We start from the raw sequence: 72,089 nt of genomic DNA, 5'->3' as shown, positions 1-72,089 counted from the left end.
AGCACCTTACTTGGGTGGTACTGGAAGCAAAAGTTGATACGGGCGATGGTTAATAGCTCCAATTAAAAAGGGGGATATTCAACTCACTATTTGTACAGTGTATAGGACACATGAGGATAAGCCATTAATGTTTGATTATCTTTTGGGCAAATTTCATCAATGGCCAGAGCCTTCCGTGTTATGCAGGGACTTCAATGTTGCACTACATCCAGGGCTCGGCACAACAGCAAGGGGACTACAGAGTAATACAGGAGGGAGGAATGCCTAGGAACACCCTGAAGCATAATGTGTGCTCCTGCAAACTAGTTGATGTTTGGCATAGCTGATTAACTCGGGACTCGCTTACAGCTCACCCTCAGTCAGTTTGAGGCAGGATTAGATCAGAGCATACTCGAACCAACCTCACTGAAGGTCTTTATGGCCTTAGAATAGCAGGTGGTACTACAAACTACCATAAAGAAAGGCATGTGGGACAGAATCAACAAGAAGATCCGGGCTATGCAAATGTTGCATTTTGAAAACAATGTCAGTCAGTCAGTCAAAATACTTTATTTCGATAATTCAATATCATAAAAAGACGGTGAAGCATGCAATACAATCAAAGACACTGTAAAAACAATTAGAATTCATATATTTAAAAATATCCCACAAATTTATTAAAATTGTTAAAATAATCATTTTACAATAAATATAGCTGCCATATTACATTACTCTATTAAAAGACCAATATATAAAATGCAGAAAGTCCAAAAATACAATCATTTAGAATTTATCATTCTCTTGTTCCTAACCCTAACGGCACCCACCAAATAACTGGCAACATGGAAAATGATCCTGGGGCTGTTAAGTAATTGCAAATATAGGAGAGCAGGTTTAACTTGAAAGAACCCTGCCTCCTTAAGGATAGGAACAAGAAACTTAGTCCTTATTACCGTGTAATGACCACAAAACATCAGAAAATGCATTGTGTCCTGCGTCGAAAAATTATCGCAGGAACACGGTGGTGCCTGTTCAGGACTACTCGATTCAGAAAAGTGACCTAAGTTCAAGTGGATCATATTTAAAGGAAAACGTGTTAAAAGAAACCTGTGGTAAGAACAACTAACTAAAACAAGGTAAAGTTCAGGTCCTGGGGGATTAGCAACAATAAGGTTGGCCCTTACAGTGGGTTTTCTAAGCTCAACTTCCTCTCTGTTTAGCATCAGTATTTGTAACATAGCCCCCTTTATTAGTGCTATGTCTTTACGGGTTATTTTGTCAGTTGAGAAAAAGAGCTCAGGTCTCCCTAATTTGTAAAAAACAATGTTTAACATAAGATAACCACTTAATTTTATTTACATTGTCTAATGAGAGGCAATCTTTAATAATGGCATGATTCAGAGAGAGTTCATAATTCAACCAGGTCTTCAACCAGGATACTAAGGGGGCCACTCTTATCGCATCTGTAATAAAACCGGCCCCTAGCTCTGAGTGAATTGTATAAGATGGGGTAGACTGTGGCACTGATAAAATCGATCTCATAAATTTATTTTCAGTGACTTGTAGACAGTCTATTGCACTGTACCCCCATAATGAGCAGCCATATGTGGCTACCGTCAAACATTTCGCTTTATAAATGTTCAGCAAAGCCTTTATAGCCTAGCAAAGGCCGCATTTCTGTTTTTGATCTGCGGTCCCCAATTCCCCTTCTCCTCAAAGGTAATCGACAGGTACAGGAATGTAGGGACTCTGCTAAGTTCCTCCTCACAACAGAAGAATATTTTCAGGTTTTTCTTTCTTGTGCCCCTTCCCATAATCATGATTTGAGATTTCTTTACATTTATTTTAAGGTCCGGGGAGGTCATAAAAAGGCCAAAAGCGTCCAACAAACGTTGAAGGCCGACACCGGTCCGCGCTAGAAGGACAGTGTCGTCCGCATACAGGAGAACGGTATGCCAAGTTCCCCTATATGCGGTATATCAGACGCGGCCTCCCTAAGCACGGGTTCAAGGGCGTTTATATAAACTGTAAACAGAAGGGGGCCATGATACACCCCTGCCTGACCCCCCTTTCTGATTTAAAATGACTAGAGCAGCGCCCCTCTGCATTCAACCTGACAGAGGCCAAGAGACCAGAACGTAGGTCAGCTAAAAAGTTTACCAGGGCAGGGTCAAGACCTAAATCAACTAGATCTGTCTGAGTTTTGTGCGATTTACAAGGTCGAAATGAGGTAATATGAATTTTATGGTCAGTTATGTCCCCTATCGTAGACCCCAACGGCTCCATGTACGTGCTTCAAGTACATGTATGTTCCCTCCACTTCCAGCTATGAAGACGCAAATACATTTGCGTCCGACGTTAACATGTCCTCTTTCAGATCCACCATGAATGGGTCAGATATTCGGTTCCTAAGTGTGCCTTGCCAACGTCTTTATGTGGTGCACTTTCATGATTTCTAGCTCTGGCGAGTTAGGCCCTGATTTCTGCCATCGAGCCTTTTCCTGCCTTCTGTCTCTGACAGCCGCAGCCTGCTGCTTCCTGACCCTTGACTCACTCCCTGCGCGGCGAGCGGTGCCTAGCTCGGCCTGCCTTGCCTGCCAAGACTGTATTCAACCTTCAAGTTATCTGCTCCGCTCCTCGAAAATACATTCCTGTCTAGTAGTTTACGAAAACATCCTTCCCAGCTGCAGAGCAAAGGGCCCGGCCTCACTGTCTCTATGCAAGTAATTCATAGCTTCCGTTACCATGGTAGGCCCATGGCCCCTCACATCTCATGTAGACACGTAGTCGCATATGCACGCACTAGCAGTCAGTATAGAATAGCCTCTGCCCGAGAGACCTTTCCTTCTAGATAATACAGTTCTTTAAACACAAGATATACACAAGATATAGATATGATTTGGGTTTAGGTTGTTCTGACACCCCAGACTTCTGTCTCCACATGTAGGGCTAAATGTCAAGTCCCCTTCACCCTCCAGTTTCACGTCAGTCACACGTCATACTGCTGCGCGCGCATCTCTGCCACATGTTTTTGCTGACTCTGCAGGATTCTTCTAGGGATCCACCCACATGTGACACCTCTATGTGACGTTTCTAGCACACACCTTCGTGTACGCCCTCATGCACGCCTTCTGTTACGTACATATGTCCTTATCTCTTTTCTTCCAGCTGTTACGCCTTCTGAACCCATCACCACTGTAATGCATTGACTATATATATGATGTACTGGTAATAAAGCATTGTAATTCCCTTCCTGAACCTTCGTGGTGATGGAATATGAATGAACCTGGTTCGAACCAATTCCTTTTTAAGGAATAAAACCCCTTTTAAAACTCAGATGCCACGGACTCTGCCTTTTCATTTTGACTGAGTTATTCTTATTGAACTTTACCGCATAAATTAAGTATAGGTAATTTAAATTTACCACATAATTGGCGCCCGAATAGGGACCCCTCCCCCACCCCACGCGCCGGAGGTGCGTTGCAGGCCCGGTCCCCTGCCACAGCGCTGACGGACAACTACGCGTACCCGCAGGATTTCCTGTATCTCCCTCAGGCCAACGGAGGTGACTGAGGCTGCGATCGACACCCAGACGAGGCGGTGAGGAGTGCGGAGGATCCCGACCAGAGCCTAGCTGAGAGAGCAGAGTCCGAGGTATTTGGAGGCCCACCAGTTCCGAAGTTCCGAAGTACTTACGTCACGAGTCCAGTCCAGTCGAGTCCAGGGTCCAGTCCAGTATCGAGTTTCCGAGGCCTTCTGTTCCATGCTTCCCGGTGAGTACCGTTGCTGGGGACGCATCTAGATGAGTGCAATAATTTGTGCCCGGTCAAGACGGGGTTGGGTACACAGCCACGGTCTGCACTGTTTAGCAGTGTATCTGTACTGTTTAGCAGTATATCGAGTATGGATAGTAGCTTTGCCAGTCGCACTCTTCTATATGAGAATGGTCGCACATTCCAGAACAGGGCTATCCCCGTACGAGGTGGTCTTTGGTAGGCCACCGAATATGTGGGGGACGCCTTTGCCGAGAAAAATTACCGATGTCGACTGTAATATGCTGACAGATTACCTTGCCTCCTTGATGTCTGCACTACAATCTTGTCGTTCACAGGTAGCTGCAGCCTTTCCCGACAACACCGATGTAAAGCCACATGGGATCATTCCGGGGGACCTTGTTCTCGTCAGGAACTTTGATCGGAGGAGTCCGCTGGAGCCCCGTTGGCAGGGGCCGAAACTTGTCCTGCTAACCACGAGGACTGCAATCAAGGTCGAGGGCCGCAAAGGGTGGCTCCACTCCAGCCACGTCAAGATATTTCATGGACTGCTTCCAGTTACAGACTCTCAGCCCTCCCCCTCTAAGGACTGCCCAGATTTCAGTGACTCTAAACTTCCCCTGATAGAGAAAACTCCGTCCGAGGAGTATAAATCCAAACTAAGGTCTAGCAAGTCAGACAGTTTAATTGTTTAAGTCCTCCCCTAGGTGAATCGGTTAGACGAGTTTCTGACATGTATCCCCTAGACCCCAACAGAGAGAGAGATAGACAGAAACAGCTCAAGAAACGTGAATATTGTAAATCTCTTCGCAGCCACTGCATTGTGACACTATTGATTATGTTTCTTCTAAGTCTTCTGATTATTGCTGCAAGTGTGCTTTTACATATGTACTACCCTATTTTCAAACGTGCACATTCTTCTTCAAATGACACTGTCGAGCATTCTTTCAGTGAACTGCCCCCGCACGAGTTATCCTACCGACTTGCGCTGCGCAACAACACATTCATTAGTATGTTACATCATTCCCATCAGACCAGCAATGCTACCAATTGTTGGATATGTGGTCGACTCCCTCCCTATCAGAAATACAAGGGAGTCCTACCCCTCTTCCTGTACCCGTTCACACACAATGGTTCCTGTGGGGCATGGTTTAGTTTAATTAATTCCTTAGATTCTGATTCTGTAGTTTACCAGGGCAACTGGGTGTGGGGAAATCTGAACACAGTTTTGCATGGAGTATGCTTCCCTGACAAGGAGGGTCTTCCTAAAAGGATAGGAACTGATCTAGAAAACGAAGTATATGGATTAGGTAACTTTACACTTAACCTCATGATTTTGAATGTTGAATCAGAAACCGAACCAGTCTTGCCCGCTCTGTCCGTACTACCAGTTAAAGGTGAATTATGTGTCAGAAAGAATGGTTCAGTACACCTGGGTCATAGTAAATGCCTTACTGTGATCGAATTCAGTGATAAGGGCAAGTCTACATTTAAAGCTTCACGTCATTCTTACTTCGTTTGTGGTCATACCGCATATATACGTTTACCTCTAGATTGGGATGGCACCTGTTACATTGCATTCCTTCTGCCACCTGTTTTCCTAGCCCCTCCTGATTATCATAGGGACACCCATCTAGTACACAATAGACCACAGAGAGATCTCCCGATTGTCGACTATACTGAAACGGCATGGGAGCAATACACAGACTTCAATAAAGGTTTCTTTCCCTACTTAGGTACTGTCTCCAATAGTAAACTGATACGAAAATTAACCAGAACCCTCGAAGCAGTAGTGAATGAAGCTACTTCCGCCCTAAGTAACTTAACAGAGGAGCAGTCTGCTATACGGATTGTTGTTCTTCAAAATCGTCTCGTCCTTGACGTCATTCTGGCCGATAGGGGCGGAGCCTGTAAGGTCATCGGGTCGAGCTGCTGTGTTTTCATTCCAGAAAACGCGCCATCAGTATATAGAGCCATTACCCGTCTTCACAAAATTGCGAGTCAGATACACCAGGATCCAGGTACCTGGACTTGGTCCGGTTGGTTCTGGAGCGTGTTATCAGCCTGGGGATGGAAGATCCTATCCTTCCTAGGTATTGCCCTTCTCATAGTATTCAGTTGCTGCCTATGTTTGCAATGTGGGCCAGCGATTTGCGGTCTGTGCGCCACATCATGTATTCCTCATTCAAGTCCTCATTCAAAACGCCATAAGAAGAAAGAAGAGCAAATGATGTTACATGAACAGATTGATAGATTAATGAGGATTGATATATCATGAAGGGTCCGTAGGGGACAAGGAGGGAATGAGGTAATATGAATTTTATGGTCAGTTATGTCCCCTATCGTAGACCCCAACGGCTCCATGTACGTGCTTCAAGTGCATGTATGTTCCCTCCACTTCCAGCTATGAAGACGCAAATACATTTGCGTCCGACGTTAACATGTCCTCTTTCAGATCCACCATGAATGGGTCAGATATTCGGTTCCTAAGTGTGCCTTGCCAACGTCTTTATGTGGTGCACTTTCATGATTTCTAGCTCTGGCGAGTTAGGCCCTGATTTCTGCCATCGAGCCTTTTCCTGCCTTCTGTCTCTGACAGCCGCAGCCTGCTGCTTCCTGACCCTTGACTCACTCCCTGCGCGGCGAGCGGTGCCTAGCTCGGCCTGCCTTGCCTGCCAAGACTGTATTCAACCTTCAAGTTATCTGCTCCGCTCCTCGAAAATACATTCCTGTCTAGTAGTTTACGAAAACATCCTTCCCAGCTGCAGAGCAAAGGGCCCGGCCTCACTGTCTCTATGCAAGTAATTCATAGCTTCCGTTACCATGGTAGGCCCATGGCCCCTCACATCTCATGTAGACACGTAGTCGCATATGCACGCACTAGCAGTCAGTATAGAATAGCCTCTGCCCGAGAGACCTTTCCTTCTAGATAATACAGTTCTTTAAACACAAGATATACACAAGATATAGATATGATTTGGGTTTAGGTTGTTCTGACACCCCAGACTTCTGTCTCCACATGTAGGGCTAAATGTCAAGTCCCCTTCACCCTCCAGTTTCACGTCAGTCACACGTCATACTGCTGCGCGCGCATCTCTGCCACATGTTTTTGCTGACTCTGCAGGATTCTTCTAGGGATCCACCCACATGTGACACCTCTATGTGACGTTTCTAGCACACACCTTCGTGTACGCCCTCATGCACGCCTTCTGTTACGTACATATGTCCTTATCTCTTTTCTTCCAGCTGTTACGCCTTCTGAACCCATCACCACTGTAATGCATTGACTATATATATGATGTACTGGTAATAAAGCATTGTAATTCCCTTCCTGAACCTTCGTGGTGATGGAATATGAATGAACCTGGTTCGAACCAATTCCGTTTTAAGGAATAAAACCCCTTTTAAAACTCAGATGCCACGGACTCTGCCTTTTCATTTTGACTGAGTTATTCTTATTGAACTTTACCGCAAAAATTAAGTATAGGTAATTTAAATTTACCACAGAAGGCCGAGGACAGGTCCATGAACCCCAGGTATAGTGACCCATCCTTGGACTTTGTATATTTATCCACCAGCAGTTGTAAATTAAGGCACTGATCCAAAGTACCTCTTTTGGATCTGAATCCATATTGCGTGTTTGACAGTATCCCTTTATCGTCAAGCCACTCATGTAATTTGTGCAAAATGACCCAGCCCAAAATCTTAACAGATGAGTCTATTAAGGAAATTGGTCGGTATCAGGCTGGGTCTACCCTGTTACCCTTTTTAAAGACTGGGACGATAATGGATTCTTTCCAAGATGCTGGGATATTATCATGATTTAGTGCATTAAAAACCTTGCATAGGATCTTCGACCACAGTTTTGGGGCATATTTGAAAATATCAGCGGGGACCCCATCAGGACCAGGTGCCTTGTTTATCAAGGTCTGGTCTATCGCCCTTTCCACGTCTTGCACATCAAAGGTAACACAAGAACCCTCCTTTCTATAGGTAGTGTCATTTAATGGGTCCTGATGGGCAGTGTTAGCATATTTATTTCCAAAATGTTTGATCCATGCATCATCAGGGATATTAGACTCAAGGGGGCGATTTTCCTCATTTGAGAAAAGTGGCTGGTTTACTACTTCCCAGAACTGACTACGATTTTTTTAAGTCTCTGGTTCAAGTAGCTTTAACCAGGCCTTTTCTTTTAGCTCGTTCTTCCTAGTTTGCATAGTATTTTTATAACATACTCTTAACTTAGCTATTAGGGCACGGTCTTTTGGACTAGTCTTCAAGGCCCTAAGTAAATCAGCATGAGCCCTTGAGCACGAATGATCAAACCATCTCTTTACATGATGTTTGGGGGGCTCTTTTGCCCCAGTTAAACTTTGATTGATCTGTTTGCAGATGTTATCGAACGCCACAACTACTTGAGTACTTAGTGCCCCCGTGCCAAGACAGAGAGCTACGTCATCCTCCGCCCTAGCCAAAACGTCCTGTACAATAGTTTCAGGATTAATATTCGACCACTTTAACCTACGGCCTTGGTCTATGGGGATCACATTTTGGCCACCCTTGTGTAACACTAATTTCATGGTTAAGAAATCCCTGGACAATATCTCTACCACGAATGGGTTATGGTCACTAGACTGAAACCACTGTTTTATACCTTACCACTTTACCTAATATATAACAGGACATAAAAATAAAGTCAATAATTGTGCCATCACCAGATCCTTTAAAAGTAGGGACCCTATTTTCACCCTCACCATATCCAGATTCATACAGATTCCACACCGCCAAGAAATCCTCAAGTGCCTCCCCTCTTTTTGAATTTTTAAAATGCGTAACTGTAGAACAGGGCGGACCCTCTTCTACTGAGTTGGCACAAGGCTGATTACAGGGGTGAATATTAAAATCACCTAAGAGAATTATCTCAAAACAATTTACTTTAGTTCTGTAAACCGACAAAAAATTATCAAGGTAATCCAGATTATATCTGGTACTTTCATTAGCATTTGCATTATAAAAATTAATAAACAAAATATTTGATGAATTGGGGGAATTCAGTTCAACAATTAAACAATTTTGAGAACCTGAGTCAAGCTAGGTTAATACTCCTTTTAGATCAAGTTTGAACAAGCTTAGTAAACCTCCTTTTGATTTACCTGCCACGCTGTTTGTGGCAGGAATAGAAAAATGTCTATAACCATCTAAGGAAAAGCTGTTCAATATGTCCCAGGTCTCCTGAAATGCCAAGATGTCAAAAGATTTCAAAAAGTTAATCCATATTTCGTTTTCACCTTTGGCCCTAATCCCGGCAATATTCCAGGTCATGATTCTGCAGGACTGTTGATTAAGCCTAGAGTTGTTTGCCAGTCAGTCATTTTCCTCCAGGGATGCCAAGGGCGCAAACCGATTACAGAGTGGAAGAATTTGTTCGGCTTGAAAATTTGGCCTACACAAAGTATAACAGTAAGAGTCCGATGACAAAGAATTTTGATAACCAGGATGAGCACACAGGCCAGTGCCCTGCATAAAAGGAGATGTTAATGGACTTTGTTAAACAACTTGGGATTTAGAGATGTTACTAAGGTGATTGTAGAAAAACCCAAGGGGGCGCGCACATATAAAATCATCTATAATTGGTAAGGAAGCCGCCCTCAGCAGAACAGTGGCTACATGCTGTGGGTGCCTAAAGTTTACAATCATGCAGTCCCCCTTGGTCGTTTTTCTAGAATTGCCTATCCAGCCCACTCTGCGTGTCGATATAATATCATTACGAAATGTGACAGGAAAACCACAGTATTTACTCCGCCATGCCAATACTTTATAGTTCAAGGAATCCATTGTTTCCCCCCTTGCGTCATTTAACCGTGAGTCTACCCCAGGGACATTTGTTAGCACTACTATATATGGAGCGCAATCTGGTGGTAGATTAACTAGGGGTCTTTGCTTGCCTTCCCGGCCTCAACCCTAGATTATTCCCTGCAACAGTGGGGAGCGAATTAGCCCTCAGAATGGAAGGAGGAATAGGTTGATTTCTCGGGGGCTGTGCAGGTGTTACAGCTGGCACGATGTTTGTTGCATTGTGACCCCCACTGCGAGAGCTTGTGGCCCCCTCATTCACGGCAGTGCCCGTGTTAGTTCTCCTATCTGCTTTGGATGAGGAAAAATATGCAGAGAGGAGAACACCCAACTTAGAAACCTCCTTTGAGACCTGATCCATTTTGTCCCCAACCCCTTTACTGGGAACAGCAGGGCCCTTGGCTTCTTTAGTGCTAACTTTAGATTTTTGAGAGTTTTTTTCTGAGGTGGCCAGGTGGAAAGCTAGAAGGGTACCCAGTCTGGATACCTCTTTTGTAACCTGTTCAACTCTGTCTGCCAATGGTCTAAAGTCGAGTTGATCACTATTCAATTTGATCGTATCCCCCTCATTTGGACTGTCAGGGAGGACTCCCACTTCATCGTCCGGTGTGGTGGCTGCCTTCTTGACTCTCTTATACCCTCCTCGTTTATTTTGTGACCCTCTACAGGCTCTCACTTTCCTTCGTGCCTGCGGGGGTACCGGAGAGGGTTCCGGGGACGATATTGGTAAAGGTTGAGTGATGGAAGACAGGGAGTTATCTAGTAACGCCACAGTAGGTGCTAGGGTGACAGATATGTCTATATCCGCCACTATTTGAGTGCTTGCAGTGCCCCCTGGAGCTAAATCACAGAACTCTGTTAGTACTGACCCATTTGTAGGTGAAGCAGGTGGGCTGAATTGGCCTAAAGACATGCGGCGTGCTGTATTGATCTTACTCACCACTTTTACCATATAGTTATCTAGTGGCCCAGACAAAGATGGCGTCTTTAAAGAACGCAGTTTAGCCATGACAGACCGACTCAATTAGCAGCAGGTAAAACACACTCAACAAATTAACACTCATGGTTCTTAAAAGTCCCAAAGGAAAGTCCCAAAGTCCGTGGCCCAGCTCGGCCTCCTCTGGCCTCTGACGGCCACAGACGGCCCGCCCTTGTCCCGGGCTTCTCCCGGCGCGTGCCCGTGCGCGAGAGACCGACGCTGCTTTTATGCGCCTCCTGGCACTGCACAGGGCGTCACTGGTGGTGGGAGGGACCCGGCGGAGCCAAGCCCGGCCGGGGAACAGGCGGAGCTAAGGCCGGCCCTTTGCTGCTGGTGCTGCGGCCCGGTCAACGCTGGAACCGTAACAAAGAACCCCACTGGCCTCGATACCGGCGCTGCCTTTACGCGCCTTCTGGCGCTGCACAGGGCGTCACTGGTGGTGGGAGGGACCCGGCGGAGCCAAGCCCGGCCGGGGAACAGGCGGAGCTAAGCCCGGGCCTTTGCTGCTGGTGCTGTGGCTCGGTCAACGCTGGAACCGTAACAAAGAACCCCACTGGCCTCGATACCAGCGCTGCCTTTATGCGCCTCCTGGCGCTGCACAGGGCGTCACTGGTGGTGGGAGGGACCCGGCGGAGCCAAACCCGGCCGGGGAACAGGCGGAGCTAAGCGCGGCCCTTTGCTGTTGGTGCTGCAGCTCGGTCAAAGCTGGAACCGTAACAATGAGGAGATGGGTCTTTTGCTGGCCTTTCTGAATCAAATATAGAACAAGTAGTAATCTCATTCAGAATATCGTTAATGATAAGCGAGAGAAAATAGCCTCCACAGAATCTGATAAAAGCTATGTTGAGAAATTTCAAAATCAGACACCAAGAAATGCTGGAGGAGAGTGTGACCTGGCCAGAGGTTGAGATGGCCATTGAGCAGTTGGCAATGGGTAAAGCGCCTGGACTGGGCCAAATTATGTTTCAATTCTATAAGACCTATTCAAGGGTACTTGCACCAGTTCCCTGAGTTCTGTCTTCCTTTGTGGGGACCCTCATTTTTGGGGGGAAACTACTAATGTTACCTTTTCCCAAAAAGGTAAGGAACCCATGTGTTGTGGCTCTTATCGGCCTATATCCATTAAAAAAGCAGATTCTAAGATTTATACGAGGATATTGGCCAACCGACTCACTGCAGTCATCTTCTTCCTCGTGGACTGAAATCAACATGAGTTCATTCTAGACTGGGATATGACTTCACATGTCAATAAGTCATAACTGCTTTCTTTAGAGTTTGCATCTGTTGAGGAGGTTACCGCCAGGATGATCATTTTGGATGCCAAAAAGACATACATTCTTCCAAGTCTCTTAGCAGTTCCTGTGGGCGGTCATAAGCGTGTCAGGTCTTGGCCATGGGTTTATACCAAGGGTCACACTCCTGTATAGCGTATTAACTGCAAGGGTCTCCTGTGGGGGTGTTCTCTCAGCCTCCATCTTCATTCATGGACTGCTTGCAATACAACCTTCCAATATAAGAATACTGCCCCCTTGGCCCTTTGTTGGACCCAGATTTCAGAAACAGCATAAGGTATTAGTACATTTAGGGTCCCTATCTTTTATAAAGACCTTATTGTAAAAAGTGAGTGTTAGAAATGGGGGTCTATAGTAGGCAATGGTGTTGTACTTCTATCTAGGACCCTAATTCGATATTCCCGATTCATGCCCTTATGTGGTTATAATAAATAGTATCCTTATAAAGGCATAAGAATCATATCCATATTTAGTATTAGCCCATGCAGTCCAAAGCACGGCAAGGCTACTCCCATAGACTCCTAGAAAGCACAACGTGCTCTTAAAACAAACCAAGCCTCCAGCAGCCCGGGAATTCCCCCTGCTTTTGTTTTGATTTGAACAAGAACTCCTGGAGTCCATAAAGAACTGTTAGTTCTTAGTGACGTCTTATGTCCAACCTTACGTCAAACCCGGCACCTTTCAGGTATAAATATACCAACGTTGCCATAAGCAAACACACGGTGGTGGGGAGCAGAGTGACGTTCTACTTGTCCGAGAGCCCAGCTGTTGCCAGAGCAGAAGGAAGCCGCCCCTCCCTTTTTGACACGCTGGAGAAGCTACTTTTTCTCACGCCGAGAAATCCAGCTCCGGTGTTCCCAAGTCACCCTCGCGGGTTGCTGGGAGTTCGAGTCCTGAGAAATGAGATACAAGACCTCCTTCATTCTATAACCAAGGTACGGAGCTGATTAAAACCTTAGAGAGAATTCTTGATTCCGATACTTGGCAAAAACCCTAACTTAACTTAAAACTGCAACTTACTTACTCCTTCCCACGTATTAGGCTTAGGTCAGGTACACCGGGGTAGGCGTATCTTAGAATTATCAGTTGAGTTTGTTAGTCAATGTTTTTATGTGTGTATATATTTTATCCATTTTAAAGTATCATATGGCTAAGAAACCATATCAATGCTTTTACAGTATTATTTCATAATACTACTTTTACTGTACGCACTTTACTTTATAATGAGCATTGCAATTGTGGCAATTCATTTCTCTTGCATGAGAAAGAAGACTGCTCAATAAAATGACACCTTTTATTGAAAACGCCCATCTCTCTATTTCTCTGCACTCTGGAGAAATTAAGCATGCACAATTGACTTAGTGAAATAGCTGTCTATTGTTTTCACACAACTCTAGAGATACACTATTTATTCTGAGGGAGCAAAGTTGTCATGTTTATGCGGTTGTCAGAAACTAATCCCTTCTTGTCTAAATCAGGACGGTTTACCCTTTCCTGAACATTCGAGAAAGTTTCTAGTGACCTCTGAGCTAGCTGGCAAAACTAATTAAGTCTAACATAGTCAGTAGATGACCTCAGTCCTACGTCTATACTGCTGTTTATGTTATTCCAATGCGCAGAGCCTATTGGGAATATAGGAACTACACTACATGGCGCCCAACGTTTGGTAAGGCGACAATCTAACGCAAGACATTAGAGTAACTCAGTTGTGCTTTTCACACAGACCCCTTTTCTCCCGTAAAAACTCCAATAGACGTCTGGAGTGGGTGAAAGGTTAATATCCGGTGAACCTTAGTAGGATGAGAATCCTATGTATTCTTTTTTGGTATAGTCAACGTTGAAGGATACAGTGTTCCAAAATATTGTGCACCTAATCTTTGTTTCCTTGAAACTTGATCTGCAACAAAAAACTTTCTTTCAGTAAAATGGGGGAAAGGGACGATGAAAGGGAGAAAGCTAGATAGATTAGCAGCTCAACTCCTAGCGGATGACACAACCATCCAAGAAAATGACCCAAATGTTATACTCATTCCGGTTAATGTAAGAAGAACTATAACTCTTAAACTTATAGAAAATGGACTATCACCAAGAGGTGGTACGGTCATATTCATGATAGAGGCACATGAGTTTCGGCAGACAGAGGTATTCTATTCATGGATACATTTTCCAGCAGCACACGCTGTGACACAAGATTTCCACTATTACAAAATAGAGGAACCTCCGGATGAATACACTCCGTTCGAGGATGTTGAAATACAAATAACATACCAAGAGCACCTGCTCTGGTTTAAAGGCGCCCTAAAACATCAAAATCACATCACCAGGCATGGTCCACTAGGTAGACCAGGAGCCACGTGGGCGGTTCTAGTCAGCTACACAACATTCCCAGACATTGAAACAATGTCAAGCGAAAAACTCCTAGTTTAAGTAAAAGAATTAACAAAGGCATATAGAGAATTAGTTCAATTGGCAAGGGACGATATAAAGTACCTCCAGAAATTGAAGGAGACAGATATTACAGACCAACCATTTGAACTTGCCAGAATCATAGAAAAATCCTATGAAGAGCTAGGAAGAGATAGTTTGGGTGGGAAACCAATAAAACCCCAACTAACTGAAAATCCTGAAAAAACATTTATTAAAAATAATCTAAATACTCCAAAAAAGAGTTGGGATGGTAATAAACAATCCACTCCCAAGGAAAAACGGTTCCAGACCAGAGGAAGGTCTCCTCAACGGAGAGAAAGATCTCCTGGCCGAGGAGGCAAGCCTCCCCAAAGGGAACCCTATGAGAAAAGATACAATCTTAGAGATAGGGATAAATTGAGAACACCTGATAGATATCAAGATATTGATACACGTCCCTCTCGCTCTTTTCAGACTTCCTCACAGAAATTGGAAAGAAGAGGACGGTAAGGACACAAGGAAGAGCACGTCAAGTCCAAAGACAAAGAACCTGCTCATCAAAGTAAAAAATCACAATTTCCCAGAAAGAAGGTAGCAAGTATTAAAATTAAACATGCCGAGGATTCTGAGGACACAACTGAAAAACGGAGAGTGAGCCCAGACAATGCTAGATAGCGCAGCCGAAGTGACCATAGCTCGCAAGATCCTGATGAATCTTCTGGAGACAGTGGACACGAATGAATACATTCAGGTGGAAACTGCAGACACACGAGTTAGCGTGCCCCATAAACTATATAAAATAACATTACGTATAGAGGGGGATAAAACTAGGAAAATAAAAGGTCTCTTTTGGGAGAATCTCTCTAAAGGCTATGACATCCTGTTAGCTGAAAAAGACTGGCCACCAGAGTTTGTCAGGGAGTGCCCTCATGGCGAAGAAATGATTATGCCTGCCTTCTCAAATCATATTCCGATTCATAAAAAATACGCATTTGCAAGAAAATGGGCAGTGGCCCAAGCCCCTGCATTATACAAAAATAATGTAGGATGGGTTTAGGACTCTCCTCTCCACAAAATCCAGTTAAAAAATCAACCCACTGCACAAAGGCAGTACCCAGTTAAACAAGAAGCTAAAAAGCAAGTCAGGGAAATCTTAGATCAACTTGAATAACAAGGGGTGATTGAAAAATGCACCTCACAAATGAACAATCCTTTGTTTCCTGTCTCCAAGCCAGACAATTCATATCGTCTAGTTTGGACTACAGACATTTAAACTCCTGCTGCAAAACTTTTGCAGTACAAAATTCACACAGTGCAGCACTAATGAACAACATTGTGCGCAAAAAATATAAAACGACATTAGATATCTCTAATGGATTCTTCTGTCAAAACATTGCACCTGAAAGCAGGTATTTGACCACTTTCTCAATAATGGGGTCGCAAAAACAATTTTGCCGACTCCCACAGGGATTCAAGAATAGCCCAGGATTATTCTCAGCAAGGGTAACAGAATTACTACAAATATATGATGATGAGGCATTACCATATGTCGATGACATCTATCTTACAGACGATGACCTGGAGACTCACTTAAAAAGAGTGAACACCATAATTCTTGGGTTCGCATCAGAGGGTTACAAATTCAACTTTAAAAAGTCAAGAATTGCCCATCTAACAGTCCTATTTTTAGGATATGAATTATCAAGTGAAGGCAAAAGCCTGGCAGACAACTTCTTAGAGAAGTGTGCAGTACTCCAAGCACCAAAAACGCTGAAAAATTTACAATCAATACTAGGCTTCCTGAATTTCGGTAGAACATACATTCTAATTATGCAGAGAGGGTTAAGCCTCTCTGAATTAATAAAACCTAATTTCAAACCAACACATTGGACTCAAAAACACACAGAAATTTTGAGATCATTACAGACAGACATGTTAGCTAAAACAAATCTGCAAACTGGCGAAAACGTAGGCAACCTTGTAATCCGAGTCATCCCAGGAAGATGCGGATTCACATACCTGACCCCTAATGAGGGAGAAACGGTACCTATAGCTTACAAATCACATTTGTACACACAGTCTGAAATGAAGTTCAGTTCTACAGAAAAAATTCTGACAGCGGTTCAAACTGCTGTAGCAAAAGAAAGAGCCCTGGCACAAGGTAAGCAAATTATAATCGTTACACCAGTACCTGCCCTGGAAGCAGTAACAAGGTCAAGCATTCCAAATGCTAAAGCCCTACATCCGAGATGGATACAATGGGTTAATTCTCTTGCTGCAACAGACGTAGTATTCAAATTTGATCCTAATTTAAAAACACAAGAATTTCTCCAATATGAAAACGAATGGGACATTACGGCTGTATAATATATACAGACGGATCAGCACAACCCGCAGTTGGGGGTAAACATGCTTATAGTGCTGCGTGCGCGATCGTTAAAGGTCATTGGCACGAAGGAAAATTTAGACCACTGGTCACTAAAACCCAATCTCTAGGAGATTGTACAGCTCAGCGAGCTGAACTTCTGGCATTTAAGATGGCGCTTGAAAATACAGATCACGAATTCCCCACACTAATAGTGTGGTATTCATATTACTGCGTTCAATCTTACAATGAATATTTGCAGAACTGGGTTCAGAACGGCTTCAAAGATGCAAAAGGTGGCACAATCAAGCATAAAACGCTTTGGGAACAAATATTTCTTTTACAGAAATAACTACAAAAGTCTCACGTGATACATACACTGAGTCATCAATGTGATGGCGTTCACGTTGAGGGGAATTCATTTGCTGATGAAGCCGCGAAGGCAGCTGTGCAAATGGCTTCCGTAGCTGCTATCACCCGGTCAAAAACAAAAATAGACAGTGATATAATGCTTCAGTAAAAGATGTTAAAAAAACACTCCCGAAAGGCTTTCCAGTAAAATATTCATACATAACAGATGCAAATAATGTTCCATTTGCTCGAATCCCTGGAGTGGGGGATAGGGCAATTCCAAACATGGAACACAGATTAGGACTTATTTTAGTGGCACACGAAGGTCTAGCTTCTGCACATGCTGGTATTTCCGCCACAACAGCGTTATTAAAACAGAGATATTGGTGGCCACGCATGAGAAAACAAACTAAGAACTATGTTCTAGAATGTAAAACATGCCAAAGAATGAAAGTATCAACAGTAAAACGACCAGCGCAGACGCCCCTTATAATCTCAGACAAACCATTAGCATGTGTTTACCTGGACCACTGTGGTCCCTTATAAAGGGATGGCAGCTATAAATATATCATGTTCGCAGTGGATTCCTGCACGAGATTCATTTGGATGTGGCCCTAGTGCTCGGCTGACGCCAGAACTGTTATAAAAGATTTGCGAGTCTTTATCAGCACATACGCAATTGGCATGCTACATTCTGACCAGGGTCCTGCGTTTAGCTCTCGAGCTTACAAAGAGGCCATGACCAGCATGGGCATTGCATTGCGGTACTCTTCTCCCTTCCATCCTGAGGGAAATGCGGTAGTGGAAAGAAAAAACCATGACATAAAGCAATCTATAACAGTGAGGGTATTAGGTTCGAGTGATGGGTGGGTCAAACATTTAATAAGTGTCCAACGTAGTCTTAATAACATGCCAAGAAATTCTCTAGGAGGTATCAGTCCGTACGAACTTTTGTTTGGTACTAGAATGATTATCCAGGATCAGGATCGTTAAACTTCAGTGGTAGAAGAAAAAACTTTTGATATCAAAGATCGTTTGGCTGTTTTACCAGACTTGAACGAAACAAGAAAGAGTCTAAGTAACATAAAGAGTAAGCCAACAACCACTGAAGAACCACCTGACCCAGCAAGACCTGTCTGGATTCCAAAGATTGGGGATCTGGTCAGAGAAAAGATCGCGGTGAAGAAGGAATTTGGGCCTTCTTACAGAAAAGCAGTACCTGTCTTAGCTGTCAGCGGAACAAGATCAGTAGTACTACCGCCACTTACTGGTAATAAGGAAAACAGAATTGTTTCCATCGATCTGGTGAAACCACAAACATGTGGCCGATAATAAATAGCAGGCCCAGTGGACTACCAAGAAATAGCAGAAGACCAAACTTTGCTACAATCCAAGAGGTTCAAACTGAAAACCTAATCACATTCGATAAACCTGCAGTAAATAAAAAGTGACTATGCAACAAAGCCATGGAACTTGTGCCTCTGGAAACCCAAATTGCAACAATTCGTGATGATACACCAATCTACAACGATGTAGCATCAGAATGTACAAAAGTAACAAAAGAAAATGCAAAGATCAATGGAAACTCAGAAGCAATCCTACCAATTGACAGAACTGCATCTGGCTATTTTATCAACTTTGATGACTTTTCCGATGATCCAAGTGAACATGGAGACAAGCCAGCAACAAAAACTTTCAAAGAAAAAATGATCGAGCTTTTCCACCAACTAAAAGAAACATATCTGATTTCACCATGGATTGAATTTTAGATTGTGTTAGGTGTACTTTTCCTCCTGCTTTGGCTCATCATGGTTTTATGTTTGGGTATATTCATTGATGGAAAATATAGTACAATGGACACAGCAAGTCAGAACATCAACTTGGTCCTAAAGTCTCACAGATCCTCTCACATTGAGAAAAGAGAACTATCATCAGTAAACATCACAGCCAACCCAATACCCGGGGGTATTGCATGAGACAGAACTGACTATGATATTTATGGCCCGATTGACCTCTTGAAGTATCTACACCAGTTTAAGGTTTCCTTAAGTGACTTTGTGATACCAAGTTCTTTTTCTGATGATTGGGACTTTGAAAATATTACTAATATGATATCAGATTTAGTAATGTCAGCTACATTTACAGAATATGATTATTTACAGGGTTCATCAAATTATGAAGAATTATACTGTTACAATCACTATGGTCATCACTATTTGCATAAATCAGCGCAACGAGAAATGTTTTTACTTATAATCAATGGGAACATTGTCCAACTCCTCCAAAAGGAAGTTCGAAGGCATTTTTTGAGAAATGTCCATACTTCTCAGGGTTTAACAACAGTTATCCAGAAACGTTTTATTTTAAATTTTTAAATAAGACAGGGATGAAAACAATGTTGATAAATACTAAACTGATTTATTCTGAAAATTTTATGACAAAATGTCAACATTTGGTTTTGAATTTTGGAAAAACAACATTGAAACAAAAACCATCTGGGGAACAAAAGGCTGGCAGGTACAAGGTCTAGAATCATTATTTAGAGCCTGCATGATCCCAGAACAAATAATATTCCTGAATGATACCATTCGTCAAACTACTTGTCTTCGTTTAGCTAAGAAAAATGACCTAAATAAACCGTCTATTCCGAAGCCCATACCCGATGGCAATAGTACTACGGCTGTGGAAATAGACGTATCCCATATTTTTCACCAAAACAGAACAAATCCGGATTGGAAAAAATGGTTGATCTGGCCCACAGACACAAATAACTGTCAAGATAGATTCCTGAAAAAAGACAGGGGTTCAAAATGACCAGATCAGACCCAAGATATTCCCAGAGACAACATCCAGGGATAGTTACAACATACAGTGTAGGGAAATTATGCCTTGAGTGGCTACAGAAATCACTGGCTGAAATTAAGCAACACTTGACTTTACTTAAAGAAGGTGCTGACTTGCGAGATTTCATAATGGGACCGCGCAAGCAGCGTCAAAAACCTTTCATAGCGGCCGGTATATACGCTGCATACAACAAAGCTTGGAAAGTAATGCAAATTGAAACAGCAGAAAAAATACGAGAAATTGATCGTATAAATTTGGAAAAATCACGTTCTGTTGTGGACAATGGGTTAACGACTCTGTCTTCCAGAATATATTCATGGGAAAGTATTGTGTCATCTGCCTTTGATATAATAAAGAAAGACTTGCTAATGTTACAACATAGTCAGTCCCAATTACGCTCTATTGTACAGCTTGGCTGGACATTGCAAAACCTACGTTCAGGCTACGTGCCATGGCGTCTAATCAACATAACGTCATTATTATCTATCTTTAACCTTACTGATAAACAAATCAGTTTGGCACAAAAAGGAGCAGATTATACGATTCTGAGCATTGAAAAACTTGAGAGATTACCATTGACAATGTCAGAGAGACCTGTCATTGAATGAATAATACACGGAACAATTACAATTCCAATAACAACTTTCCAGTTTAAATATTGCCAAGAATATATACCAGCAGGCCAGTATGAAAGGTTGGGTAAAGGATACATCAAATCAACCTGGGATTTACCTTACACACACAAATGTTATAGTGAAGGGAAAAAGGAGGTATTCCTTAGTGGCAATAATTGTAAAAAATCACTAAGCGGTACACTTCTGTGTCAAGGTATTAACTTACATGGAGCCTGTGAAGAGTCTTCAAATAACCTTTCATGTCACCTGCAAGGCACTCCTGCAACACAGATAGAACCATTTTTCAGACAACTCTCCAACGGTAGCTACGTTGTAATAACTGACCACAGCTGTTGTGGAATGGTGCCAGGAGAATGCTATCTCGTAACTGTTACTTCCAGGGTCGTTTGCTGTATGCAAGTATTGTATCCAAACAGCAACCCAGACAGGGAGGCGGCAATATGGCCTTATGTGAATATCTCTTCTATTCGAATTGATACTTTAAGCAGAATGAAGTCTATTCTTTTACAGACAACTGTGCCTTTGACCTCATCCAAAGAAATGTATGATCTGCAAGTTGCAAGGACAGCGGCAGAGATACATACCCTTTTATCGACAAATTGCCCCGTGCATTTCGCAGAAATGTTAAGTCAAATTTTAAACATGTCTGATACCAGTGGCATCGCACATGTATTTAAGACAATTTTTTCGGGACTGTTAACAACATTTGAAACAGTTCTGGTCATCTTCCCGAATTTTGTCCATTCTGTCTTTGGCGACCTACCTTTAATTTTGGGACTCGTAGCAGGAATTTTATTTTTGTTCCTTCTGCTCCGATATGGCAAGCCAATCAAGAGACAAGACTCCGGCAACGATGGAAGAAATGATCCTAGCAATACGATACCGAGACCGTATCACTAAGGTCCTCGGATTAGCCCGGCTAAGAGATCTGAGTACAACTTGGTTTCTTTCATTCAGACCAATCTGGCAGGATTGCATCTTACCTGTGCTTCGATGTCTGCTATGCGGAGAAGAATGCGTGTTGGACGTCTGTCTTACACTACCATCAGCAGTACCAATAGATATTGATACTTTGCTTTACCATGCAACGTGTTGTCCCCAGCGGCTACCTATTCTGATAACGGCATTCGTTGAGACTTCACCACTACGAGTAGGTGGCGGTGAAGTACGAGAGGAAAGCAGCACCAAACAGGTACAACCTTCTGTGAGCATTGCTGATCCAAAAATCGATGATAGCACTCACGCACAGAACTGCACAGTTTCAGTATTTTCAAACTTGGTTGAACTTTCACCTGATGTTGTAGACCAATTTTTTGCAAGCCTGTCTGATATGATGTTCTCCCCTGAACAACGAGAATACCTTTTAAAAAACAACAAGCACACAGCGTTCCCTGAACTCTGAATTTGACCTTCAGTTCTGTTAAACAAAGCAACTGAAAACATTTGGAACTATTTTTCCCCTGAAAGCGAAATTATTTTTTCTTTCAAATCAAAATATTTTCAGTTTTTTCCGGCAAATGGTACTTTGCTTAAAGTAGAACTATTCTTAGAGAACAGAGCTTCTATTTTTAGAGACATTAGAGACAATATTTTACCTCAGCCTCTAGCACATGTACAGTATCGTATAAATATGTGATGAAATGGTCTCGACCTTCTCTTCTGTATGCAGAGCCATTTCATGTTTAATTTTCGCAATTCGTTCAACTGATATATATGCATTTAACTGAATGATAACCTTGCTTGAAAAAACGTACAGTACCAATACTCATTTTTCGTGTAAAAACCATACACCATTTCAAATCTAATGATGTATGTTGGGGTGGGTTGGAAAACACACATGCATCGTATGTTTAATATTGCTTATTTTTTAGTAATGATGGACATTAATACGTGGAGTGGGTGTTGTATTTCTATCTAGGACCCTAATTCAATATTCGCAATTCATGCCCTCATGTGGTTATAATAAATAGTATCCTTATAAAGGCATAAGAATCAAATCCATATTTAGTAATACCCCATGCAGTCCAAAGCACAGCAAGGCTACTCTCCCATAGACTCCTAGAAAGCACAACGCTGTCTTTAAACAAACCAAGCCGCCAGCAGCCCGGGATTTCCCCCTGCTTTTGTTTTGATTTGCACAAGAACTCCTGGAGTCCAGAAACAACTGTTAGTTCTTAGTGACGTCTTATGTCTAACCTTACGTCAAACCCGGCACCTTTCAGGTATAAATATACCAAGATTGCCTTAAGCAAACACACGGTGTGGGGAGCAGAGCGACGTTCTACTTGTCCGAGAGCCCAGCTGTTGCCAGAGGCGAAGGAAGCCGCCCCTCCCTTTTTGACGCGCTGGAGAAGCTGCCTTTTCTCACGCTGAGAAATCCAGCTCCGGTGTTCCCAAGTCACCCTCGCGGGTTGCTGGGAGATCGAGTCCTGAAAAACGAGATACAAGACCTCCTTCATTCTACAACCAAGGTACGGAGCTGATTAAAACCTTAGAGAGAATTCTTGATTCCGATACTTGGCAAAAAACCTAACTTAACTTAAAACTGCAACTTACTTACTCCTTCCCACATATTAGGCTTAGGTCAGGTACAACGGGGTAGGCGTATCTTAGAAGCATCAGTTGAGTTTGTTAGTCAATGTTTTTATGTGTGTATATATTTTATGAATTTTAAAGTATCATATGGCTAAGAAACCATATCAATGCTTTTACAGTATTATTTCAGAATACTACTTTTACTGTGCGCACTTTACTTTATAATGAGTATTGCAATTGTGGCAATTCATTTCTCTTGCATGAGAAAGAAGACTGCTCAATAAAATAACACCTTTTATTGAAAACGCCCGTATCTCTATTTCTCTGCACTCTGGTGAAATTAAGCATGCACGATTGACTGAGTGAAATAGATGTCTATTGTTTTCACATGACTCTAGAGATACACTCTTTATTCTGAGCGAGCAAAGTTGTCATGTTTATGCGGTTTTCAGAAACAAATCCCTTCTTGTCTAAATCAAGACGGTTAACCCTTTCCTGAACATTCAAGAAAGTTTTTAGTGACCTCTGAGCTAGCTGGCAAACTAATTAAGTCTAACATAGTCAGTAGAGACCTAGATGACCTCAGTCCTACGTCTACACTGCTGTTTATGTTATTCCAATGCTCAGAGCCTATTTAGAATATAGGAACAACACTACAATGGTTTGCACCTTTGTCCAAGTAGGGAACCTTCTTCCTAGTCAGGGTAAGGGGGATACACTTCTAAAATACCCCTTCTTACCTCCTTGGTAGCTTGGCACGAGCAGACTGGCTTATCTCAGAGGCAGTGTGTAAAGGAATTGTGAATGCATAAAGTAACATAGTGAAAACACCACAAATGGACACCACCCCAGTTTTGAAAAATAAGTAAAACTTTATCTAAACCAAGCAAGACCAAAAATGACAAACATCCATAATACAGTTCTTAGAAATATGGAGTTTGCAAGGAAACCTTCCAATTGTAGCAAATATTTTAAAAAAACAGTCAGTACCTCCGTCCCGGACTACCGCGATGCTGAAAACGACAGAGTCTAACAATTCCAGCTGACCATGTTGATGCGGGTCAGCTAAAGCAAAGACAGACTCAAAAACAGTACCTTTCTCGTTGCGTCCGATGCGATGGTAGGAGCCGGTCGGGGCAACAATTGCGGTTGCGTTTCAAAAATAGAATAGGTGCAGGGTGCAGCGCCCTCACAATGTGGTGCAGGCAGCGGCTCGGTGACGATTGTTCAGATGGTGTCGGTGAGGCCAAGGTTTACGGTGCAGGGTGAGGCGGTGCTTGATGCGGTGCTGGCAGGTTGTGGTGCAGGCGATGGAGCCGGTGGATGTTCGGGTGGACCAGCGAGGGTGTTGGTGATGTCCAGGCAAGCTGAAGTGAGGCGGTGCAGAATACAGTGCCCACAGGACGTGGTGCGAGCAATGACTCGTGACCTATCATCAAGACGGTGTCAGTGAGACCAAAGACGTGATTTGAAGTGTGATGGTGCCTTCTGTGGGGCCTTCAGGACACTGAATCCTGCGATGGACATGGTGGCAAAGTCAGTTGCCCTTCTTTTCTGCAGCGACTGAAACCAGCGGTTCCAGAGACGGAGCCCAGAAGGATGGTGAGGTATTTGCTGTTCCTGAGACCTCTTGAACAGGGGGCAAGTTCCACTTCCAAACCCTTGGAGATACTTTCTCAAGCAGGATACACACACAACTCCTCTCTTCAGCAGAAACAGATACTGCAGGACAACACCAGACAGCACACAGCAAAGGGACATCACTCCTCCTTCAGTTTCGTCCAGATTTTCTCCATGGCAGAGGTTCCTCTTGAAGTCCAAAAGTGATATCTGTAGTCTTTTCTATCCCTGAGACCTCCAACAGGAGGCAAGCTCTACTTCAAGCCCTTGGAGAATACTCTAACAGCATGATGATGAAAGCACAGTCCAGTCCTTTCCCTGCCCAAGACAGAAACAACCACTGCAGGTCAAACCTAACAGCACACAGTACAGGGGCAGTACTCCTCCTTCAGCTTTCTTGAAGCCCTCTTTTTATAGCCCTATTTCCTTTGTTTTCTGGTGTCAGCCAAACCCAGTTCTGTCCTCTCTGGTGCAGCTGCCCAGCAGGAGGTGGAGACAGTATTGTCCAAGGCAGACAGGGTCTGATCCGGTGCAAGGCAAATCTCCACCCACCAGTCTAAATGCAGACCTGGCCTATTCAGGTGCTAAAGAAAACTCCTCCCACTACTCTGAATACAGCCCAGATCTATTCATGAAAGGCAGGACACACATCAACCCCCCCAGTAGCCATCTGAGAGAACGCAGATCCTCATCCCCTGTCACCCCAAAGCCATACATCAATAGATAAACCAGCAGTGGCACACAGGATGGCTAAGCAAGAAAATACCTACTTTCTACAAGTGGTATTTTCAAACACACAATATCAAAATCATCTTTACCAAAAAATGCATTTTTATATTCTGAGTTCATGCATACTAAACTCCAGGCTCCTATCTTGTCCCAATGGGAAGTTATATTTACAAGATGTTATAAATAAACTCCTGTTCTATCCTATGGGACAGATTGCCTTTCAATAGTGAAAAATGAAATAGGCAATATTTCACTATCAGGACATGGCTGACACATCAGGGCATGTCCTACCTTTCACACACATTGCACCCTGCCCACAGAGGTACGTTGGGCCTACCTTAGGGATGCCTAACATGTAAGAAAAGGGAAGGTTAGGGCCTGGCAAGTGGGTGCACTTGACAGGTCGATAGGACATAACCAGACGGTGTACAGACACTGCAATGGCATGTCTGAGTTATATGTACAGGCTTCTCATGTGGGTGGCACAATAAATACTGCAACCCCACTTGCAGCATTTGATTTACAGGTCCTGGGCACAGACAGTGCACTGTACTAGGGTCTTAGTAGTAAATCCAATGACCAATCATGGAAACACCAATCCATCTTAACAATTTAAAGGGAGAGCAGATGCACTTTAGCACTGATCATCAGTGGTAAAATGCCCAGAGTCTTGAAACCAACAAAAACAGGGTCCAAAATAGGAGGCCAAAGAGCAAAACGTCTGGGGATAAACCAGCTGGACAAGCCAGGGCTAACAGTGTGGATATAGTTAAGACGATTCTGTGTCAATTGGTGCAGCATTTTGTATATTGAAACAACCATATAGTACGTTTTTCAGCACCTTATTTTCACTTGTTTGTTTCATATGTGCTCAAAAGTGTTCAATGGATTGATGACACTAAATCAGATGTGATTGCTCTATACGTTAAATATTTTACATATGTATGAGTAAATTACATACCTGTGATATGGATTAAAGTCCCTTTGGCGAAGGTAAGACATGATTTGTGTTATTTTTAATACAGGATACATACCAAGGTGGAACATTTTTCCACAGGGACCACGGTTAATTTGTGCTTTCTCTAATATAAATATACATTGTTTGTATACAATGGCACTTGAGTTTCAAATAGAATCTTCTTGCTGCATACTAGGCTTTGGGCTTCCTTGTTGCAGCCAATGATCTCTGCTTGCTCATTGGGTATTAAAGAATTCTCAGAGCTCTTTTACAAAGTATATGCATATTTCATTGGGTAATATGTAGGATTAAACTGGGATTCAGAGTTATGTAAGAGATCCCTTTGGATTATCAGATACCATTTTCAGAGTGAGGTTTCTGTGTGAAATGATTAAGAATTAGGGGAAACCTTGCAGAAAGCCTTTATGTGAGATTTTGACAGCTTTTGTTGGTATGGTGTTAGCAGTCATGTGCCTAACCCCAAATAAGTAGTGTCATGGGTGTTTAACCAATTCATTTTGATGATATATTTACCTAATTTCAAAGGTGATAGATAATCAAAAATAAAAACACATGTTCGTAAGATTTTTAGGTAGGTTGATAGTGGTTGTGTGACGTTAAAACACATTCTATTACCCTTAATGTCGTTTGTTAGATTTGGGGGTCTCTAGTTGGCACAGGTAGGTACTTGTGACAAATAGGGACCCTTGCCTCTAGTCAGGAAAAGGGGATTACACTCCTAAATAACCCCTGCTCACCCCCTTGGTAGTTTGGCACGAGCAGACAGGCTTATCTCAGAGGCAGTGTGGAAAGTGACTCAGGACACCTCCTGTGCCGCACGGCCACCAGCTGTGTGTGTGCCCCTCGCCTCGCTGCTGCCTGCAGCCTCGTTGTGCCTGCCGGACTGTTTCCTGCCCCTCCGCCGCACTTTGCGCGTATGTGATTTACTCTTCGTTTCCTAACTGCTTTTTTGCCTTTGATTGTTGTTATCTGCTGTCCCCTGCACGTTATTGTATTGTTGCCTGGTATTTAGTCCCCCTGTGCCAGCCCCGCTCCCCACTTCCTGCCGCCGTCCAAGCAGACACGCCCTCTTTTCGTTTTGTGCCCTCCCCGCTCCCGCCTCCCAGCTGCTCCTTCCTCCCTCCCACTTCGCCATAAATGGCGACAGCGCGTACGCGCAGCGGTCACGTGCAGCGGTCACGTGCAGCGGGCGCGCCGATTGTGCACCAAAGGCACGCCAAAGGTAAGCCCGTCTGCGCCCGTTCGTGCATGGACTGCGCCCAGTGCCAGGACCCCTGGTTCGCAGCGATGCAAGTCGACCAGACAGACCTACGACGCCTTGGCCCTCAACGCACTCAATGCCGGCCGAAACCCCACCTGCTGCCGAGCCGCCCCAAGACGCACTCACGGACCCTTCACCTGCACAACCTGCAAGTTCTCCTGCCTCCGAACCTGCACCACGCCCGCCAAGCCAAACTCCAGCAACGACCTCAAGTGCATCCTGCTCAACACCCGCTCCGTCCAAAGACACGCCGTAGAACTCTGGAGCCTCCTCGACACAACATCACCAGACATCGCCTTCCTCACTGAAACATGGATGAACGCCTCCTCAGCCCCCGACATCGCCATCGCCATCCCGGATGGATACAAGATCATCAGGAGGGACTGCATCAACCAGACCGGAGGAGGCATCGCCATCGTCCACAAGAACATCATCTGCATCACGACCGACGCCGACGACACCCTCGCCACCGCCGAACACCTCAACTTCCAGATTCACACCGACCCAAAGACGACCCTCAGAGGCACCCTCATCTACGGACCCCCGGGACCACGCACGCAATTCAGCAAAGACATCACGGACTTCATCAGCTCACACGCCTCCCCTCCGCCGACTACATCCTCCTAGGGGACCTCAACTTCCACCTGGAGAACAACAAGGACCGCAACACCGCCACCCTGCTGGACAACCTTGCCAACCTCGGCCTCAAGCAACTGGTCAACACCCCCACCCACTACGCCGGCCACACACTTGATCCCGTCTTCTCATCCAGCAAGCATATCAGCATCAGCCACTCCACCGAACTCCACTGGACCGACCACAGCTGCTTCCACTTCAGATTCAGAAAAACCACAACCCACCACCACCCGCAACAGGTTCCTCACAGGAGCTGGAGCAAGATCACCGCCGACCAGCTCACCACCTCCCTCAGCCAGAACTCACCCGCCAGCACATCAGACTCCAACGTAGCAGCCCGCAACTTCACGCAGTGGCTGACCGCCTGCGCCAATGACCTCGCACCATTGAAGAACCCTCCCAGCAGACCCAGAAGCAAGAAAGCCCCCTGGTTCGCTGACGAACTCAAGGACTCCAAGAAGACCTGCCGCACCCTCGAGAAAGCCTGGCTCCATGACCGGACCACTGACAACATGATCGTCCTCAAACACGCCACCCGCAAGTACCACCAGCTCATCCACACCACCAAGAAGAAATCACTGAAGGAGCGACTGGACAACAACGCCCACGACAGCAAGGAACTCTTCAGCATCGTCAAGGAGTTCTCCAACCCCAGCACCGGCAACAACAACATCACCCCTTCACAAGATCACTGCGACTCACTTCGTTCTTCCACCGCAAGATTGCCGACATCCACAGCAGTTTCGGTGCACCATCCACGCACCCAACCACCGAACCAAAGAACCCCACTGCCACCCTCTGCACATGGACCACGGTGACCACCGAAGACACACCATCCACTCAGGCTCTCCAACCGACCCCTGCCCCCACCACATCTTCTACAAGGCCGACTCCACCATCGCACCCCAACTCCGGGACATCATCAACACCTCCTTCAACACCGCCACCTTCCCCGAGAGCTGGAAGCATGCCGAGCTCAGCGCCCTACTGAAGAAACCAACAGCGGACCCCACCGACCTCAAAAACTTCCGACCCAACTCGCTCCTCCCTTTTCCCGCCAAAGTCATTGAGAAGATCGTCAACAAACAGCTTGCCGCCTTCCTCGAGTCGAACGGATCCCTCGACCCCTCGCAGTCCGGCTTCAGAGCCAACCACAGCACCGAGACCGCCCTCATCGCAGCCACGACAACATCCGAGCCCTGCCCGACAACGGGGAAACAGCGGCACTCATCCTCCTGGACCTCTCCGCAGCATTCAACACTGTCTGCCACTGCACCCTAGTCCAACGCCTCGACAACGCCGGCATCCAAGAGAAGGCACTGAAGTGGATCATCTCATTCCTCGCCGGAAGAACCCAGAGAGTCCGCCTCCCCCCGTTTCGATCCGAGGCCACCGAAGTCATCTGTGGAGTCCCGCAAGGATCATCACTCAGCCCCACCCTCTTCAACATCTGCATGAGACCTCTAGCCTCCATCGCACGCCAACACAACCTCAACATCATCTCCTACGCCGACGACACCCAGCTGATCCTCTCCCTCACCAGAGACCCCGACTCCGCCATAACCAGGCTACACGAAGGGATGAAAGACGTCGCCGAGTGGATGAAGAACAACCACCTGAAACTGAACTCAGACAAGACAGAAGTCCTCATCCTGGGACCATCACCCTCCGCCTGGGACAACTCCTGGTGGCCCCCAGCCCTGGGCACCGCCCCCAAGCCAACCGACCACGCACGCAACCTGGGCTTCATCCTGGACTCCTCCCTCTCGATAACCAGACAAGTCAACGCCGTATCCTCATCATGCTTCCATACCCTTCGCATGCTTCGCAAGATCTTCCGATGGATCCCGACCGCAACCAGGAAGACGGTCACCCAGGCCCTCGTCACCAGCCGACTGGACTACGGAAACACCCTCTACGCCAGAACCACAGTCAAGCTCGAGAAAAGACTTCAACGCATCCAGAACGCATCCGCCCATCTCATTCTGGACATCCCCTGACGCAGCCACATCTCCGGCCACCTGAGGGACCTGCACTGGCTCCCCGTTGACAAAAGGATCACGTTCAGGCTCCTCACCCACGCACACAAGTCTCTCCACGACCTGGGCCCCAAGTACCTCAATGACCGCCTGACCTTCTACACGCCCACCCGCCAGCTACGGTCCACCAACCTTGCCCTCGCAACCGTACCATGCATCCGAAGAGCCACCGCCGGAGGCAGATCCTTCTCCTACCTGGCGACCAAGACATGGAACTCCCTCCCCATCCACCTCCGGCTGACCCAGGACCACCTCGCCTTCAGGAGACAACTCAAGACCTGGCTGTTCGAGCAGTAGCGGACCCCTTCCCCCAAGCGCCTTGAGACCCTTCCGGGTGAGTAGCGCGCTATACAAATGCTGTGATTGATTGATTGATTGACCACATACAGTAACCATTTGACAACACTACAAATTGACACCACACCAGGTTTATATAAAAAATAAGTGTTATTTATATAGATTTAGCACATGACCATAAACGACAAAAATACACAATACTATACTTAAGATAGTAATTTTAGATTAATTCAGTTCAGTTCTTAAGATGCAACACTTTGCGTAAATGTACCTTATGATGTGTTGTGCTTCCACAACAAGTAATGTTGAAGCACGGGAAATGCAGCAAAGTTCCGGTGAAAAGAAATAAAGATGTTGTAGTGTAGTTCCTATATTCCCAATAGGCTCTGCGCATTGGAATAATATATACTGTAGTTTAGACGTAGGACTGAGGTCGACTAGGTGTCTACCGAATATATTAGACTTAACAGTGAGTGCCAGCTAGCTCAGAGGTCACTAGAAACTTTCTCGAATTCACAAGAAGGGATTAGTTTCTGACAACCGCATAAACATGACAACTTTGTTTCCCAAGAATAAGAAATCAATCTCTAGAGTCGCGGAAACAATAGATAACTATTTTACTCAGTCAATCATGCATGCTTCGTTTCTCCAGGGATGCAGAGAAATAGAGAGACAGGCGTTTTCAATAAGAGTATTTATTGAACAGTCTTCTTTCTCAAGCATTGGAAATGAACTGCTTCAATCGTAATACTGGTTATAAAGAACACTGCATATAATACGAACCGTATTATAAAGTAGTACAGTAAAAGCATGATATGGTTTCTAAGCCATAAAGTGCATAAAATGTATAAAATACATACAGTAATAAATAATGACTAAAAGTACTCAACTGGTGCTTCTAAAATACGCCTACCCCGGTGTACCTAACCTAAGTCTAGTACTAGGGAAGGAGCAAGTGAGGAGTAGCCTAAGCTTAGTAGTTCTCTGCCAGGAATCTATTCCACAAGAATTCTTTAAGAGGTCTAATCAGCTCCGTACCTTGGTTTTAGAATGAAGGAGGTCTTGTATCTCTCTCTCAGGACTAGATTTCCCAATTACCGGCAAGGGTAAGCCGGAAACACTGGAGCTGAATTTCTCGGCAAGAGAAAAGACAGCGTCTCTCCCAGTGCATCAGCTGGAGGGTCGGCTTCCTTCGGCATTTGCTGCTGCAGTGCGTCAGGCAAGTAGATAGTTGATCTGCTCCAAACCACTGTGTGTTTGTCTGGGCAAACCTAGGTATATTTATACTTTGAAGGTGCCGAGTTTGACGCATGTTTGGACTTAATAACGTCACTCAAAGGCTAAATTCTTGGAAAATGCCAGGAGTTCTTGGAGAACTTAATATTCAAGCAGGGGGAAGTCCCTAGCTGCGGAAGGCAGGTTTTTCCAATAAATTGTTGTTGTTTCTCGGAACTTAGTGGAAGTAGCTATGCCGTATTTGGGCTGCAAGGCTCAGGCCAAATACGGTACTGATTTCTATGCCTATATAAGGATATGATAAAGTATACCTATATAAGGGCATGAATCGGGAAAACTTACGCTAGGGTCCTAGATTCATTTACAACACCCACTCCACAATCTTAAGTTCAATACAGCTAAATGTATAAGCACTAAACATATCTAAAGCTAGTGTTTACAATCCCACCCCAAAATACATGAAAATGCATTTGAACTGGTTTCCACGAGAAAATGCGCATTTCTACAGTATACATTTAAGGAAGTGATGACATTCTACGCATAAAGTATTGTACATAAAATGCAAACTGAATGAATCATATAATTACATTTATGAAAATGGGTCTGAAATTAACCCTGGGCGTAGCACTTCGCTACGCCCACGGAGTGGACGCAGTGTTGCCTACTTCGCCATTTGCGAAGTAGGCGTAGCAGGCAACACTACGCCCACCCCGCGGGCGTAGCGAAGTTGCCCGCCAGTTGCCCGCTACCCGCCTCCCTCCCGCCCTCCCTAAATACTTAAATTACATTTTAGAAAATGATTAAAAACCACTTACCTTGTCCACCGCATCCCCGGGGCTCCCTCTCGTCATCCCGCGATTCGTGCCGCCGTCTTTGATAGTAATGCGCATGTGCGGCCGCTCGCGCATGCGCATTTCTCGTGAGAAATGCGCATGCGCGGGCGGGCGCGCATGTGCATTACTATTCAAGACAGCGGCGCGAATCGCGCGATGACGAGAGGGAGCCCCGGGGACGCGGCGGACAAGGTAAGTGGTTTTTAATCATTTTCTGAAATATAATTTAAGTATTTAGGGAGGGCGGGAGGGAGGCGGGTGGCGCGTAGTGGGGCTACGCGAAGTGCGTAAGTGGACGTAGTGTCTCGCCCACTTTGCGTAGCTTCGCGAAGTCCCACTACGCCAACTACCCCCACCCTTATCTGAAATACAGAAAAAATGTTGAGACCATTTCATATCATGACATAGCCTATCAATAGTTGTAGTATTGAGGACACGGGCAAATATTTTCTCTAGGAAGTGTTCAAAAAGAATTTCTTGTTCTCTAAGAATGGTTCTACTTTAAGCAGATTAGTTTGTGCCAAAAAGTTCAATGTTTTGGAGAGAAAAAATTCAATTGGTTTGTGAAAAAATAGAGTTCCAAAGTTAGAATTCTATGTTTTGAAAATTGAAGGCCGAATATCAGAGTTCAGGAAACGCTGTGTGCATGAATCAAAAGTTATTCTCGGTGTCAGGAGAAAACATCAGATCGTCAAGGCTGGCAAAGAAATCGTCTACCACAGTAGATGAAAGCGGAACTATTTGATCTAGAAGATCAAATGTGCACAGATGAGAAGCATTGCTGTCAGCACCAGGTGCCGCATTAGCAGTGTTCATATCAGATGGTACCTGTGTGCCTGTTGATCCTCGTATCTCACCCTCAGTTAGACTTACTGGTGGGACCTCAATGAATGCCGTCATCATGATTGGTAGCCGTTGGGGACAACACAATGCATGAGTCATTACCGGACCTAGCAAGGCGTCGACATCCGATGGTAGGACGGATGGAAGTGTAAGACAGATGTCCAACACGCATTCCTCTCCACAAAGCAGGCATCGTAGAACAGGTAAGATGCAATCTTGCCAGATTGGTCTGAACGATAGAAAATAGGTTGTGTTCAGATCTCTTAAATAAGCGAAGCCAATAATCTGTGTAATCCTCTCACGATACCTCATGACAAGGAGGGTCCCATCCATGTTGGTCTGGGTATCGGTGGTTGCCAGACTTTCCATATCGGAGCAGAAGGAATAAAAATAGAATTCCTGCTACAAGTCCCAAGATGAGAGGCAGGCCGCCGAACACAGAGTGCACGAAGTTTAGAAAAATGCCGAGGACTGCTTCGAATGGTGTTAACAGTCCCGAAAAAATCGTCTTAATTACATGTGCGATGCCACTGGTATCAGACATGTTTAATATTTGAATTAACATTTCTGCGAAATGTACTGGGCAGTTTGTTGATAATAATGCATGTATCTCTGCAGATGTCCTCGCAATTTGCAGATCATACGTTTCTTTAGACGAGGTCAGTGGCACAGATGTTTGCAAAAGAATGGCTTTTATTCTGCTTAAAGTATCAGTTCGTAGAGAAGAGATATTCAGTGAAGGCCATAATGCCGTCCCACTGTCTGTCTTGTGCGTTGGATACAATACTTGCATACAACAAGTGACCATGGACGACACACTAACAAGATACATTTTTCCTGGCATCATGCCACAGCAGCTGTGATCATTCAACATAACGTAACTGCCATTGGATAGCTGCCTGAAAATGGTTTCTATCACTGTGAAGGGAGTACCGTGCAGGTGGCAAGAGAGGTTATTTGCAGAACTGTTGCAGGCTCCGTGTAAATTAATACCTTTGCACAAAAGTGTACCACTTAGTGAGTTCTCACAATTTTTACCACTAAGGAATACCTCTTTTCCTTTGTTCCAACATTTGTGTGTGTAAGGTAAAGTCCATGTTGACTTAATGTATTCTTTACCCAACCTTTTATACAGGCCCGCTATCATGTGCTGTAGACAAAACTGAAATTGGAAAATCGTCACTGGTATCATGATGGTACCATGAATTATCCATTTAATGACAGGCTTCTCAGAAACTGTCAATGGTAATCTTTCCAGTTTTTCAATGCTCAGCACCGTATAGTCTGCTCCTGTTTGTGCCAAAGAGATTTGTTTATCTGTAAGGTTAAATACATCAAACAATAACGTTGTGTTGATTAGATGCCATGGCACGTGGCCACAACGAAGGTTTTGCAACGTCCAGCCTAACTGAATTATAGAACGTAATTGAGACTGGCCATGTTGCAACATTAGCAAGTCCTGTTCCATTATGTCAATTGCAGAGGATACAATGCTGTCCAAAGAATATATTCTGAAGGACAGAGTTGTTAACCCATTGTCCACTACAGGGAGTGCTTTCTCCAAATTAATACAATCAATTTCTCGTGTTCTTTCTGCAGTTTCCATTTGCGTTATTTTCCAAGCTTTGTTGTACGCAGCGTATATACTGATGAATATGAAACGTTTTTGCCGTGGTTTGCGAGGCCCCATTAAGAAATCTCGCCAATCATTGCTTTCTTTAAGTAAAGATAAGTGTTGTTTGATTTCCGGAAGTGTGGATGTCTTTAGCCACTCAAGGCATAGTTTTCCTACACTGTATGTTGTTACTATCCCTGGATGTTGTCTCTCGGAGTATCTTGTATCTGGCCTGTTCAGTTTTAACCCCTGTGTTTTGTTCAGGAATCTATCATGACAGTTATTGGTATCTATGGGCCAGATTAACCATTTGTTCCAATCAGGATTAGTTCTGTTTTGAGTTAAAATATATGGTACGTCTACCTCCTTTTCTGTAGTGTCATTATTCTCAGAAGTGGCTTTAGGTAAAGATGGTTTATTTAAATCTTTTTTCTTAGCCAGGCCAAGACAAGAAGTCTGTTGAACAGTGTTGTTTAAAAACATTATTTGTTCTGTATTAACGCAGTCTCTGAACAAGGCCTCTAAACCTTGTACCTGCCAGTCTTTTGTGCCCCAGACAGTTTTTGTCTCAATGCTGTCTTTCCAAAAGTCGAAACCTAATGTAGACAGCTGAGCATAAAAGTTTACAGAATACATTTGTTTAGTATTGGTCCACATTGTTTTCATTCCTGTCTTATTTACATTTTTGAAATAAAACGGTTCTGGATTTGTAACATTAAACCCTGAGAAGTACGAAAACTTTTCATGAAATGTTTTTGAGCTGCCTTTTGGTGGCGTGGGACAATGTTCCCATTGATTATATGTAAAAACATTCCTAGGACTTGCAGATTTGTGCAAATAGTGGTGACCATAATGATTAAAACAATACATTTATTCATAATAAGATGACCCTTCTAAGTAGTCATGATCAGTAAATGTTGCAGACATTTCTAATTCTGACATCATATTATTAATGGTCTCAAAATCCCAATCATCAGAAAATGTGCTCGGTGATACAAAGTGACTTAAAAAAACCTTGAACTGGTGTGCAATTTTCAGCATTTCTACCGGGTCATAGATGTCACAATCAGTTCTGTCCCATGCTATATCACAAGGTATAGGAACGGTTGTGATGTTTACTGATGACAGGTCTCTTTTTTCAAGATGAGATGATTTGTGAGGCTTCAGGACCAAGTTGATTTTCTGACTTGCTGTGTCCATTGTTCTGTATTTTCCATCTATCATTTGTCCCAAGCTTAAAACTAAAATCAGCCGGAGCATGAAGAAAAATACACCTAAACCAATCCAAATTTCAATCCATGGTGAAACCAGATATATTTTGTCAAGTTGATGAAAGAGTTCTGTTTTTTTTCTTTGAGAGTTTTATTTGCTGCCTTTCTTCGTGTTCACTGGGATCCTCAGAAAATGTATCAAAGTTGATGAAATAGCCAGAGGCAGTCTGTCAATTGTTAGAATTGCATCAGGATTGTTATTAATCTTTAGAGTTGCTTCTTCCTTTGTCATATTGGTATAGTCAAAGGCTACATCATTGTAGACAGGTGTTTCTTGGCGAACTGTTATTTGGGTCTCAAGAGGCATGAGTTCCATGGCTTTGTTGCATAGTCCTTCTTTTCTTTTTGCAGGTTTATCAAAGGTGATAAGTCTTTCAGTTTGAACCTCTTGGATAGTAGCAACATTTGGTCTTCTGCTACATCTTGGGAGTCCACTGGGCCTACTACTTATTATTGGCAACATGTTGTGGTTTGACCAGGTCGATGGACACGACTCGGTTCTCCTTTTTACCAGTAAGGGGCGGTAGTACTACTGATTTTGTTCCTTGGATTGCTAAGACAGGTACTGCTTTTCTGTAAGAAGACCCAAATTCCTTCTTCACCGCTATCTTTTCCCTGACTAGATCCCCAATCTTTGGAATCCAGACAGGTCTTGCTGGGACAGGTGTTTTTTCTTCAGTGGCTGTTGGCTTTTGTATCGTGTTACTCAGACTTCTTCTTCTTTCATTTAAGTCCTGTAAAACAGCCAAACGATCTTTGACATCAAAGGGTTTTGTTCCACCACTGAAGTATGAGAATCGAGGTCTTCAATTAACATTCTAGTACCAAACATTAGTTCATACGGAGTGATTCCCACCCTAGAATTTCTTGTCAGATTGTTAAGACTACGTTGGACACTTATTAAATGTTTGACCCACCCATCACCCGAACCTAATACCTTAGCTGTTATGGATTGCTTTATGTCATGGTCTTTTCTTACCACTACCGCATTACCCTCAGGATGGAAGGGACTAGAATACCTATGTGTAAAAACAATTCCTAGGCAATCGTTTAAGCATGCATATATAGATATGCAGAGGGTATAATAAGCACAATACAGAGTTAATTAAAAAGGGGAATACGGAAAACTTTATTCAATACAAAAAATCACAGTTGGTTAAAAACAATTGCATGGAATCAAAAACGTAAATGCAACATTCATCTTATTTACGTATATTATTGCAAGAACAAATAAAAAATAATATACATAAAAATCTAAGTCAATACACAATAGAAATTCATAAAACAGTAGACAAAATGTGGTTCAAGTAGTAATTAGTTTCCGACGCGTGCTTCGGCGTATCAAACGCCTTCTTCAGGAAATTACCATATTTCCATTTGTACAATGTTAAAACACCTTTTTATTAAAAAGACACATCATAAAAAATCTTCAAACGTGATTATCTTAGTCTATGATAATCCACTCTCTGATTTCAAATATTAACAACAATGTTCAAATTGACACAGCCACCTATATATATTTATCTATATTTGAATCTATGTATGCATACTAATATAACCCTCCATTATTTAAAACATAAACAGTTTGTCTTTTGATACATATGGATTTTGCACCATTAGGAGAACTCACATGGTAATTGAAAGAAGGAATTGATGAGTTAGAAGAACTCTAACAGCTAAAAATTAATGGTAATATAGCAATGGCATTTATATTAGTTGGTATACATAAGAATAATGAAGTATACCAACTTCACTACGTAATTCAAGGGCTAAATATGATATATTACCTCTTGTTGTAACCTCGCTTATATTATATAAATCAGTTGTTTCCGAGGAATAAATATACAACCGGGCCCAATTATTTTTGGGTAATAGTCCTATTTCTTATGAACCTTTTCCTCAAAATGTTCATCTGTATTAAAAAATCGAGTGTACTTACTAATATGACCCTCTTTGGTGATTGGGGATTGTAGCCTCAATGGACCCCTTAATTCATGGACATGTTAACATATCACGACCTCCTTTATATCTGGAGTTGACTAGAATACCGCAATGCAACGCCCAAGCTGACCATAGCCTCCTTGTAAGCTCAAGAGCTAAACGCAGGACCCTGGTCAGCATGTAGCGTGCCGATTGCATATGTGCCGATAAAGACTCGGAAATCCTTTATAATAGTTCTGGCGTCAGCCGAGCGCTGGGTCCATAACTAAATAAATCTTGTCCTAGTAGTTGTGGGACCGCGTCTGTCCATGGTGACGTCTGTGTGTAGATAGCCTAATGCTGTCTAGCAATGGTATCTGAACTGGGCTGGCTATACTGTAGTCAGGTATCTGGTGGTCCTCAAAGCTATGATATCTGTAACAGGTATCACAGTTTATTCCAAATTTGTAAACTTGAATGCTCATTCCTGGCCACCAGTGCATCTCTTCTAATTCTATTAGAGATTTCAAGATCCCTTGATGTGTCAGACCCTCTCCCATATGTGCTTCTTGAACCAAGTAAGCTCCCCGCTTCCTGTTTGGAATTACTCTGTCCCCCACTCCAGGGATTCGAGCAAAAGGAACGGAGTTTGCATCAATTATGTATGTATACATGAGTGGATAGTTTAGAGGTAGTGCTGCATGATTGCCTTCCATTGAGGCTTTTACTGCTAATAACGTTTCACCATCTATTACTCTTTTTGAGCGAGCGATTGTAGCTACGGAAGCCGTTTGCACAGTTGCCTTCACGGCTTCATCAGCCAATGAATTCCCTGCAATGTGAACGCCATCACGCTGATGACTCAGTGTATGAATCACGTGAGTCTTTTGTAGTTCTTTGTGTAAAAGAACTACTTGTTCCCAAAGCATTTTATGCTTAATTGTGCCGCCTTTTGCGTCTTTGAAACCGTTTTGACCCAGTTCTGCAGATACTCATTGTAAAATTGGACGCAGTAATATGAATCACACACTATGAGTGTGGGGAATACGCGATCGGTATTTTCAAGGGCCATCTTGAAAGCCTGTAGTTCAGCTCGCTGAGCTGTACAGTCTCCGAGTGATTGATTTTTTGGGACCATAGGTCTGAATTTTCTATTCGCGCCAGCAACCTTTAACAATCGCGCACGCAGAACTATAAGCTTGTTTACCCCCAATTGCGGTCTGTGCTGATCCGTCTGTATATATTATACATCTGTAATGTTCAAGAGGCAGAATTTCAGTCGGCAGAGGACATTCCTGTTCGTATTGGAGAAATTATTGAGTTTTCAACCTGGGGTCAAAAAGGTATTCAACGTCTGTTGCAGCAAGAGAGTTAACCTATTGTATCCATCTTGGATGTAAAGCTTTAGCATTTGGGATGCTTGCTTTCGTTACTGCCTCTAAGGCAGGTACAGGTGTAACGATCATTATGCGTTTAGCCTGCGCCAGAGCTCTCTCTTTTGCTACTGCAGTTTAAACCGCTGTCAGAATTTTCTCAGTAGAAGTAAACTTCATTTCAGCTTGTGTTTACAAGTGTGATTTGTATGCTATTGGTACTGTTTCTCCCTCATTAAAGGTCAGGTACGTGAATCCGCATCTCCCTGGAATGATTTGGATCACAAGATTGCCAACGTTTTCGCGTGTCTGTAACTGTGTTTTTGCTAAAATGCCTGTTTGGACTGAACGCAGAATTTCTGTGTGTGTTTGAGTCCAATTAGTTGGTTTGAAATCAGGTTTGATTAGTTCGTAGAGAGGTTTAACTCTTTCTGCATAATTCAAAACATATGTTTTTCAGCGTTTTTGGAGCTTGGAGCAGTGCACATTTCTCTAGAAAGTTTGCTGCCAGGCTTTTGCCTTCACTTGATAAATCGTATCCTAGAAATAGGACGTTGAGGTGGGCAATTCGTGATTTCTTAAAATTGAATTTATACCCTTCATAAGCGAACCCAAGTATTATGGTATTCACTCTTTTCAAGTGTCTGTCCAAGTCGTCATCTGTAAAATAGATGTTATCGACATAAGATAATGCCTCATCATCATACGTTTGTAGTAACTCTGTTACCCTGGCTGAAAATAACCCTGGACTATTCTTGAATCCTTGGGGGAGACGGCAAAATTGTCGCTGTGTCACCATAATTGAGAAAGTGGTCAGATGCCTGCTTTCGGGTGCAATGTTTTGACAGAAAAACCCATTTGAAATATCTAATGTGGTTTTATATTTTTTGCGCACGATGTTACTCATCAGTGCTGCACTGTGTGCATTTTGTACTGCAAAAGTTTTGCAACAAGAGTTTAAGTGTCTGTAATCCAATACCAGACAATATGAATTGTCTGGTTTGGAGAAAGGAAACAAAGGATTGTTCATTGATGAGGTGCATGTTTCAATCACCCCTTGATATTCAAGTTGATTTAAAATCTCCCTGACTTGTTTTTTAGCTTCTTGCTTAACTGGGTTATGCCTTTGTGCAGCAGGTTGATTTTTTAGCTGGATTTTATAGTGAGGAGAATCCTCATCCAATCCTACATGATTTTTATATAATGCTGGAGCCCGAGCTACTGCCCATTTCTGGCATAAGTGTATTTTTTATGAATTGGGATTTGATTTGAGAAGGATGGCATAATTATCTCTTCACCATGTGGGCACTCCCTGACAAATTCGGGCGGCCAGCTAGAAGAATGCCATAGCCCTTAGAGAGATTTTCCCAAAAGAGTGCTCTTATTTTTCTAGTTATGTCCCCCTCCATCCGGAGTTTTACTTCATATAACTTGTGGGGTACACTAGCCCTGGTGTTGTCAGTTTCAACCTGAATGCATTCATTCAAGTCCACTGTTTCCAGATGATCCTTCAAGATCCTGCCAACTATGGTGACTTCTGCTGCGCTGTGTAGCATTGTTTGAGCCCACTCCCCGTTCTTGAGTTGTGTCCTCAAGATCCTCGGCATGTCTGATTTTTACGCTTGCTACCTTCTTTTTGGGAAATTGAGTTTTTTTACTTTTGTGAACGGGTTCTTTGTCTTTGGACTTGACGCATTCTTCCTTTGTTCTGACTGTCCTCTTCTTTCCAATTTCTGTGAGGAAGTCTGAAAAGATCGAGAGGGACGTGCATCATTATCTTGATATCTGTCAGGTTTTCTCAAATTATCCCTATTCCTAAGGTTATACCTTTTTTCAGAGGGCTCCCGTTGGGGAGACCTACTAACCCTTTGGGGAGATCTTCCTCTGGACTGAGAACTTTTCTCTCTAGAAAGTGTCTGTTTAGTATTTTCCCACTTCTTTTTAGGAGTAGTGAGATTATTTTTAATAAACACCTTTTCAGGATTTTCTGTTAATTCAGGTTTTACTGGTTTCCCATCCAAACTATCTCTTCCTAATTCTTCATAAGATTTTTAAATAATTCTAGCAAGCTCATTTGGTTGATCTGTTATATCTGTTTCTTTTAACTTTTGGCGGATTGCCACGGATGCTGCTTCACCTTTAATATTAGCTAATAATATAGCTGAGATCTGTTTGAAATCTTTCAGTAATTCATACCTAGATTTAAGGCTGGTTCTGGACCGTACTCATTTTGAATCTGCCTCGGAACGTCTGGTATTACCGCCATGGACGGTACACCATGTGTTTTTGTGTAGATTGAAGCAAAGACTGTACCCCAAGTGCCACAGTCCTCTACATGAGGTGCTATCCCCATTGGTAAACAGATTGTCAGAATTATGTGTTTCTCATGAGGTGTACTATCAGGAAATACTGCCTCTATCTGAGTGATTTTTTGAGCTAACCAGAACGGAATTTGTTCCCTCTTTGCGGGTAATTTACCAATGACTGACTGTATAGTCCGTGGTGTAATTTTGTTTGTGCTCCCCTGGTGAGGGTGTGCTGTGGAATCCTTATAGCAGGTTGGTCTGTTAAGGTCCGCATGACATATTGAACTAATTGTCTGTGTATTTTAATTAACTGTTTCAGCTGAGCTAACAGTTCTGGACCTGTCATTCTGTTAATGTCAGGATGTGGTGTATAGCTGGCTAGTACCGGCCATGTAGCTCCAGGTCTACCTAGTGGACCGAGCCTTGTAATGTGATTTTGATGTTGTAGGGCGCCTTTAAACCAGAGCTGATGCTCTTGGTAAGTTAGTGGAATTTTAACGTCCTCAAAAGGAATGTATTCCGCTGGAGGTTCCTCTGCTTTGTAGTAGTGGAACTCTTGTGTTACTGGATTTGCTTGTGGAAAAGTAATCCATGAATAGAATACCTCTGTCTGCCGATATTCATGCGCCTCTATAACAAATATAACTTTACCACCTCTCGATGATATCCCAGTTTCTATAAGTTTTATAGTTATGGTTTTTATTTTATTTGCTGGGATGATTACAGCATCATCGTCTTCTTCATTAAACCCTGTAGCGTCTAAACCTGGTTGATTCGCATCTACTGCAGCTCCACAGGTTGCGTTGTTGTCGCCGTTATTCGACATTGTTTAATGAAGGTTTGCAGAACAAGTTTCAAGGAAACAAAGATTAGGTGCACAATATTTTGGAACACTGTATCCTTCAACGTTGAACAAACTAAAAACTAATACATAGGATTTTTGTCCTACTCAGATATGGCGGACATTATCCTTTTACCCACTCCAGACATCTATTGGAGTATTTTACGGGAAAAAAGGGGTATGTGTGTAAAGCACGACTGAGTTACTCTAGTATCTAGAATTAAATTATCGCCTTACCAAATATTGGGCACCATGTAGAGTAGTTCCTATATTCCCAATCGGCTCTGCGCATTGGAATAATATATACTGTAGTTTAGACGTAGGACTGAGGTCGACTAGGTCTCTACCGAATAAATTAGACTTAATAGTGAGTGCTAGCTAGCTCAGAGGTCACTGATATGTCAGATATGAAGAGAAGGGAAGGTTTAAGGGCTGGCAAGTGTGTGCACTTGCCCAGTCAGCATGAGAGTACCAGACTGCCCGCAGGATCTACAATGGCCGACCTTAGACACATTTTACAAGGCTGATTCTGTGGGTGGCACAACCAATACTGCAAGCCCACCAGCAGCATTTGGATTTACCAGCCCTGGGCACACTCAGTGCACTGCACTAGGGTCTGACAAGTAAACCAAACAGCCAAACATGGAACCACTGATTAATACATCAATTTACAATAGGGAGCACTTGCACTGTGGCCCTGGACAGCAGTGGCACAGTGCCCAAAGCATCTAACACCAGCAACAATACATGAGGCAACAGCAAAAATGGAAGGGAGACCCATGCCAATGGTGCCAGGTCAAACACGGTTGCAATGCAAATCTTTACCCCGACTTGCTGTCGGGGGTGTGCTGGAAGTTGTAATAGTTTAATTTACTATTCCAACTCCAGTGTGTGCAACAGTAGGGAAGGTGTTGGAATTAAATCCAACACCTTCTGCCACCTGCTACACACCTTTCGCATTGTAACGGCCTGCGGGATAATGGCATGCATTGTAACGCTTGCGGTGTAACAGCTGTTTTCCGTTAAAGTATCACAAATCAAACAATTTTGTCTTTTAATAAAAGTGAAATATAATTTCTGCAATTCATTGATATGTTCTTAAAAAGTATGCAAAGAAGTAATGTATTATCCGACGTGCTGTGTACGCTCATTAAGCTGTCATAAAACATGCAACAGTATCTATACATTTGTTGAAGCTGCAAGGAAGTAATCCTCTAAAACACTGAATCAGGGCCTGTCAGTAAGTTCTTGTGTGTAAAATATTGATGTGTTTAATGAACAACTATCTGTGCAGCTATCAGGCTAGAGCATACACACAAAAGGCCTGACTTTGGCGGTGCTGCGATGGGTCCGCCATGCCACCGCAATACCAAAGTAGGGCCACCCTCTACATTACGAGTTTCCTCCTCTCTGGTGGGCTTACGTTTTGATATTCCAGCAGTGGTGCCCTGAAAATGGGCACCGCAATGGGAACACCAAAAGCAGTTCCTACACTGCATGGTCCATACAGTCCATGCCAAGCAGGAACTGGTGTGCATGAACACAGAGGAGCACATGTTGTGCCTCCCTGCGTGCATCCACATTGCACAGTGGCACAAGCAGGCCCTCTCTAATTCTTCTCCGCACCGGTTTTCATGGCGGTGGAACCGCTATGAAAATCATAGCGGAGAGGAAACTCCTAATATGCTTGGCAGGACCACGGCATTCCCCCAAGCATATTCACGCCTCTACACTGCCGCAACACTGCCAGGAATGGTTATTTCCTGGTGGCTGTGGCAGGGCAATGGGAGTGCTGACTGCCCTTATTGTAATAGAGGAGTCTGGAAAATGCCACCACCGAGCCCCCACAAGTTTGGTGTTCCGTGGGCCGCCAATCTCATAATTAAGCCTTTAGGAAGGTCGGACCAACATTGCCCCGCCGCAGCCTCCAGGCCTCCGCCTTTCCCTGGCGGTGTTGCAGTGGTGTAGAAACATCAATATGCTTGGCGGGACCGCTGCGGTCCTGCCAAGCATATTAGGAGTTTCCTCTCCGCTACGGATTTCATTGCAATTTCACTGTCATGAAAACTGTGGGGTTGAGTAAACAAAGAGGGACCTACAGTGCCCTGTTGTGCCTCTATGCCATGTGAATGTACACATGGGGGAATAAAATGTGCCCCCTTTGTGCATGCACATCAGTTCCTGCACAACAATTGACTTTACAGTCCATGCCATGCAGGAACTGTTTTTGCCGTTCCCATTGTGGTGCTGATTGTCAGGGCACTGCTGTGGTAACGTCAGTACAAGCCCGCCAGACAGAAGGAAACTCGTAATCTGTCCGGAAGCCCTACCACATTTTTGGTGATGGGTTGAATCAGGCCCTTATTGTAATTGGTTGGTCTGGAGATCACCACCACCGCATTCCCACGAGTCTGATGGTCTGTGGACCACCAGATTCGTAATTAAGCCCATAATGTGCATTATATTGTTTATATCAGCAAACCCAATAGTTTGAGGTTGGCCACGTATCTTTCCATTGTGGAGTCATATCCTTTGTTGTGACACTGGCCGGTCTATCATGGAGAAATAACATTTTGATGTGAGCTGAGCAGGGAGTAATGACTTTGAAGGTTTTGATACAACTTGAAAATAGTCAACTACTTACCAAAAAAGTTTTTTTCTGTAATACACTACTATGTTGTATTCATTGATAACGTAAAAATGGGTCCTTAAACAATGTATTTAACTTCTCATGGGCAGTAGCTAAGCTTGAAGAAGCCATACCACAGACTTTGAGGTGTGCAAGCGTTCTCTTGGCTCTCTATTCCTCAGTGCTCAATGGCAGCACCCCTAACTGATTTATTGAAAAAACAGAAGAGGTTTGCATGGGCATGATAAACCAAAGAATCCTTTACAACTCTAGAGCAGTTAATTACTTCATGCATTTGCAGAACCTGGGTTTAACTACTGCATTTGTGGTGGAGAGTGATGCTTCCAAGTAGGGATGTGGGAACTATCCTTTCCCAAAGAACTGAAGCAACCCATGAATTGAATTGGATGGAAGACGATTCAGCAAATTTGGATAGGGTTCAAAAGACGTCCAATATTGTAAAAAGACCGCGCGGTTGATGAAGATGACTGCATTGTGCGGATGCATTATCTGGAAGGAGCAGCACTTCCTTTCGTGGTTTGGACTCAGAATGAGAACCTGAGGTTTCTGAAAACAAGGTGAAGGGTGAAGCACAGGCAAGTCTTTTGAGGCCTGTTTCTTTTATTATGTTTTTTTACACTTGCTAATTTAAATCTTCGCTACAGACCTGGCAGGCAGAATTTCATGGAAAATGTTTAATTAAGTTGCACTTGCATAGAAAGCACTGGGTTGATGTATTCCATGTTTTCTTTTTCAGAATGTTTTTCTGCCCATGCTAGCACAGGGTATTAAAGAAAGAGAGCCTTCACTGATTAATTTACAGACATTTTTGCCACTCATATTGTCAGAGATTCCCACTATAATTCCTGTAACTTTTCCCTGGTATTTTACCCTCACATAACATCAGTTTCTAGAAAGTGGAGTCTCCAGGTTAAATACTGGGGATCTGCTGAATTATTGCAAATCTTTAAATCTCAATTCAGTCAGGAAGGCTTGTTACTGTTCGGATTATGATTATCAGGTACATTGTAATGAGGCACTGTTTCATTAAATATACACTGATGTTATAATGCTATATATCTGTGGAGCATTCTAAAACAAAGAAATATGGGGAAACTAAATCATAAATCCAATATTTGTATAGTGCACTCTAATCACCCGTAAGGGTCTCATGCAGGGCCGGACTGGTAAATTCCGGGCATCGGGCAATTCCCCCGAAGACTGGAGGGGGTGGGGGCTGGTTTTGTGACAGGGGCCCGGTTCTGTTGCTGGGGCCGATTTGGCCGTGTGGAACCGACCCCTGCATGAGTCAGAGACAGTCATTACATTAAAAACAGCCAGGCATTATCTTCTCTTTCCTCCTTTCGTTTATTTCCTTCCCTGTAAAATGGATCTAAAAAAGAAGTAGCCTGGAGCCTGCTATTCTAGTAGCAAGAGGCCACACACACAACTCTGCCAGTGACCCTCAATGCTACCATGGAGCCAGCTTCCTGCTATGCTTATATTAGGGTGCCGCTCCCACAACTCTGCCAGTGCACCTCAACCCCTGGCCAGCGGGTCGCTTCCTGCTATTTTAGCGGGGCGCCCCATATGCCCCTGGCACAGCTCTGCCGGTGCACCTCAACCCTGATTTAACACAGCCTGCGAGGCAGGGATCGAGGCCAGTCCTCACTGGTGCAGCACACCCCTGTCACTTCTAGGCCACTCAGCTCTGTCCATGTGGCTCTGCATTCAGCATATGTACAGCCACCCCGGTTTGTTCTAGTACTAAGGCCCAAACCCCACTGCCAATGTACCTCAATCTTGGTGCAGAGGAACCCCGCAAATTCCAGTCTCAGGACCATCTTGCAGTCCCTCGGATTTTGACGCACTGCACCGGTATCTGGAAGAGGCCTCCACCAAAGCTGCAGTGCTGGGGTCAACACACGGCACAGCTCTCTCAGTGTCCCTCAGCGCAGAGCTTGTGCGTGCTCTGTTACTCCAGTGCCCGTAGGGTTCAAACATGTCTGCCTGTGTCCCGGTGAACAAGTGCCAGCCTACTTACTCCCCCGCATTCGAGGAATGAAGTGCCACACTGGTGAATCCCACCCCAGGGCAATAACCGGGGGTAGCCTGTCATGGAGAGGCTGGCCACCCCCTGACCCCTCGATGGCCACAAGCTGATCTTCAAATACTCACAGCCACCGGAATTATGGGAATCTGCGAGTGTTTTTTTCCGCATAATTCTTGTATGGCTTTGTTTATGTTTTTGCTAACACTCAATAAAAATTTCTTAAACAAAAAAAAAAAAAATAGGAAACTGCTGAATAAAATGAAGCGCTCAGAAAAAATGTATGTTTTTTTTCAAACGCTACTTTAAATCAAGTTCTACAGATGCTGACTGGCAGGACACTTGCAAAGGCTGACTGGACGCCTTTCAGTTGCTAATTTGCTTTTCCATCTAATAAACTGGTACTAATAAGGGAACCTTAACATATTAATGTTTTATAAAGACAACCCAGCCACCACATACTGCCACAGAACGTGCCAATTACGGTGCATAATGCGACTTCACTTGTCAGATAATTTGGTTCTCGGTGAAACATAATTGCAGCATCCCGAGTATACCCTGTGCCCATAGTTTTGGTTATTTGTGTAGAGCATCATTTGGTAATTTATTGGCACTTCGGTCTTGGCGCTTTACACAGATATTCGCCTGAGGCTGTGTGCCAATGAGCACAGATTCTGCAATAAGGGATTTTGCTCCATTAGAGACAGAGGTGACGTTTCCAAACATATTTTACAATATTTACCTAGCAGGTAGCAAAGGAAATTAACGTTCCGGTAAACACATGATCCCAGAGTAGCGCTGCAGGCGTGCTCCACACCAGTAACCACATATGTTATGAATGTGTCTAAATGTACTAAAATATGAACTTTGTCACATGATCTTAATGAACGTCAGTTTAAGCAAATTCACGCATCTCCCCCAAAATATGTAGGGTCGGTTACTAGACCTAAACAAGCCCGCGAGTGGTGCACGCGCACGACACAGCGAGCGATCTGTTTTCAATTATCGCACCAGTGTCTGGGCACGATAATTGAAAATAGATGTGGCTTGTGCGGGTAACCGCAAACAATAGCAGGGCCGGACTGGGAACTGAGAGCAGCCCTGGCAAATTTTTCGAGACCAGCCCCCGTCCAGCCTGTAGCGAGCAAGTGCAGCGAGTGAACACGACCGCTACTAGGGGGGTCGGGGGGGGTTCTCCTCTAGAAAATTTTAGAAAAAGACAGACCAAAATGGTGAATTTTACAGCACATTTTTCATTACATATTTAATTGTATCAACTTTCAAAGCACAGCAAATAGTAGATGATGACCTTAAAGAGCACCAGGTTACCCACTAGGTCATATGTACCCATAGACCTTCTTTTAGAGAGCACCAAAAATAGACACAAGTAGTGAATCAAAGAGAACAAAGTAAAAGTGAGACCAGCCCCCACATGGTGTGTAGCGACCAAGCACAGTGAGCAACCACTACCAGGGGGAGTTTGGGGGGTTGTCCCCCCAAGACAATTTGGGATAGAAAGGCCAAAACAAAGCATTTTTCAAAACATTTTTCATTACATATTAAATTATATTAACTTTTAAAGCATAGTAAATGATTACCTTATGGAGCACCAGGATACCCAGTCATAAATCACTGACATTCCTATAGAGAACACTAAAAAATGAAATTTCGAGTACGAAACATGAATTTAAATATAACCAATTTATTCTTGATATAAAATAACATAAAGTCATTTAAAAACGCACTTAACTTCAAACAATTGTGCAAAGGTTCATAGTGAAAAGTGTACAAGACAATGTGTACTTCAACCCTTGTGGTACCAACACTTTTGCAAAGAGCTGCTGCTCTTTAGTGCGACCGGAAGTAACACCTCTAAAGAGGACTGATTTCCTTTCTTGGTGCAGCACATCACTGCCACGGTGTAATAACTGTGATAGGTCAGTGACTGCACTTCTGAGGTGAATGCAGCAATATGGGACAGTGAGCACCAACTTCATTTATTTCAAACATTTGCTAACCCGTTTGCAGCAATGCAGTTGTGGGCTGAGGCATTTTTTGTTTGCTTTTTATACAGAATGACTGATCTTTGTAGCGGTCTGGTGCAACTAGAAGATTTGGGTGCCCTTTGGGGTGAGTTGTTCTGCCATAAGGGTGCACTCACTAAATCGTTCTTGAAAAGGCAAGTGTCTGAATTTCTCAATTCATTGAGGAAAAAAAGGCCCATAATAATGTTAATTTTTTTTTTTAAGTAACAGAAGACCAGTTAAGTTTCCCCTGAGTGAGGTAGTGTACGTTTTGCTAATTAGTTTTGCTGTGTATGTAATCTCTAATGAGTTCTGGAAAAGGCCTGAGTGATGCTTTAGCCAAAATTTAGCGAAGGCTCTCTGCCTCCTCCTGCCCCCTGCTCACCACATGCCCTCAAGGTCCTCCTGGATTCCAGTTTGATGCATGTAGCATGTTTCGAACTCTGAGGGGTGGTGATGGCTCATGGCTGGCTAAGTTACATGGAGGATCGGGGTCCGGGATAGCCACTCCCCGAGTCATCAATCAGAGTCTGCCTGGCCTAGAGACTGAGGCCAGCCACCACCTCACTCCGCCCCTGCTCACAACAAACACAACCACTATGCTGCGTAACCAGACCGGGGCCAACATTGGTGCCATTGAAACTAGGGCCCTGAAAGGGGATGACCCTAACCCTAGATTTCGGTTCGCAGAACGGGGATGATGGGTGGGGCGGTAAGGAATCTAATACTAACTACTGTTTCTTACAGATATATCGTTACCGAAGGTCAGTAACTTGTTCATCTGAAAGAAACAGGTTAGTATTAGATTCCTTACCTTAGAATAGATACCCCAGCAATACCAACCCCGGTGGTGGGTCTCTGAACCAATAATCACACCAGAAAGTCCTGGAGGACGGAACGGCCAAAGAAGCCATCCCTCCGGACTTGACTGTCCAGGCAGTAGTGTCTTGCAAACGTGTGCAGCGAGGCCCATGTAGCTGCCTGACAAATGTCCTGCAAGGGGACTCCCCGACCCAGGGCAGTAGTAGCCGCCGTGGCCCGAGTGGAATGGGCGCTCAGCCCAACAGGAGGTTCCTTCTTAGCCAAGGAGTAGTAGGCCTAGATACACAACACGACCCACCGAGAGATGGTCCGTTTGTGTACCGCCCGTCCCTTCTTAGCGCTGACGTAACCAACAAAGAGTTGGTCATCCACCCAGAACTGGCGAGTGCGATCGAGATAAAACGAGAGCGCATGTTTTGGGTACAGACGGTGGAGCCGCTCTTCCTCTTTTGAGGGATGCTGAGACGGAAAGAAGGTGGGCAAGGTGATGGACTGCCCGATGTGGAAGGCTGTGATTACTTTGGGCAGGAAAGAGGGTCTAGTCCGCAACACAACCTTGTCTGGATGGACAGAAAGGAAAGAAGGTTTGGAGAAAAGAGCCTGGAGCTCACTCACTCTCCTGGCAGAGGTGATGGCAACCAGGAAAGCAGTCTTCAGAGTAAGAAGGCGGAGAGGACAGTTGTGAAGTGGCTCAAAGGGAGCGCACATCAGATAAGTAAGAACCAGGTTCAAGTCCCACTGGGGCATTACGAATGGAACAGGTGGAAACGTGTGTGTGATGCCATTCAGAAAACAAGTTACAATAGGGGACTTGAACAAAGATGGTTCATCAGGCAGCCTAGAAAGGCTGAAAGAGCAGAAAGGTAGCCCTTGATAGTGCCCAGAGCAGAGCCCTGCTTTGCCAGAGAAAGATGGAAGAGAATAACCTCAGAGAGAGGGGCAGAGAGAGGATCCACAGCCTTTGCTGTGCACCATGCCACAAATCTGTTCCACCTGCAGGCATATACCGACTTTGTGGAGGGCCGCCTGGCCGCCAGAATAATATTACAGACTTCAGGAGGCAATTCAAATGGCCTCAACTGTCACCGCTCAATCTCCAAGCATGGAGGTGGAGACTGGGCAGGTTCGGGTGGAGGACCGTCCCCTGCTGCTGCGACAGAAGGTCCTCCTGAAGAGGCAGACAAACCGAGGGATCGACTGACATACTGAGTAGCTCGGGATACCAGTACCTTCGAGCCCAGTCCGGAGCCACAAGGATAACATGGGCCTGGTCGTGCTTGATCTTCTTCAGCACTTTGGGCAGAAGTGGTATAGGCGGAAAGGCGTACAACAGACCGCAACACCACTCGCAACGAAAAGCGTCTCCGAGCGAGTGCCGCCTTGGAAATTCCAACGCACAGAACTGATGACATTGCGCGTTCTCTTCGGTGGCGAATAGATCTAACCAAGGCTCTCCCCACTGCAGAAAGAGACCTTGCGCCACGTCCGAGTTCAGACGCCATTTGTGATCCATCATGCACCGGCAGCTGAGTTTGTCTGCCCTGGCGTTCAGAGAACCTGCCAGGTGTTGAACCACCAGGGTCATGCCCTAATGTTCCAGCCACTGCCAGAGGCGCAGAGCCTCCTGGCAGAGGGTCCACGACCCCACCCCGCCCTGTGTGTTGCAATACCACATGGCGGTGGTGTAGTCCGTGAACACCTGCACTACACTCCCCCAGACAGAGGGGAGGAATGCCTTCAGTGCAAGACGAATTGCCTGCAGCTCCAAACGGTTGATATGGAGCCGGGACTCCGCCAGAGACCAGAGGCCTCTGATCTCCGCCTCTCCCATGTGGCCTCCCCAGCCCTGGAGGGACGCGTCCGTCACACCTACGTGCCCCGGTTGGGGGAGGGAGAGGGATCTGCCGCCGACCCAATTGCGGTCCATGAGCCACCACTGCAGCAGTCTCGCAGTGCCCTCCGAGATCAGGACATGGTCGGACAGGTTGCCCTGATGCTGGGCCCACTGAAACTTCAGGCCCCACTGCAGAGCCCACATCCGCCAACGGGCGTGATGCACCAGAAGGATGCATGAAGCCATCAGACCCAGAAGCCGCAGCGTCAACCTGACCGAGACTCGGGATAAAGGCTGAAAGATCGGAATCAGAGCCTGAATATCCCGAACCCGCTGCTCGGGGGGATAAACCCGAAACTGCGGCGAGTCAAGAACCGCTCCGATGAAGAGGAGCTTTTGAGAGGGACACAGGTGTGACTTGGGCACGTTGATGGGGAACCCCAGCAGGTGCAGGAGGTCTGCCATCGTCTGGAAGTGGCTGACAACTGTCTGGGGCGAGCCCACCTTCAACAACCAGTCGTTGAGGTAGGGGAAGACTGAAACCCCTAACCTGCGCAGATGAGCTGCAACCACCGCCATCACTTTCGTGAACACCCGTGGGGCACTGGTAAGGCCGAAGGGGAGCAAGGTAAAATGAAAGTGCTTGTGACCGACCGTGAACCGTAGGTAGCGCCGGTGGGCCGGCAGGACGAGGATGTGGAAATAAGCGTTCTGCAAGTCCAACACTACCATCCAGTCTCCTGGGTCCAGGGCAGCCAAGACCTGAGCTAGTGTCAGCATTTTGAACTTCTCCTTCTGGAGGAAGCTGTTGACCTTCCGTAGGTCCAAGATAGGGTGTAGGCCCCCTTTGCCCTTCTTGGGTACCAGCAAGTAGTGGGAGTAGCAACCACACCCTACGTCTGGCCCAGGAACGCGCTCGATGGCCCCCTTGGCCAAGAGGGCCGTAACTTCCTCCTGCAGAAGCCGCAAATGATCCCCTGATACGCGGTGGTATTGTGGTGGCATGGCTGGAGGGGTTGTCTTGAAGGAGAGGGAGTAGCCCCTTCGGACGATTTGAAGCACCCACCTGTCCGATGTGACAGTGCGCCAGTGGGAGTGGTGATGGCGAACCCTGCCCCCCACTGGCCTCACTTGGGCCTGAAAGCACGGACTAGGAAGGTTTTGAGGCGGATGCTGCGGGGGAAGGTATGGACTGGCCTCGCCGTTGTCCCCGACCGCCTCCACGGTGGTTTCCATGGCCGCCACCGTGTTGGATGCTAGTCTGTGGTGCGTGGCTGGCAGCATGTGTGGGAGCACCCCTTCCTTGGCCACGAAAGGAGCGAAAGGCACCCATTTGCTGGTGCTGGGCCGAGAGGCCCAAGGACTTAGCCGTAGCCCTGGAGTCCTTAAAGCGCTCAAGCGTATGGTCTGCCTTGTCGCCGAAAAGGTGACGGCCATCAAACGGCAGTGTATTCTGGACATCCATAGAAAAGTTGGCGAACCTCAACCAGGCGTGGCGACGAATCGCCACCATCGTTGCCATCACTCTGCCCAGTGAGTCGGTGGTATCCAGTCCACACTGGATGGAAACACGTGCCACATCTCGACCCTCCGCAAGGGCATGGGCGAGTTTAGCCTTGACCTCCGCCGGGCATTGTGGCAGCACGTCCGCAACGATGTCCCACAGGGAGTGGGTGTAGCGGCCCAAGAGGCATGCGGCATTGGAAGACCGCTGTCCCAAACTAAGGGAGGAGAATATTTTCTTTCCTTAATTTTCATACCTCTTGGATTCCCGATCAGGCGAAGCTGACGGGAATGCGGTCTGGAAGTTAGAGGCCTGGATGACCAGGCTCTCTGGGGTGGGGTGGGTGGACAGGAAAGCAGGGTCGCCCGGGGCCGGGCGGTGGCGTCTGGCCACGTTCCTATCTACAGGCTGTCCTGTAGCGGGCCTAGACCAGGTGCCCAAAAGAACGTCAGTTAAGGCCTCATTAAATGGCAGCAGAGGCTCAGCCGAGCTTGACTCTGGTTTAAGGACCTCAGTTGGGAGGTTAGTCCTCACAGCCGCGAAGAGGAGCTCAAGGGCCAAGGCCTTGGCCGCCCGCGTCAATACCACACTGAAAGATGCCCCCTCCTCCGTAGCCACGGTAGGAGGTGAGACAAAGCCAGTGTCTGGCGAAGTGTCCAAACCACTGGCATCTCCAAGACCTGTCCAGTCCTCCTGGGACTGACACTCACGTGTCAGAGGGTCCTCAGACAGCTCCCAATGCTCCTCATCACCCATCCCCTGATAATCAGGGTTGTCAAATGTCGGGGACGGCGCCGCCCAAGGACAGCGCCAGAGGTGACACCTGAGGTGTGGTAGAAAGAGCAAAATATCCCAATTTTTAGTATTTGTTTCCCATTTCACTAACAGGTTACAGCTTATTATGTTATTTAATTTAACCGAATGGACACACATGATTATTTAAGGTTTAATATTGGTCATTGACATTAAAATACATTCACAAAGTGGGATACGTTTCCAATCATAGAATGTTTCAAATATCCTTAAAAGTGGAATCGCAAGCCTTTTGTCTCCTCTCTTTTCCACAAGAGCAGTTCAAACATGAATGGCAAAATATCCCAGTTAGCAAATGTTTTCCACATAATTGTGGCTCTGTCATATTTGACACATAATACATCATCTGCTGCATAATCAGACGATTTTAAGTAATAAATTGTTTATACTTCAAACGTATCAAAAGTTACTAAGAAACTTGTGCTGCTGTGAGGCGGAGGGCCCCATGAAAAGGGCCCCATGAAAAGATTGGCTGGTCACCTTTCTCACAGCTGCAGTTGTATGTCCCGCTGGTACTAATAAGTAAAAATCTTTGCAGGGGCTTTTAGCATGTGTAAAAATGTCAAAATAATAAAGTATCAGAAAATGTACAGCTCCACTTATACCCATGAAGGGTGTCAGAGCGCTGTACATAACCCATAATACACAGAGACAATCAATCATACGTGTGTAAATCACCGTATAGAAAAAGGACTACAAGGTGTAGGAGTCACATGAAAATCATACTGGTAGACAGCATAGCTTAATAGTGATTGGTCTGGAGAAACACAAACTCAGAATTTAAACCATGGTTGGGGGTTCTCCTTAATCCTCAGAATTGATTTCTACCAAAATAAACCCTTTTTTGTAACATTAGGATAATCAAAGACTGGGGAAAAAGACATGACACTCTAATTTATACCTTGCAGTTTGCATGCAGCTCTTACATGACAGTTAATAGCTCCTGTTCTATGTTAGGATTTTAACTGATGAACTGCAGGTAACAATAGGGCCTCTCTGGCAAAAGCAGGAACCCACTGACCTTTTTACATATTGCAAAAACAACAATTGATGAACAGAAAACAGAACAATGTCATGCATTCACCCCAGTACAGAGATCTGGACCTCAATCCATAGTTTTTTTGCTCCCCATGCCCTTACAGTTTGAACCCAGCCATTTGCAAATCAGTCTTGACCCTGTGCCCAATGGGAACAGTGCAGCCCGAACTGCCAGGCCAGGTCCTCCCTGAATTGGAAACAAGCATCCTAGGACCAGTTTCATTTGTTGCAGTTACACTATTTACATTATGTGCACTTTGTTATCTGTATGGTACATGTTCTTAGCAGCAGGCACATTAACCCTCTTTCCATGAGTCAAAACGTCAACTAGACTAGACACCTTCTGTCTCTACTAAGAACAGGAATCACTGGAGTTATCATGACATTTTTATTGTTGCCGAACATTGTTGGATGCCGGGAAGGAGGCAGCAACTGCTTTTAAAACCATATTATACTTGCAAACACGACGCCCCCACCTGATTTCAGCGTCAGCCGCGGTCCGTGCAGGTAAGAGAGATGGGTAGTGGGGCCGAATAAAGGGGGATTTTGAGGGACAATGCAGAGGGAAAATTAATTATTTACTTAATTTTCCCTCTGCATCATCCCTTACAATCCCCATTACCCTGCCCCTCTGCCCCACTGCTGTTACCTACACGGTCTGCGGCTGGTCAACGCCTGGTGCGGTCGCACTGCCCTAGAGCCACCCTGCTCATGGGTCCTGTGACCTCAGTGAGATAGTTACTGTCACTCTATGCTGTGCTGAATCAGAGGCCTGCCTGCAAGACTGAAGGTCAACTTCAGAATGAATTGTGGTGGACAGGCCTTCTAGGTTAACCCACACTTGCCACTGGTAGGGTCCACCTGCTGGTGATAAGACACCAGGGCTTCTAAGGTCTTGTTGGGCCTTCTAAGGTCTAGCATGGGAATGTGCTCCCTCAGGAGAGGTGCCTTCTGGACTGGTCATAAAGGCTGAACTTGGTTCTTCAGTTCCAAATTCAGCAGCTCTGACCATAGTGCCCCTTCCTCTCCCCCACTGAACACCATACTGCCCCACTGAGAGAAACTTGCATTGCACTGACCCGCTGTAAACACCTGGATGTGACTCGATTCAAATCACGCACTAGACAAGAGCAATATGCTGCCTAAAACAAAAATTAACAACATCCTACAAAAAGCAAACACTCATAGGGAATACAAGATTAAGTAAAGCATATGAAATGTAAGCAGGAAACAACATGGTTACCTTTTTCTCTTTACACTCATTATTCAGAAATTAGTGAGTGCTTTTGCCTTAAAAGTTAAGGCCATGACTACAGGGCGTAGAAGGGACCCGTTTCAATGCCCATTGCTTATATCCTTACAAAACATAAGCAGTATAGTTTAAAAAGACCACGTTTGTGAATACAAAACTGCTGTACATAATTTGTTTTCCAATTCATCCATCAAGTAGGTATTTCAGTACCTCCAGAAATAGTGCACATTCAAACCCAGGGTAGGCAATGTTGAGAGATGAAAAAATAAAAGTAGCGCTTCACTGGCCACCTTGCAACCACCCTGTCTTGCTTTGGTTTGTTAGTTAGTTAGTTATTTTTCATATTCTGAATGTTTATTTCTCTCCACCCCGAGGCTGCACACTTAGAAATTTAAAAATGTCAGAAAAAGAGAGGTTTCCACCAAAAGTGTTTTTAGGTCGAGCTGTAGCAGCGCACCTGCGCTGCTCGACTTTATGTAAGGGGCTTCAGAAAGCTCACCACACGCTTGTGCGTGTGGTCAGCTTTCGTTACAGGCTATTGGGCTTTTTGTGCATCTTTTTAAGAAAGACAGCACGCAATTGGGCAGAGACGGGTTCATATCCCTACTTTGCTCCGCCCACGGCCTATTGCTTGTGGTTACGCGCACAGGCCACATCTGTTTTCAATGATCATGCCCAGACAAGGGCGCGATAATTGAAAACAGATCGCTCGCTGTGGCTAGCGAGCGCACAATTCGCGGGCTTGTTTAGGTCTAGTAAACCGACCCTACATATTTTGGGGGAGAGGCGTGTGTTTGCTTAAACTGACGTGCATTGAGACCATGTGGCAAAGTTCAAATTTTAGTATATTTTAACACATTCATAATATATGCGGTTACGGGTGTGGAGCACACCTGCAGCGCTCCACTGGAATTATGTGTTTACCGGAAGGGTTATTTCCTTCGCTACCTGCTAGGTAAATATTGTAAAATATGTTGGGAAAAGTCGCCTCTGTCTCTAATGGAGTAAAATCCCTTATTGCAGAATCTGTGCTCATTGGCCCACAGTCTCAGGCGAATATCTGTGTAAAGAGCCAAGACCGAGGTGCCAATAAATTACCAAATCATGCTCTACACAAATAACCATAACTACGGGCACAGGGTATACTCAGGCTGCTGCAATTATGCTTCACCGAGGACCACATTTTGTGACAAGTGAAGTCGCATTATGCACAGTAATTGGCTTGTTCTGTGGCAGTATGTGATGGCTGGTTTGTCTTTATAAATCATTAATACAGTGAGGTTCACTTATTGGTATCAGTTTAATAGATGGAAATGCAAATTAGCTACTGAAAGGCGTCCAGTCAGCCTTTGCAAGGGGCCTGTCCGTCAGCATCAGTAGAACTTGATTTAAAGTAACAATTGAAATAAAAACATAGGGGCATATGTTATATTCTAAGCCATGTTAAGTTGTGTATTGTATCTTTAATGAAATTGTTATGTTCTACTGTCACTGTGTTTGTGAGGTCATCGCATCTTGTCCATTGTAGAATGTTATATTTCAATACATGAGACAAACCGCATCAAGCACAGATGAGACTGGCAGATGAAGAGCTGTGTAGGTTATATTGAATAAATCTCATTTTATTCATCCACCTGTCTTATGGATTTACTACATATTTTTGGCGACGCGGGCCTACACAGCTGGATCCACGCATCTATCTACAACTTTTCAAAAGGATTTTCTTCTTAAATCCACATCAAGCCATCTCCCTCAACTGCCACATTTCATCAATGAAGTCTTCAATTTTATTTTACTATCGACAAGCCTGAATACAAACTCTACATCAATCACCCTCAAGACAAGCTTCCAAGACAAGATTACAGCTTCAACGCTTTGAGATAAGTGACTCTAAATATATTTCAACATATTTTTCAAAGCTGTACCTTCGATTTCCAGCTCTTTTTCTGCTGTACACAGCAAACAACTTACTTCTCTACAACTGTCTTCCCAATAATTACAGTATGTGACTTTCAATTAGCGTGTGTTTCAAACTGTGGCATTACGATTTTTTTTTATGTGCAGAGAAGATATTCTACTTATTCAAAACGAAACTTACTATTTGTTTGTTTCTTCATTGCGCATTTTTCAAATATATACACTGAGATTTTACTGGCATTTTATTCAGCGTCCTAGAGCGAGCGAAAGAGCGAGACTTTTGCGCAAGAGTGTGAAGCGGCATTTACTGGCATTTTATTCAGCGTCCCCGAGCGAGCGAAAGAGCGAGACTTTTGCGCGAAAGTGTGAAGCGCCAACAACACGTCAACAAGTAACAGAACGAGACTTGTACTTGTGCGAGACTCTTCTACGTATTCCAATTGAACTTCTCCTTGCGCATGCTCTGTAGTGTTGCCAACCATCGAGAGGTTATTTTGCCAACCACGTAGTAACGCTCTTTCCAACCACGGAACAACGCTGTTGCCAACCACGAAATAATGCCATTTTAAACCACGCACATTTAAGAGTGACATCATTGCCTTTGTTTTCTCAGTTCTATTTCTTGATGATCACGTTCTACAGTGTCACACTGTCTTCTACAGAGATTCCATTCTTCAACAATTAACATTCTTTTCTCAGGAGAACCATTGTTTTTACATAAACTGTGGAAGCAGCATCCTACCTACAACAAAAGAGAATACACCATTTTTTTTCTTCAATTGGAACTTTAAAAACTTTATTCATTGCAAGGAATGGACATAACACTTTTGTTACTTTAGCAGAAATGAGCTTATGAAATAGTGCCTTTGTGATCTATATTTATTTCTCATTTTATTTTCTTTTTTTTATTCTATGATGTCTTCTTTACAGTCTATCAATGTTCCTCCTTATTTTCTGGATACTCCATGAGATCCTCCAGTGAAGTGGGATATTTGGTTTGACGCCTTCGAGACATATTTAGGTGCCATTGGAGCTTCGAGGTATCTTCCTGAAAGAAAGAAATGTCTTTTATTGCATTCTCTTGGTTTCGAAGGTAGATCTATCTTCAAACACTTACCTGATCCTCCTGGAGATAACGAAGTAATTGATGAATATCAAACTACTATTACGAAACTAAAACTTAGGTTTGATAAGCAACCCAATTTGATTGTCCTTAGACACAAATTCTTTATGAGGAAGCAATCTGAAAGTGAGGATGTTGATGCTTATGTGCCCACTCTCAGGAAGTTGGCTTCTGTCTGTCTTTTTGAGAACTTTACTGAGCAATTAATTTGTGAACAATTTGTTGGTCATTGTAAAGATAAACAGATTAGACAGAAGTTACTTTCCATGGACAACCCTTCTCTTGATGAAACTATTAAAGTAGTGAAAAGTATAGAGACATCTCATATTTCCCTTAAAGAACTAGAAGACAAACCAGTGGATAGCATAAATTTTGTTGGTAATTCAAGGAAAGTAAAGAATAAATCCACAAAGAATGCGAGCAATTTTTCTCCAAGGTTCAAAGATGCTGTTTCTGTACCTAACAATATTTGTTTACGATGTGGGAGTTCTACTCGTAGTAAGGGAGCGAAATGCCCAGCATTGAATTCTATGTGTAACTATTGTAAAAAAAATAGGACATTTTGCCACTGTTTGTTTAAAAAAGAAATTTCAAAAGAAAACTATAGCTTGTGTGGTAGAATCAGATAATGACTCAGATACTGAGACTATCTCAGTTGTCACTGACCATATAGAGTCTAGCAACACATCAATACCTCTTACAGGTGATCCATCAACTTGTGTTGATCCTATAGTTGAAATACTGGTTGGTGATAAGAAACTTGATCTTCTAGTAGATTCAGGTACAAGGATCACCATGATTACTGAGGAACTGTTTCATGAAATGTGGGGAGAGAGAGAATTATTTCCTCCTGACAGAAAACCTATTTCCTATGAAGGACGTAAAAATGCACTACTAGGTTTTTTTTCGAGGATTACTTAGAGTTTAAAGGTAGGAGAATAAGGGGGAAAGTTTATGTAGCTGTCAAGGGATTGAATATCTTAGGGTGGTTTCCCCAGGGTCTATTTGGCATGCAACTTAGACCAGGCACAAAAGAACAAGTATTGCTTGTCTCTTGTGAAGAGGAAAGCACTAAGTGGGTCAATGCATTTCTTTCTGTTTTCAGTGATCAACTAGGTAAGATCACAGGGTTCAAACATAAGATTATAGCTAAGGATGGAGCAACTCCTATTAAACACAAGCTCAGGAGTGTTCCCTTTAGCATTAAAGAGGACCTTAACAAAGAGATAACTATGTTATGTGAAAAGGGAATTATAGAACCTACTGACTCATCATTATGGTTGTCTCCTCTTGTGGTCGCACGCAAGAGAGATGGTAAACTAAGGGTGTGTGTGGACCTCAGATCCTTGAACAAGGAGATTTGGGTTGACTCCCACCCTTTGCCTAAAATTACGGACCTATTTACCAGTATCAAAGGTGCGAACATTTTTCCGAAATTAGACCTGGCTAGCGCCTATCATCAAATAGAGCTTCACCCCGAATCACGATCTTTAACAGCTTTTGTGTCTCCACTTGGTACTTTCCGCTACAAAAGGATGCCTTTTGGACTAGCCTCTGCGGCTTCAGTATTTCAGAGGGTGATGCAAAATTTGTTGAGAGATGTAGAGGGTGTTCTTGTTTTCCAAGATGACGTTTTGATATATGCCAAAGATGATGAAACACATGATAGCATTGTTAGGAAGGCCTTGGAATTTTTTTTTTTAATTGAGTCGTATTGAAAACTGAAAAGTGCAAGTTTAGTTGCAGTGAGATAGAATACCTAGGTCATTTACTTTCTCATGAAGGGATCAAACTAAGACAAGGTTTAATTGATGCTATTATGAAGGCACCTGTACCTAAAGACAGGTCTGGAGTTAAGTCGTTGCTTGGATTGTTGGAACACTATTCAAGAATTGTCCCTAGTTATGCGTCACTAGTTAGACCCATTAGCAATCTGCTCAAGTTTTCTACTAAATTTTCATGGACAGCAGACTGTGAACGTGCTTTCATGGAGGTAAAGGATATTTTGAAGAAAAGCGATGCTCTTACACCATTTGACCCTGATTTGCCTTGTTTTATTACTGTAGATGCGAGCAAGGTGGGTTTAGGAGCTATTCTCACTCAACATTCTGGTGAACAAGAGTATACAGTTGCTTTTGCCTCCAGGGTTCTAAGGAGTGCTGAGATTCAATACTCTGTTGTAGAGAAAGAACTGTTGGCTTGTGTATGGGCTATTGATAAGTATCAACCTTATGTTTGGGGTAGGCATTTCAGCTTAATCACAGATCGCAAGCCACTGGTGTCTATTTTGTCTGCTGGTCCTAGCAAATGTTGTACACCTAGGATCACTAGGATGGTTACCAAGTTACTTCAATATCAATTTGATGTCACACATATTGCTGGTGGTAAAAACACACAAGCTGACTTTTTGTCACGTTATCCGCAGAGTAGCGATGTGAGTGAGGGTACAAGTTTTCAGAACTTAAATGATGAAGATGAGGAGGATTGTTTTGTGGCATCAATAGATGTACCCATTTTAGCAGTTGGGTCTGAGGAAGATTGGAGGGTGTTTTTGTTAAAGGACAAGGTGTTGCAAGAGGTGTTCAATTTTATCAAGAATGGGTGGCCGAAAGAGAAGTCTTTGTCTTCCGAATTACAACCATATTGGAAGGTAGAGTCAGAAATTTCAATTGAGGATGGCTTAATATTGAGATGTGAGAAACTTATTCGCCCTCATTTTCTTAGACCTATTATTATGAAAGAAGCTCATGAGGGGCATTTAGGTATGTCTCTTACAATACGTCGTGTATGACAAGATTTTTGGTGAGCAAGCATGGATACTGAGATCAGGACGTTTGTTGAAAATTGTCCAGTGTGCTGTTTTTCTGAAAAATCACTTAAAGTTGTTGTTCCACCTTTGTCTCCAATTGAATGTCCAACTAGCCCATGGGTCAAAGTAGGTATTGACATTATGGGTCCTTATGAGGTTTTACGTTTGGGGATGAGGTTCATTGTTGTTTTGATGGATTATACATCCAAGTGGCCTGAAGTAAAAGTGGTAAAGGAAGCTAATTCGTTTAGTGTTATCAAGTTTCTCAAGGAAGTATTTTTGAGAGAAGGATTTCCTCAGTTTATTATCTCAGATAATGGGACTCAGTTTGTAAGTGTTGAATTTCAAACTTTTTTTAAATCCTGTGGAGTCAAACACCTTAGAAGCTCACTTTATTATCCACAAACCAACGGTCTTGTGGAAAGAATGAACCGTGTTGTGGGTGATTGTGTTAGGTGGGCAGTAAAGGGCAGGCATGATGTTTTTGCATCCGTTGAAAGCATGCTTTGGTTTTACAGGACACTACCGCACTCTTCCACGAAGGTTTCGCCTTTTGAAATGCTAAGGGGAAGGAAAGCTAATACCAGTTTTCGACCTGGGTGGATGTGTAAGTGGTCTCACTCTTTAGTTGATGTTGAGTCGGTTTTAGAAACAGTCAAAACTAATTCTGAAATGACACAAAATAAGGAGAAAGAATGGTTTGACAAAAAGAAAAATGTCAAGATGGTTTCGTTGTGTGTGGGAGATTTTGTTAGAATTAAGAGTTCCTTTCACACAAAAAAAGGAAAGTGTAAATATAGTGAACCCATCAAGATTGTGCGGATTGGTGTCAATGCTGTTCAAGTAGAAGGTGGATGTTGGTGGAATATTTCGAAAGTTGTAAAAGTAAAAGCAAGTGTAGTTTCTGGAGATCATGATGAATATGACAGTAACATGAATTTATCTCGTAGGAAGAGTACTAGATCTATTAATTTACCTTGTAGATATCATGATTAGGTACTGTTATATTTCCTTGATATTGTTGTATCTCTATTTAATTTTTTTTCTTATTTTCTGTAATTTTCCCTGATGTCATGTTTTAGTTGAGTTTTAGACAATGTATTATTGTTGTTCACACTTACTGTTTCTTTTTCATTTAGGAAGAAAAGTAGGTATGTTATATTGTAAGCCATGTTAAGTTGTGTACTGTATCTTTAATGAAATTGTTATGTTCTACTGTCACTGTGTTTGTGAGGTCATCGCATCTTGTCCATTGTAGAATGTTATATTTCAAAACATGAGACAAACTGCATCAAGCACAGATGAGACTGGCAGATGAAGGGCTGTGTAGGTTATATTGAATAAATCTAATTGTATTCATCCACCTGTCTTATGGATTTACTACAGCATATTACCAAGCAATAGTGATAATTATCGCTATTGCTTGGTTAGCGAGATAAAATTATCGCCAAGCTGTGGCGATTTTTATCGCAGATAAACCTTGGTATTACCAAGGTTTATCGCAAATGCGATAAAAATCGAAAATAATGCATGAATATCGCTGAAAAGTCAGCGATATTCATGCATTACCGAGCTAATGCTCTTAGCCATGTTATCCACCTACCATTGGATAACATGGCTAAGAACTGCTATGGGGCAGATGTTTCCAGTCGCTAACATCTTGGCACGCACTTTGCATGTCATTAGTGATAAATATCACTGACATGCAAAGCGGGGCCCAAGATGGTCGCTATCTCCTACTAGCTGTCGCTAACTGGTGTTAGCGACAGCTAGGTAATAGGGAGCTAATTTTATTTCCGCTTTCTTGGCATTTAAAGCCAAAAAAGCGGAGATAAACCCCCTTGATAATATGCCCCCTACTTTTTTGCTGAACGCTTCATTTTTTTCAGCAGTTTCCTATTTGTATGGTAACTCCAGAATAACACTTGCAGATTCCCATAATTCCGGTGGCTGTGAGTATACTTGAAGATCAGCTTGTGGCCATCGAGGGGTCAGGGGGTGGCCAGCCTCTCCATGCCAGGCTGCACCCGGGTATTGCCCTGGGGTGGGATTCACCAGTTTGGCACTTCATTCCTCGAATGCGGGGAGTAAGTAGGATGGCACTTGTTCACCGGGACGCAGGAAGACATGTTTGAACCCTACGTTCACTGGAGCAACAGAGCGTGCAAAAACTCTGCGCTGAGGTGCACTGAGAGAGCTGTGTCGTGTGTTGGGCCCCAGCACTGCAGCTTTGGTGGGGGCATCGTCCAGATACCGGTGCAGTGCGTGAAAACCAGAGGGACGGCAAGATGGTCCTGAGACTGGAATTTGCGTTCCTCTGCGCCAAGATTGAGGTACATTGATAGTGGGGTTTGGGCCTTAGTACTAGAACAAACCGGGGCAACTGTACATATGCTGAATGCAGAGGCACATGGACAGAGCTGAGTGGCCTAGAAGTGACAGGGGTTTGCTGCAAGAGTGAGGGCTGGCCTCGATCCCTGCCTAGCAGGCTGTGTTAAATCAGGGTGGAGGTGCACCGGCAGAGCTGTGCCAGGGGCATGTGGGGTGCGCTACTAGAATAGCAGGAAGCGGCCCGCTGGCCAGGGGTTGAAGTGCACTGGCAGAACTGTGGGAGGGGCACCCTAATATAAGCATAGCAGGACGCCGGATACGAGGTAGCATTGAGGGTCACTGGCAGAGCTGTGTGTGCGGCCTCTTGATACTAAAATAGCATGCTCCAGGCTACTTCTTTTTTAGATCCATTTCACAGGGGGGCAAATAAATGAAAGGAGGAAAGAGAAGGTAATGCCTGACAGTTTTTAATGTATTGACTGTCTCTGACTCACGCGGGGGTCGGTTCCACAAGGCCAAATCGGCCCCAGCAACAGAACCGGCCCCCTGTTACAAATCTGGTCCCCACCCCCTCCAGCCTACCGGGGCATTGCCCGGAACCCGAATTTACCAGTCCAGCCCTGAGCAATAGGTCGTGGGCGGAGCAAAGTAGGGACATGAACCCGCCTCCGCCCATTGCATGCTGTCTTTCTTAGAAAGATGCACGCAAAGCCCAATAGCCTGTAGCGAAAGCTGACCACACGCACGAGCGTGTGGTGCGCTTTCTGAAGCCCCTTACATAAAGTCAAACAGCGCAGGCGCGCTGCTACAGCTCGACCTAAAAACACGCTTGGTGGAAACCTCTCTTTTTCTAACATTTTTTAATTTCTTAGTGTGCAGCATTGGGAGAGAGAAATAAACATTCAGAATATGAAAAATAACTAACTAACAAACTAAAGCAAGACAGGGTGGTTGCAAGGTGGCCAGATTGATTTATTCACACCTAAACCCATTAGCACCACTTTACAGTGTATGCCAGTGAAGCGCTACATTTGTTTTCTCATCTCTCAACATTGCCTACCCTGGATGGGAATGTGCACTATTTCTGGAGGTACTGAAATACCTGCTTGATGGTGAATTGGGAAACAAAATATGTATAGCGGCTTTGTGTTCACAAACATGGTCTTTTAAAACTATACTGCTTATGTTTTGTAAGAATATAAGCAATGGGCATTGAAATGGGTCCATTCTACGCCCTGTAGTCATGGCCTTAAATTTTCAGGCAAAAGCACTCACTAATTTCTGAATAATGAGTGTAAAAAGAAAAAGGTAGCCATGTTCTTCCCTGCTTACATTTCACATGCTTTACTTAATCTTGTATTCCCTATGAGTGTTTGCTTTTTCTAGAATGTTGTTAATTTCTTTTTTTAGGCAGCACATTGCTCTTGTCTAGTGCGTGATTTGAATTGAGTCACATCCAGGTGTTTACAGCGGGTCAGTGCAGGGCAAGTTTCTCTCAGTGGGGCGGTATGGTGTTCAGTGGGGGAGAGGAGGGGGCACTATGGTCAGAGCTGCTGAATTTGGAACTTTCAGCCTTTATGGCCACTCCACCAGACACCTCTCCTGAGGGAGGATATTCCCATGCTAGACCTTAGAAGGCCCACAAGACCTTAGAAGCCCTGGTGTCTTAGCACCAGCAGGTGGACCCCAGCAGTGGAAAGTGTGGGTTAACCTAGAAGGCCTGTCCGCCACAATTAATTCTGAAGTTCACCTTCAGTCTTGCAGGCAGGCCTAGGAATCAGCACACCATAGAGTGACGGTGACTCTGTCACTGAGGTCACAGAACCCATGAGCAGGGTGGCTCTAGGGCAGTGCGACCGCACCAAGCATTGACAAGCCGCAGTCCGTACAGGTAACAGCAGTGGAGCATAGGGGCCGGGTAAGGGGGGATTTCGGGGGATGATGCAGAGGGGAAATTAAATAAATAATTAATTGTCCCTCTGCATTGTCCCTCAAAATCCCCTTTTACCCGGCCCCACCACCCACCGCTCTTACCTGCACGGAACGCGGCTGGCGCCGACTTCAGGTGGTGGCGTTGTGTTTGTAAGTATAATATGGTTTTAAAAGCACTTGCTGCCTCCTTCCTGGCATCCAACAATGTTCGGCAACAATAAAAATGTCATGATAACTCCAGTGATTCCTGTTCTTAGTAGGGGCAGAAGGTGTTTAGTCTAGTGGAAGTTTAGACTCATGGAAAGAGGGTTAATGTGCCTGCTGCTAAGAACATGTACCATACAGATAACAAAGTGCACATAATGTAAATAGTGTAACTGCAACAAATGAAACTGGTCCTAGGATACTTGTTTCCAGTTCAGGGAGAACCTGGCCTGGCAGTTCGGGCTGCACTGTTCCCATTGGGCACAGGGTCAAGACTGATTTGCATATGGCTGGGTTCAAAGTGGAAGGGCATGGTGAGCAAAAAAACAATGGATTCAGGTCCAGATCTCTGTACTAGAGTGAATGCATGACATTGTTCTGCATTCTGTTCATCAATTGTTGTTTTTGCATAATGTAAATAGGTCAGTGGGTTCCTGCTTTTGCCAGAGGGGCCCTATTGTTACTTGCAGTTAATAAGTTAAAATCCTAACATAGAACAGTGAGCTATTAACTGTCATGTAAGAGCTGCATGCAAACTGTAAGGTATAAATTAGAGTGTTATGGTTTTTTCCCCAGTCTTTGATTATCCTAATGTTATAAAAAAACAGGGTTTATTTGGGTAGAAATCAATTCTGATTGTTAAAGCGAACCCCCAACCATGGTATTACGTTTTAAATTCTGAGTTTGTGTTTCTCCAGACCAATCACTATTAAGCTATGCTGTTTACCAGTATGGTTGTCATGTGACTCCTACACCTTGTAGTCCTTTTTCTTATGTAGCATTTCCTATACAGTAAATTACACACGTATGATTGATTGTCTCTGTGTAATATGTGTGATGTAAAGCGCTCTGACACCCTACATGGTTATAAGGGGAGCTTGACATTTTCTGATACTTTATTATTTTGAAATTTTTACACATGCTAACAGCCTCTGCAAAGATGTTTACTTATTAGTACCAGTGGAACATACAACTGCAGCAGTGAGAAAGGTGACCAGTCAATCTTTTCATGGGGCCCTCCACTTCACAGCAGCACAAGTCACATTTCTTAGTAACTTTTGATATATTTCTTAGTTAAAATTGTCCCTTATGCAGCAGATGATGTATTATGTGGCAAATATGACGCAGCCATAATTATGTGGAAAACATTTTCTAACTAAGATATTTTGCCATTCTTGTTTGAACTGTTCTTGTGGAAAAGGGAGGAGACAAAAGGCTTGTGATTCCACTTTTAAGGATATTTGGGACATTCTATGAATGGAAACTTATCCCACTTTGTGAATGTATTTTAATGTCAATAACCAATATTAAACCTTAAATAAACATGTGAAACCATTGGTTAAATTAAATACCATAATAAGCTGTAACCGGTTAGTGAAATGGGAAACAAATACTGAAAATTGGGATATTTTGATCTTTCTGCCACACCTCTGACTCCGCCCACTGACCCAATCCACGGGTTATTCCCGCCCTCTGATTCTCCGCCCACCGTTTCCCTACTTTTTTTCCCCCACTTCGACCACTGGATGGTGGGCGCTGGACGGCATTGTATGGGGGCATCGCGTTTGGGCCAGAGAAATAAATTAAAAGAAAAAGGGAGCAAAAGGGGCCTAAAGGGTCATGGGGCAGCAGGTCTAGGCCCCGTTCCGGTTCACCAGCATAGTGTTTTTTTTGTTGTGAGCCTGGGGTGGAGCGAGGTGGTGGCTGGCCTCAGTCTCTTGGCCAGGCAGGCTCTGATTGATGACTCGAGAGTGGCTATCACAGACCCCGATCCTCCATGTAACTAGCCAGTCATGAGCCATCACCACTCCTCAGAGGTCGAAACATGCTACATGCATCAAACTGGAATCCAGGAGGACCTTGAGGGAATGTGGTGAGCAGGGGACAGGAGGAGGCAGAGAACCTTCGCTATGTTTCGGCTAAAGTATCACTCGGGCCTTTCCCAGAACTCACTAGAGAATACATACACAGCAAAACTAATTGGCAAAATGTACATTGCCTCACCCAGGGGAAACCTAACTGGTCTTCTGTTACTTTTTTTAAAATTATTATTATGGGCCTTTTTTCCTCAATGAACAGAGAAATTCAGACACTTGCCTTTTCAAGAACAATTCAGTGAGTGCACCCTTATGGCAGAACAACTCACCCCAAAGGGCACCCAAATCTTGTAGTTGCACCAGACCGCTACAAAGATCAGTCATTCTGTATAAAAAGCAAACAAAAAATGCCTCAGCCCAGACACAGCATTGCTGCAAACGGGTTAGCAAATGTTTAAAATAAATAAAGTTGGTGCTCACTGTCCCATATTGCTGCATTCACCTCAGAAGTGCAGTCACTGACCTATCACAGTTATTACACCCTGGCAGTGACGTGCTGCACCAAGAAAGGAAATCACTTCTGGTCGCATTAAAGAGTAGCAGCTCTTTGCAAAGGTGTTGGTACCACAAGGGTTGAAGTATACATTGTCTTGTATTCTTTTTACTATGAACCTTTGCACAATTGTTTGAAGTTAAGTGTGTTTTTAAATGACTTTTTGCTATTTTATATGAAGAATAAATTGGTTATATTTAATATCATGTTTCGTGCTCGACATTTCATTTTTTAGTGTTCTCTGCAGGAATGTATGAGATTTATGACTGAGTATCCTGGTGCTCTATAAGGTTATCATTTACTATGCTTTAAAAGTTAATACAATCTAATATGTAATGAAAATGTATTGAAAAATATATTTTTTGGACTTTCTATCTCAAATTTTCTTGGGGGGACAACCCCCCAAACTCCCCCTAGTAGTGGTTGCTCACTGCGCTTGGTCGCTACACACTGTAGGGGGCTGGTCTCACTTTTACTTTGTTCTCTCTGATTCACCACGTGTGTCTATCTTTGGTGCTCTCTGAAAGAAGGTCTATGGGTACATATGACTTATCGGGTAACCTGGTGCTCTTTAAGGTCATCATCTACTATTTGCTGTGCTTCGAAAGTTGATACAATTAAATATGTAATGAAAAATGTGCTGGAAAATTCACCATTTTGGTCTGTCTTTTTCTAAAATTTTCTAGAGGAGAACCCCCCAGACCCCCCTAGTAGTGGTTGTGTTAGCTCGCTGCACTCGCTCACTACAGACTGGACGGGGGCTGGTCTGGAAAAATTTGCCAGGGCTGCTTTCAGTTCTCAGTCCGGCCCTGGTCTCATGGCCCTGGGGGCCGTCGGGGAGATTAAATGAGATATTGTCCAGAGTCACATGATATTGAGCTGAGCAGCCGCTGGTGTTCAAACAGTGAGCCCCGCACTCCGGTGTCAGCTACTCTGAATGCTGCGCCACAGCTCTCCCTCAAACTGCTCTTTATTTGTCCATTAATGTCCCAGTCCTGCCTGTCTGATTTTTCTCGTTACTGCAACACTTACCTCTGGTTCCTAGCATTTATTTCAATACATTTGTTTGAGCTTTTCTTCAAAAGGTCTCCCTAAGGTTCGCCTGTAGTTGATTTTTATGTGTTGTGTATGCAAGCCCCATTTACACATAGGATACACCCACGCTATTCGATTTGTGGCATGTTCGTTACATGATTTGTGTTGGAATCCGATATCTAGCAAAATATCTCAGTTTTGTCACATTTATTGCAAAAAAGTTGGATTTTGTCATTTACTAATTCTTTATCACGTGTTAATGATGGAAATGGGTCTATTAATTATGTGATTCAGTAGCACTTGAGTGGTGACAGTGCTGATTGTAGACAGTTTTGTTCGAGTAACTATCTATGGTTGATTTCACATTGAATATTAGTCATTATTTACCTGGAAATTTGCAACTTTATTTATTTATTTTGGAGTTTTATATAGCGCTAGCCAGACCCGGAGGTATCAGAGCGCTTTACAGCATTTGTCAATAACAGTCCAGTATACAAGGAGTGTCAGAGTAAACACAGTGTTCAAAGGTGGTTCATTAATCAGTATAAGTCAAGTAGCATTCAATGCAGAGTTGTAAAGTTTGCGATAAAAGTAGGGGGGGGTAATGTGCGGGTCAAGAGGAAGGTGTTGTGAGGAGTGATCTTTTCGTAGTCACTGGGTCTTCTGGTTTGTGGCTGAATATTCTTGTAGGTCCGATGTCACTTCGCGAGGGCTCGATTGAGGAAGAGCGCTTTGAGCTGGCTTTTGAATGCTTTGAAGGAAGGGTTAGTCCTGATATGTATAGGGATGGCATTCCAAATTCTGGGTGCGTTTCTGTAGAAGGACCTAGATAAGGTATTTTGTTTGCAGGTTTTTGGGGGATGAGTAGCAGAGTGTTGGTGCTTCTGAGGTTTCTTGACTGCCCCGCTTTCTTGAGTTTGGCGGCTAGATTGGTGGGTTTACCAGTGTGCAGAGCTTTGTGTGTGAGATGTGTGAGACAAGCAGTTCTGAAGTTAGCCCGCATTTCTATGGGAGCCACTCAAGCTCTTTTAGAGCAGGGGAGATGTGTTCGTATTTCTTTACTCCCGTCACCATTCTGGCTGCTGCATTTAGGGTTGTTCTGAGAGGATCAAGGTGTAGTTTAGCCGTGCCTGTTATGGTGGCGATCCCATAGTCTAATCTGGATAGGATGAGGGATTGCATGACTTGCTTAAGGTCATTTGGTGGGATGAAGGGATTGATTTTGTTCAGTAGTTTTTAGTTGAAGAAGGCACATCTTGCGGTGTTCTTGATGTGTTTGATCATATCCAGGTTGGGGTCTAGAGTGATACCCAATGACTTCACTGAGTCTGCTGAGATGAGGGTACAGTCAAGAGCATCAATAGACTTTATCCATTTCCGTGATTTGGGGGGTCTGTTCTTTGTTGGCTATGAGGAGGATTTCTGTTTTGTCTTGGTTGAGTTTCAGATGCTTTAGGACTTTTGGACATCTATTAGGGTGCTGTTTAGTCTTTGCATGTCTTCTATGGTGGAGGTTTCTAGGTATATCTGGGTGTTGTCGGCATAGAGGTGGAAGGGAATATTGGCTCTTTTGAGGATGATAGTGAGTGGC

Source organism: Lissotriton vulgaris, chromosome 10 (assembly GCF_964263255.1).
Source record: "Lissotriton vulgaris chromosome 10, aLisVul1.2, whole genome shotgun sequence".
NCBI lineage: Eukaryota > Metazoa > Chordata > Amphibia > Caudata > Salamandridae > Lissotriton > Lissotriton vulgaris.
Note: the sequence above shows the minus strand (reverse complement) of the source record.